Source organism: Rhipicephalus microplus, chromosome 2, assembly GCF_043290135.1.
Source record: "Rhipicephalus microplus isolate Deutch F79 chromosome 2, USDA_Rmic, whole genome shotgun sequence".
Lineage (NCBI taxonomy): Eukaryota > Metazoa > Arthropoda > Arachnida > Ixodida > Ixodidae > Rhipicephalus > Rhipicephalus microplus.
Window position 1 is genome coordinate 122,844,003 of NC_134701.1, and position 72,089 is coordinate 122,916,091.

General features: G+C 47.2%; 1 long non-coding RNA gene across 1 annotated transcript; it reads left to right on the forward strand.

The window, feature by feature from the left end:
* Positions 1 to 10,972: 10,972 nt before the first annotated feature.
* On the forward strand, positions 10,973 to 49,952 carry LOC142785940 (uncharacterized). Its single transcript, XR_012888987.1, has 2 exons — positions 10,973 to 11,316; positions 49,671 to 49,952. It is a non-coding gene; the product is annotated as an uncharacterized LOC142785940 (long non-coding RNA).
* The last annotated feature ends 22,137 nt before the right edge of the window (positions 49,953 to 72,089 follow it).

Genomic DNA, 72,089 nt, shown 5'->3' on the forward strand with positions numbered 1-72,089 from the left:
TTATGTCCTCCACTCACAGAGACTGCAGCGAAGTTATTGTATTCATGCGCCATGACCTCGCTTACCTTCACCACAGAGTCTCGCCTGATGAAGGGAATCAGTATGTGTGCCTTCCTCTGAAGAAGGATAAGGTTGCTTTCACGATTATCGGAGATTACTTATCTCCATCAAGCCGCCTTGATTGCGAGCGCTTCCGCGTTATTCTGACATCGACTCCAAGGCCATGGGTGTTCACTGGCGACTTCAATGCCCACCATTTCCTATGGGGAAGCTCCAGGGTCAACTCTAGAGGAAGAAAATTGGTGTCTTTAGTCTCGAAGTACGAACTCTGCGTCTGTAACGATGGAAGCCCTACATATTTACGCGGATCAGCCTATAGCAGCTGCCTGGACCTTACATTGGTTTCTCGCTCACTTAGCAGGAAAGTGCACTGGTTTTTGGATCTGGAAACGCGGGTCAGCGACCACATACCAACTTACCTGTGTATAGAAGGTTTCACCAGCTCCAAGTCCTCAAGAGGCCTCAAATACACCGATTGGCCGAAATTCAAAATGGTAATGGAAGACTGCTGTACCGACGGCTCATCATATAACCTAGAGGACTCGATAAAGAATGTCCTGCAGAATACCACGCATTCACTGTTGACTAGTCACAAGCGCACCGATTTCAACATCGAGCTTGAGAAACTTCGCGCACTAGGCCGTCATGCACAACGAAGGTATCGACGGACAAATTGCATGGATGATTTGAGGCTGGCTAGACGCATTCAAAAGAAAATGCAGCAGCACATGAATAAACTGGCTAGGCGACGTTGGACATCCTTTTGCGAATCGTTGGATCCACGAAAGCCCCTATCACTGATATGGCGAAGTGTCCGGGGTCTTGGCACAACCTTGGGTCAGCGACACCCGTTTACATCTTTGGCACTTCACCTACAATGCAAAAAGATTAACGTCGCAGAATTTTTCTGTAGAAGAATTGCCGGTGATTCCGATTCAACAGTATCAAGAATGGGAACATTTGACAGCCCACCACCCTCACGTGATCCCCGTATGGAATGCCAGTTTTTTATGGATGAGCTAGAGGCGGCACTGGCACTGTGCAGACGTTCGTCAGCACCCGGATCTGATGGCATTACCTATCGTGCCCTTTGTAATCTTGGAGACGAAGCTCGGAAGGCACTCTTACGCCTATGCAACGACTCCTGGCAGACTGGTACGGTTCCTCAAGCACGGAAGTCAAGTCGTCTCATTCCACTTCTAAAGGCTGGTAAATCTCCTTTGGATATTGCCTCATACCGTCCTATCGCACTTGCCAGTTGTGTGGGAAAACGATGAAACGAATGACTCTAACACGAATGGAGTGGTGTCTAGAGCACTAAGAAATCTATTCAGTATCCATGACCAGATTCAGGGGCGGCCATTCGTCAATCGACAACGTTGTTGATCTGGTGACATACGTTCAAAACCAGAAAGCCTGTAAGAGATTGTGCGCCGCCCTGTTTCTAGACGATAAGGGGGCTTACGACAATGTCACCCATGAAGCCATCCTTAGTGCTTCGGAAACAGTAGGTCTTGGTGGCAAGATATATATGTGGGTGTACAGCTACTTACAGCTGAGATCATTTTACGTGATGACAGCTAATGGCCCAACACCCGATGATTACAGCAGTCGAAGAGTTCCTCAGGGAGGAGTGCTAAGCCCTACACTATTCAACCTAACTCCCATTGGTCTAGTCGAGCAGCTACCTAGCATTGTAGAACTTTCTGTCTACGTTGATGACATCTGCATTTGGACATCAGATGTGACAAGGCCTGAGCTTCGCGCCCGCCTTCAGAAGGCTGCTCCAACGACATCATGCTACCTTCGTAAAGAAGTCCTCGAGGTGTCCTGCGGAAAATGTGCAGTGGTAGCGTTCACGCGGAAACCAATATCTGCTTACAGCATATCGATTAATGAAGAATACATATCGTTCAGCAGTAGCCACAGGTTCTTGGGGGTCATAATAGAGAGAAACCTGCCGTAAACTCTACACGTGAACTATGTGAAGAAGCGGCTGATCGCAACATGCCACATGTTCAAATTCCTTGAAGGAAAGAATTTGGGAGTGCCCATACCATTCATGCTACAACATTACAGAGTGCTGTTTATCGGATTCTTACGATACAGCTTACCTGCAATATCTAACACCGGCAAGACCAACCTACGCGCAAGTCAGAGCATTCAAGCCCAAGCACTTAAGATATGCCTTGGATTGCCCCGCAGTGCTTCAACGGCTGAAACCATTGCTATCGCTCAAGACCACTCGATAAAGATGCATATTATTACCGAGACAATGCGCATGCACCTCAGGCATTATGCCAGGACGTTTCTCACCCTGGCGAGCCTAGCTGCTGAAGGCCCCGCACGACATATGGCACTATTGTCTACAAGCATTGTTCATCGTTTACTGAGACGTACGCACCTGCATCAAAGCCACTGCTTCCTCCTTGGAGCTTGAGCCGGCCACGACTTCACCTAATGATTCCAGGAATGGTGAGAAAATTGGACTTACCGACACATGCCCTGAAACAACTGAGCCTATTCCTACTGGAACAAAACTACTGTAACCACGTGCACATTTACACGAATGGCTCTACTACGCCGTCCAGTTCAGGAGGAGCAATGGTTATACCATCACAAGGGGTAACTCGGTATTTTAAGACTTCACATGTGACAACGTCAACGACGCCAGAACTCGAGGCTCTGCGCAATGCACTGGAAGTCATCAATTCAGAAGAAAGACCAGGTAAATGGGCTGCCTTTTCTGACTCAAAACCATCGTTACAGTGCCTGATATCAGTTCGCCGACGCGGATGCCATGACCAGTTGACCTACCAAACCGTGAAACTTCACCACCTTTTAATACAAAAAGGCCACGACATCTTCTTTCAGTGGTTACCTGGGCATTGTGGTATAGGCGGCAATGATTCTGCAGATCATGCTGCTCGCACGTCACATAAAGAAGCGAACAGCGTTCCGATTCCACTTTCAAGAGCGGATGCGGCGAGGCAGATTCGTCAACTGGCCCACAGTCTCACACTGACTGAGTGGAACACACCAAGCATACGACTTACAAGACTGCATGAGCTCGACCCTTCACTACAACTCCAGCCTCCATCCGGCCTACATCGACGTGCAGCTTCGCTTCTCTATCGCCTTTGGCTGGGAGTTGCTTTCACGAAAGCTTATACCACGCTATCCGGAACTACTGACAGTGCGGCGTGCGATGTTTGCGGCACTGACGAAAATATCGAACACCTGCTGTGCCATTGTCCTCGATTTGCCTCAGATAGACAAGTACTTGCCAACGCAATGCGGCGACTGAATGATTGGCCTCTTTCTGTGCAGGTGCTATTACAGCAATGTCCACATGCCTCGACAGCCCACAAGGCAGTGAAAGTTCTGCTGTGTTTCCTGAGAAAGACAGGCTTGTGTGAACGCCTCTGACATGTGGTAGAGTTCTACACGCTGCAGTGAAATTACTGTCAGTCTCTCCGCACCCTTCTTTTTCTTTTCCCTCTCTTTCTCGTCTTTCTTGTCCCCTTCCCCTATCCCCCAGTGTAGGGTAGCCAACCGGATGGCTTTCTGGTTAACCTCCCTGCCTACTCCGTTTTGTTGCTTCCTCCTCCTCCCCTCCCGTTCAGTGGGCCCGGGCTGTCACAGACGTTGTCATATGTGCCCTGGAATATAGACCTGGTATAGATTTAAGTAACTATTCTCATCATCAGCGCTCCTGGAGATCTTTATACTTCCTTCTAAGAGCCGTGAGAGGCATAAGTATCTGACAGAAAGTTTACGCCTACCAGCCAACCTCGAAATTCGCGATATTGGCAAAGCAAGGGCGAGCAATGGAGAAGGTGGGGGGTGGGTGACAGAAAAAGTAAGCTGCTGCAGGTCCTTGACTATCGTTTCTCGCGGCAACTCTAGGGTCATACGCAACTCTAAATGATCTCTAGCGAAGATTTGAGACGTCAGTGACGAGTTAAAAGATGGTAGTCAAGCCGGGCAAACGTAAAGCTCTTTCTCTGGCCTCCTGTTTTTCGCTTTATCTTTCCATACTCTACGCCGAAAATAAAAAAAACACAATTTCACCAAAAGGGCGAAGCAAAGAATGCAATAGCAACATATGCGAATATTTTACGACGGAAAGCTAGCAATTTTAGGGGCAATAATAATTGTGGTAAACATGCGCTTGCTAAGTAACCAAGTTTCCTGCGGCGTGGCCACAGTAGATGACCACAACAAGGCTAGTGCATAGTGACGGCGTTGACTAGTAACGCCTCCCGTGGGCAGCGCATGGTGGTACTAAGGGCTATACGTGGTGTGTCGCCACGGTTGGCAGTTTATTATGTGTAGAGCGCATCTATATGTGTGGAGGCCCTCCCTCGGGTGTGCTCAGAATGAGAGTAGTGCAGTGCCCACATGGCGAAGTAAATTGCGCAGTTATTGACGCGAATGAGTTAAAGGCAGCTAGTATAGTATTCTATAGAATCACTGTTGAATATAAATGAAACATAGTCCACTGAATGACAGCGGCTACCACCTTTTGGTCACGGAAGTATGTTGGCAAGGGCACGCAGTGCACTCGTATAGAGATACGTGTGAACACAATATAGAGACACGTATAGAGACACGTGAAAACACAATATAGAGACACGTGTTGTTGCGTGCGGTTGGCTTTGTGACGTCAGACAGAAGGTGAAGCCCAAGTTCGGCAGCGAGAAACGCTACAAACCGCTCACTTCCGCATCGAAGTACATTCTAGTTTATTCACATAAAAGTCTCCTGTCACGACTACTGGCACATCCTCTGTGCACACCGCACGGAGGCTGTGGAGCGAGAACTTATTATTGTCGTTCCGTGAGGTTTCTTCGAGATGTAGACTGATGTGACTATAAAGCCGTGTGATGTTTTGACGGCAAATGCATCGCCACAAGTCACCTGGTGCAGCGAGTGGAGTTGGTATGGAACGCAGCGCGGTAAAAGCGTTATCCCGCCGAAGCGTTCGTAAATGGCAACTCCAGCAACTCGATGGTTCCGCTGTTTTCCGAGGGTGATGCACTTGCATTCTGGCAGTTGACGACAGTGTCCATCCACGTTTCCGTGAAGCACAGTAGAAGCACTTCGCAGATAACGTGATCGTGCGGAACATCGATGCGTGCGTGGGCATCAAGCATACGTTCACGCTGCAAATTTCCAAAGCGTTTGGTGACTGGAGGATGGCGAAACAATTGGTGGTGATCGTATCAAGTCAATGATAGTTTCTAATCGGCGAAGTCATCCGACAACGTTCAACCCAGATTTTCTCTGCCATGGGCAAAGGTGAAGTCCTGTTCTGCGTTTGTTAAAAACAGTCGTTCCAGTGTGATGGCTCGACTTAAAGCTACGTAGACGACCTTCTCAGGATGGAGCTTGTGATATTTGTACACCACCTGGCTGTATGTCATCACCCCTCTCAGATTTTTTTATGGTGACAGTGCTCGCTTGTATTACGGGAACTTCTTGCGACGAAAACAACTCTCGTTTTTTTGTCAAAAGTGATAGTTGGTGTGTGCAGTTCGATGGGTACGGAGTCGACAGGCACGGCAGGGCCCCAAACTTCACGAATAGTCTTCGACTTGATTTGAGCAATGTCGCCTGTCGCTTTGGGGTGAAAGTGGAGCCTAACACGTTTCTGCAGGCCCACTTCATCCAACTGCACGTACTTGTGTCCACCCTCCACTTCGTTGTCCAAGCCATCGGACCCATCGGTGTTGAAGGTAAGCATGTATGGCTTTTCTAAACATAGCACAAGCTTTAGCGGTAGGTTGCGAACCTCAGCAATGGTAAGCGAGTGTAACCGACGCTTCGAAATCTTACAGTTGGTATCCCTGTGGCAGCCCACAATCGTGTCAGCTGCATGGGTCTCGCAAATCACGTCCATGTCCTCGATGACATCCTGCGTGTTGTATGCCTCCGCTTCCATGTTGCAATATGATAGCCTGACGCCGTGAGGACAGTGGAGCTTCACGTCCTCCTTGGAGACGAAGCAGGCTTGAGTCATCTGGACTTCTTCCTGTTCGAGTGCGTGACCATCGCCAATCTTACACAAGGCGCTGGAAAACTTGGCGTCGCTCTGGCGGACGACTTGCGCAAGCGTAAAGTACAAGAGCTGATGCCATGTGACACGAGCGCTAAAGACGATTTCACGTGTCCTACTGCGTTTGTACACCTCGCTCGCGCGAATGGAGGGCAACTGGCGCAAACCACCACGCATGATGAAGTCCAAGCTGCCAAAAGGATCATTACAGTTTGCAGTTATCTGTCGCAGACGGTCGTCCACGTGAGCGAGAGTGTCGCTGCTCATCAGGCTGCATTCGTCTACAATTACGCGCTTTACGTTGGCGAACGCTGCACGCAAGGAGCTCAGGTCTCCGTCGCGCAAGCCCCCGTCGTTGCGCATGCTGAGCTTGAAGGCAGCGAGCACGGTGAGTCCACCGATCGCAACCGCTGCCTTGCCTGTTGTGGCGCAGAGACGTATGCATTGTGCGTCCATGTGGAGGCGGTGTTGGTGTAATGGTTGTACTCGTCTAGAACGAAGGTCTTGCCTCAATCCGCTACGCCAGTCAGGAAAATTCTGAGCGGGCCGGAAGTGGGTGTCATTAGTCAGTGCATGACTTCGCGAACAACTTCGAACTGCTTTTTGTTGCTGAGCCGCATCATTTCTCTGCAGGCATCCCCAGTCATGACATCCTGACGTGGGCATAGAGCGGCACAACGACCTTTTCCCGCTACTAAGTTAGCATCAGGGGCTCCTATCAATGGTATTCGTCGTCATTCTGGTCGACCAACCGAGCACACCGTGCGTCTATTTATGTATGCATTTTGGTATCATGAGAGCCATCTGCGCACATCTGGAGGCATATGTAACGCACATCGTACATGCCCAGCTTGCTGTCATATTCGGATCTGTTCAGAAGCGAAGCGTCCACATTTTTGGTGTACATACACTCAATAGCATACAAATACTCTTTTAAGGAAGGAACAGTGCAACCGCTTCGCGCTTGTAGTTTAGTGAGTTGTCAATGGAGTAACAGCGGTAACGCATGACGGATGAATCATGAATCATGGCTTTTGGTAGGAATAAAGCGATACAGTCTGCCAAGCACACGTCTTCCAAGCTATTGGAGGGGTCTTCGTACTTCCGCAACACTTCAAATGTCTATAGGGGCAGAAATGTCTGCACAGAACCTGAAGAAATTAGAGTTGTTGCAAAAATGCGTTCTTACAATATTTGAATTTTTATGGGCTTTCTTGCGAACTAGGTACTCACCAGCTCTTTATAAACCATAATATCACTCTAGCACGTGACATTTACACATATAACAAACTTCATCGGCATTCGGCTGACAGCTCATGCCGTATACTCTCCGAAATCAATCCAGACCAGTTCCCTTTTCTTGCACACGTTACGGAGAACGCCTTCTAAACTATCAGATGCCTACTATATTGAACAAGTTTCTAATTAGTAGTAATTTTGAGCTACCTGAACGTAAGTTCAAGAAAAGTGAGCGAAGTCTGCTTTTCAGCATATGGCATATGGTCAAACGGAATTGTATGAATTTTATCATGTTTTCTTAATTTATTCCTTTTCTGAAAAGTGTTATTTTTGTGCATGTGAACACAATATTTATGTAACCCAAGTACAATCTCTGTATTTATTTTGTTCACTAAAAGAAACAAGCTCTTATTTTTTTATGCATGTATAGTTAACTTCGTGATATATTGAAATGCCTTCTGTTATTGCACGGGTCTTTAAACTCTCTCAAAACGTCTGTGACATCCTTTTGCCTAGGGACCTTTGACATGATGTGTTGGAATTAAACTTTACTTGACGTGATCTCAAATAAGCAAAATTGTCTACATCATTCCAATTCAGGCTCTCGTGGAATGTGGCTTGAAAATGTTCCCCAAATGCAGGCCAGTTGCGAGGCGTTCCGTTGAAGTTCAGTAGTACTAATCACGTGTCTTATGCTGTGACTAAGGTCAGGCCATCCACCGTGCTTTAGTTGGGTTTGGTGCTGCACATTCTACCGATGAATGCAACTGCAGAATTCAGTACTGCAGTTTGGACGAGTAAGAAACGGCCTTGTTAATGTACTCGGCAACCCGAAGGAATTCTTGCTCGCATCAGGGCACAATAAGTGCAGCACTATCTTTAAATAAATAGATTTTAACTCACCTGTGACACATTTCCAATCGGTTTGCGAGTACATTTTTATCGTGCGAACTTGCTTCGTCGTTTGAAAAAGCCGCCTTGATTTCATTTACCATCTTTGTTAAAAGGTGTGGTCAGTTTTACGCTTGTTTTCGTCGAGATCATAATGGCGGTCGCTTGATATGTAGCAGCCTGGGTGATTGAGTGGTCTAGTTGGTAACCAGACGCTTGTCTGCCCTCGGTCGCTGTAGATGCCGTCGTTCCATGGATCCCGGGTTGTGGCACCACTTTGAAGAGACAAATGCCTTCTGTAGAAAACCTAAAGGCTTTAATGTGGTAGAAAACAGACCCTTGACCTGCTGGTCAAACAAGCGAAGCAGAACAAATCTTGAGGCATCGAGCAGTGCGTGAATGCCACGACTTCATTTTCGTCGAAAGTTGCAACAAATACTTCTGAAAATGGCCAGAAGTACAATTTTTGAAAGAAATTTCTACAAGAACCCTGACCAAGTTTCTGCTCAAAGTATTTCCACAGGAAGAATACTTTGACGAGATGGTAAGCGATAATCGGCCCTAGTTCACCTCTAAAGAATCTGTCAACTTCCTATAAGAACGAGTGAAGGACCTGTATCATCATTCTATCTATTAGACATATGGAAATGGAGAGATCGAAAGGTTCAACCACACGTTCAAGACTTACCTCCAGCTGGCTCGTCTGGAACAGCGCTTGCTGTGAACTGCTGCAGGAGATTACCTCCCCGCATACTGGTGTACATCACAAACCACAAAGCTGTGGCTACTGCAGTGTTTCTACAAGGAAGGCTACTAAGAAAAAAACCTGAGATCTTCGGCTTATCGCCAGAGTCGTTCACTAAGACACCCCACCAAGAACTGGCAAGGCTGCGGTGATGTGTCAAGCGTAGCAAAAAGTGCAGCAAATCCTACACTAACTGGATTCGAGCGCCGAACCAATAACAGGGGCACTAGAAGACAATGTGTGGGTGAAGAAACCATTAGTTTTATTCACGGGTGACCTTTCTTTCCCGAGGCCCAGGAAAACTATCCAGCAATGTGGTCCAACATCCCTCGTTCTCGATGACAGCAAAGCATGTAACACAGCAAAGCTCTGTCAGGCTCCTGCTCGCCACCCTGGTCTCATTTAGCGTGTCATGAAATTTCATTTCATCAGTAGCCCTGTGACGTGATGCTTGCAACATGCCTACCAGCGTCTGTCGAAGCAAATGTTCCCGCAGTGCCAGCTACGTCTAGTGCAGACCATGATACCAGCTCACCGATGAGGCTAGCTGCCAAACAGCTTTCTGCTTCACTACCCGTCTGACGCCTGTTCGTCAACACCACAGAAAAACCTGACATCGCGTTCCCCTAGACATCACACTCAGCAGTACCAAGAGACATAGTAACCGGACAGGCATGTTTTGCATCGCACTCAGCAGTATGAAGAGGCACAGCAACCAGACAGATATCTTTAGCAAGTGTGAATGCATATATATTTTTATGGCGTGCCCGTTATTTTATACTCTCCCTGATATTTTCGTAAAAATATAGATACTTTGGTGAGTGTATATATGAATGCGTATTTCTTGCTGTATTTTTCCGCGTGTAAATGGTGCGTTATTAATCTATACTAATGAACTAACAGCTCAACAAAGCAAAACGAAATCAGGAAGAGAAAGTGTTGCATACAGCAGTAGTTTCAGTGTTAGGTTGGTGACAGTGTGCCCATGGGCTTGTATATACTATAGTAGAACACGTCGTTCAAAGAAACGGTGTGTAGTTTCAACCCGTGCAAGTGAGTCACGTCCCTGGATCACTACATACAGCTGTGAACATTTTCTGTGTTAAGAGCGTTTACGCACCATTTCACAGAAGTACATCTGGACATGTAGAGGAGAACATGCTTTGTGCGATCAACAGGGAGAGAAACAAAAGAAAGTGGATGGAAATCAGGTTAACCAGAGGCCAGGATCCGGTATACTACATGCACTGGGTTTGGGAAATAGTGGGTTTAAAGTGAGAGAGCGATAAAAACAGAAATGAGAACAAAAAGCACACGCACTCACACAGACACGAAAACGTTTCATACTGAGTTCAGGCAGGCGAGCAGTTCACAATAGTTACAAAAATGTAGTTCACCCTACGAATTGCCATTTTCAAAGCTGATGCGTGCTAAGTACAATCCATTGGGCGGTGTTCCCGAAGTTCAGGATTTCTAAAACGTGATAAATGAACATCAGCCGGGTGCCAACCATACTTACATTTCAGGAGACTTGTCATGAAAGCCTGAGCGCACTTATATTATTTAATATTATCTGACTTGCTATCTGCATATTATTCATCTTATCTGACCTTATCTCCAGCCGCATGGACATGCGTCCAAGAGACAATTCTTATAAATGTGGTTATTACTTCAAACTTATCTTCTGACTTAGATATTCTGTAGCTCATGCCATCTCCTCGAGCTTGCGGTTGTTTTCCTATTGCGTCAAAATAATATACAAACGCAGTGAAATATTTCAACGATGTGAAATTCTGAAGGCGTGGTTTTGCAAAATGTGCAAAAAGCCATAGTGTGTTAAGAACCAGAATGGCTCAAGTGGAATACATTAGTTGATAATATTGCCTCTGTCAGCTTATGTCCTACGCGTAACTGTGAAAATAACGTACAAATAAACTACGTCGTTGAATAGAGTAGAAATATATATGTGGAACAAAACCACCGGTTCATCACATGCCGCATGACATTTTTTTTCTTGGGAAGATACCGAAAATATATCTCTTGAAAGGTGTTAAGAACAAAGAAGATTCTCACTGGCGTAGGATGACAGAGTGCTTTCGTCGCATATTAATCAACCTCAGTTCGAAAAGGTTCATAAGGCCAGACAGAAGCACTTGCACATATTGATGAAGCTTCCTTGTCAATTGAATACACGACTGCTGCATAATATTGTGTTTCTCAAAACACACCATCGGTGACATTACAATATTTCGTCTGTTCATACTTCTACGTTAAGCAAATATGAAGATTTACTTGCTGCTATGTGGATGCATCATCTTCGGTACGTACATGCTAATTTATATGAAATTTGCTTCCAAATATTTTCACAGATAAAAGAGGTGTATAGCTTTGCCTTCGAAAGCATTTCTGATAACAGGATGCAATTCGATACGTTCTCGCTCACTGTGTTGCATTCATTCGTTGGGTTTGCGGCATACAAGGCATTCTAGTTAACCTGAACCAAGGAGTTAAAATACATTAGGACTATGCGTATAGCACTGATGCAGTTATTTCAAACGGTAACAATCGTAGTATCTATTAGCATGGCTTAGAACAATTAATCAACACGTATTCATTGACATCAACTATTGTACTTTTTGAACAAGCATTGTGAATCTTGTGTTAGAATATCATCGTGTAGGTTACCTCATTTAACAATAGTTCTAAGAAGAAAAATAACTGATACAGCTTTTTCGTGTAAATGAATTATTTATTGTGAAAAAAAGGCTTTTTTGGTATAACAACTAAATAGGACATTTTTATGAGTTTCAATTATGACTTTATCGAGAACTCTTTGATAAATCGAATTCACAGACAATTGCGCTACTCTCTGAAGCAAAATCCAATAGCTACTGAGCAACAATTAATATATTCAAAGCTAAATCTCGGTAATCTTAGAGGTAAGGCACGTCCACACTGCTAAGAATGCTGTTTGCGTCTGCCTATTCTTCAATTGCCTCGGGATCGCCTTGTTCCACGGCCTACCAACCACTATGATCACGCACAACTGTTTCACGACATGCCGAAATACAGTACAGTTGATATTCCCGCTTCATGTTATCACATGCTGACGTGCACGCGACAAACTATTTGAAACTGCGTGGCGATAACGCATGGTTTGAGGCAAACACTGTATAAAGATCAAATAAAAAGGGTGTCTTTTTGTGTACAACGATAATCATCCGCCTGCTTGCTTGCGCTTCCCTTCTTGAAAACTCAGCGCTGGCCGAGTGTTCCAGAATTCAATGTCATGCCCATAATGCGCATGTAGTTTGTGGCCTGAAAGTGCTGACCACGCGGTGATAGTGCGAGGAAATGAATTCAATATCGATGACGAATATTGTTGTGGGACAAAAATGCCATTGTTCTTCTTCCTTCGAGTGAAACGACCCAGACAATCTAAGTGACGCCGTTGCCAAGCGCTACCACCTTTCGACACAAGGATTAGAAAACCGAGACTGTCGGCGCTATCGTTACTAGAGCACTGTGACTAACTCCATGGCGTGCAGCCTGCGCTTACTGCTGAACGCGTCATGGCACTGTCGAACTTGCAGGACGCTGAATGCTCCTGTTGAACCTTCTGACGCATGTTCACTATCGCAATCAAATAACTTGCACGTATAAAAATCCCCAAGGTATGTCGATTCCCACGTACACTTTGCGAATCGACGTCATACGAAGAATTCGGAGGCAAGGTGACCGCGTGTTGTAATTTTTTTTATTGAGCGACGCGTTGAGAAACAACGCTAAATATAGGTAAAAATGTTTCATGCCCAGACACTTGGCACTTTGGGGGCAGATACCATCATATTTAATTATAACGTACAATTCGAGTCTTAAGTCTCATTTACTTTTCTTATGTTCACATTTAGCCCCACCACGGTGGTCTAGTGGCTAAGGTACTCGGCTGCTGACCCGCAGGTCGCGAGATCAAATCCAAGCTGTGGCGGCTGCATTTCCGATGGAGGCGGAAATGTTATAGGCCCGTGTACGCAGTTTTGGGTGCACGTTAAAGAACCCCAGGTGGTCAAAATTTCCGGAGCCCTCCACTACACCGTCTTTCATAATCATATGGTGGCTTTAGGACGTTAAACCCCACAAATCAATGAAATCAACTAATTGTTCACGTTTACACTTGGTAGTTCCTTTTGTACAAACATTATTTGGGGTGTGTGAAACCATGGTCAATGAGCAAGAAAGAATGCGTCTGGGTTTGCGATAAAAGCACATGTAGATCTTTTTGCCGGCAAGCTATAACATTTTTAAAATGCTTGTATTGTCAAAATGCGAAATCGACAAAGTAGTGTAGGCAGGCACGCTTCCTGGTACAGTACATTCTTCGCATTCGTCGAGTCAACGCTGTCGGTGTGAGCTTTTTCTTTTCTTTACCCATGTTTTTTGCCTCCGTTAATGGGTATACATACTAAGTGTAAATCGTCCGTGGCACATATCTGCCCTCGTGTATGTGCCACTGTCCGGCGAAATGTGTTTGACGACGTGCGTGATAAGATAATGACATTATTCATGTCTTGGTTAGTGCTTCATACTCGCCAAATCATCTTACCCTTCCATACAAATTTTGACTCGCGCCAAGTTCAGGGGGTGATCACGAGAGCACCTAGACGTATGCGGATAGATAGATACACAGACAGACTCCTAAAGTGCTTGCAGTACGCAAAAAATTTAAAACATTATGCATAGCATCGCTTACCAAGCTAGAAAGTAAAGACTGCATTTGATCTCAGAAATGTTATGTCGCCCCTCATTTAGGCAGCACGAAATCGACTATTCAACAACTTCAATGGTATGTGTTTTTTTTTCCTAAAGCTCCTGAGAATCGCATTATTTCCAAAAGAGAAAAAACAACAGCTGGCGCCACAAATAAAAGAATTATGCCGTGTTATTCTCTCTTTTCATACCTTATAGGATTCAAATGATGGCGGCAAGATAAACAAAAAGAAACGGTTACATATGACGCGCCCTTCCTGCAACACTAACCGATGTGTGCGAACCGATACTGTTCAAGTCAACCACAGTGTTAGATCTTAACATAAGTCCCTGTGATCGACACGAGAAATGCTTACCATTTTCAGCCCCTTGAAAAGACGCTGCACCCTAATTTCCCCCACGTTCACGTCGCAACGCGTCCCTTGTACAGCCATAAAATCAACGCAAATGTAATTCTGGGGACGGCCGCTCAAAAACAGAAATAATGATATAAAAATTTCAAACTAGCAAAACGGAAAATTGCCAGATCCAACGTACAGCGGTAATCGTTGATATATAATGCACGAATGAGACATGTTGATATATCACTTTAAAATCAGCACTACGTACGTTGCGAGGTGGAAGTAAATATTGCCGTACATGATTTCCGCGTCATGATTGGATGTGTCGTTTACCTTCGTCATCTATTTACGTCTCGTGATACCAAATTTTTAGTATATGTGGAGCTAGCAAAATGGCTGCGAGCACGCTATAAGCGTGCTATGTTGTCATGTTCCTACATGGCACGCATGTCAGGATTTTCATGTTTGCACCAGTCATATGATTTCGTCATCGATTGACGTTACATAGCACCAAGTTTTGTGTCTTTGAAGCTATCAAAACGGCCGCGAGCGCATCATGAGGAACCCAATATACTCCAATGTAGTGTTGACGCACGCGAACGCTGGGCAGTGTGTCGCTACGTTAGGAAAACGTGAGCACTTATATTTTGAAGACTCGCCGCTAGGGGACCAATGCGAGTGGGTGCCTGTAACGTAGGCTCCGGCAAACGGTACGTGCTACTTCTACCCAACCTTTCCTAGAGTCACTAACCTGCTCGAACAGTGACATAAGGGTCCGAGGAAAACATAGACGACGCCCATTCAGGGCCAGCTCCGACGTTCTGTGTGCAACGGACACTTAGTGAACCGAGACGCTGAGAATCTGAGCTAAGCCTCTCTGGGACTCCGCTCTTTCATCGACCCTGCCAGTGACGCCTTTCGTTATCATGGAAGTAACGGTTGAGGGCTACACCATCTCTGCTGAAGGGTTCCAGGCAGGAAATTGGACACCAGTTCTCTACAAAGCCTATGCGTTTCGACCAGCCTGTTCACAGAAACCACTTTTGCAGCCCGATGCTACCTTCGAGGCAGCCAACCCGAATGCCGGGAACATCGCGTGGATCAAAGCAGCCGCAACTGGCAGAGGCAAGACGCTGGCCCACCTACTACATGTTACCAAGGAAACACGCATCATTGTAAAATGCAGCAAGCAACTTCCACCACTCCCAACGAAAGCTGTTCGCGTCGTCATTCGTCCACGAGATCAACTGCGAATACGATATGTCCCAACGCCTGGACTCATGAAGACAGTGCAGGCCGCACTCCAAATCGCTCTACCTGATTGTTTCTGCCTGTGCATACACCCTCACCAATAATACATTTATTGCAACTACAAAATATTCTGCAGCAGCTGAGCTCCTAAAAACACTGGCTTCACTCACCATTGACGGCCATGCTTACCCCTGCGTGGCTTATGTGGCACCCCCACCAGGAGCTACGAGCTATAAGAGGAGTCATCTCAAATGCCTTTGACGACGAGACCCCAACCCAGCTGTACGAAGACCTGGTCAGACGGAACCCCGAATACTCAATACTCGCAGCTCGATGAATGGGGACGATGCACTTCATTCTCATCACCTTCGACGCCAATGAAGTACCACATTCTATTAAATACATGGGAGCCATTCAACGCTGCACTCCACATCGTGGAAGTGCGGATGCCTGTACGAATCGCAGACTACCGGGCCATCGTCATGAGGTATGCCCAAGCCCCATATTCGCCCTTATTGCGACATCAAAAATTCACCCCAAGAGCCTCCTTGCACGCTTAAGTGCATTCTGTGGGAGGGCTCTCATCTTACCGGCACAGGATTATGCAAAGGACGCAACCTTCACCATCTACGCTAACAAACAAGGCAACCTCAAACACAGTGACAAGAACAGGTTCCACACAGGGACAACTTCCCCAGTTGTCGCCGGGGCCCACTCAGCCCAGCCAACACAATCAAGCCTGAACCAAGCCGTTTAAACAAGACTGGGACTCTCTCTGTTCTTCCTCCAAGCACGCCCCATCATCAGCAGTGACTTCCAGTCCACAAGACGCTCTGGACAAATCTCGGGAGGAGACAGCGTCAGCCACAGCTGAAGCTTAAGCAGCCCGAGCTGAAGCCGCCGCCATTCGAGAACACATCGCGAAGCTGGAGGCCCAGATAAGTACTCTTACCACAAGCCATGCCATTCCAACTACCCCAACTCCTACTAATTCCCAACCTCCTGCGCACAACTCACCCACCGCCTCCACCATATCTTTCACACCCAGCCATGTCAACACGGCTTCCTATTCTGATTCGCTCGAGTTAGATGTCGACACGCAACTTCCTCGGCACACAAAGCAGGACACAACGCTGCACCCCTCTACACACACTAGCCGATATACCGACCCTGCTTGAGTCTTTCACTGCTTGTTCGCAAGCAAAATTGCAGGACAGTATCGCTAGCATCAATCAGAAATGCACAACGCTCAAAGACGCGGTAATTCGTGTAAGAACAGACAATGCTACGCTTAATCATCGTTTGATGCCTTAGCTCAATCATTGACTGACCGCTACAACAATCTTGAATCGCAGCTCAATTTGTTCGCAACACACCTTCCAAAGCGAGTTCTCACCCCTATTAAATGCAAGAACCCCTCAGCAGCTGAAGGGCAAGACAACCCGCTCCCTGACGTCGCTGACGACTCCAAATCCCATGCGGCGGCTACGGCCCTTGTCGATTCTCATGATGGCAGATCTAAACCATAATCTGACACTCTGGCACTGGAACTGCCGAGGTGTTGGCCAGAAGCGTCATGTTGACCCCCAGCCACTATCTTGCGCAGCGGGACCCGATATCCTTGCCCTGTGAGAACCCTCCAATCCACTAACCTTACACGGCTATACTTCTATTACACCCACATCTCCTAAATCCTCTCGTGTGGCATTTCAAATAATCGCTCATTTACCACCGTCTCCCACTGTTTGGAAGTCCAAGACATTGATCGCCTCCTAATTGAGCTTGCGCCGCAACATGCTAGGGCTAACAGCATCTTCATTCTGAATGTACACAGCAGCCCTAAGTGCTTACAAGGCAACTTTCAGCGCCTCCTAACGATCGCGAAACGCGTAGCCAATAAGTGCCCCCTACTCGTCGTGAGACATTTTAACGCCCCGCATACAGCCTGGCATTACTCGCGCGACACACGAAAAAGACTTCGGGTGTGGTTAGCAGCGCAGCAAGTCGGTGTCTCCCTGCTCACCGATTCTGCCTTTCTGACACGCATGGGGAATAGTGTCTGCAAAGACACTACACCAAACCTCACGTTCGCACATCGCTTCCCTCATGCCGCGTGGTGCAACACACAAGAAAATTTGGGACTGCCCAAGCGACACAGTTGACTCCCGTCTTATACATTTATGGGACGCTAAAGCAAGCCTAGAGTGACGCTGGCAAAGTCAGCGTTAGAACCTAACTCTTAGACGTCACCTCGCCCGCCTGAGAGAAGAGACCCATGCAGCCACTCGTTCATGACAGAACTAGGAATCGCTTTGCAACAAATTAGATGGCAATATGAGTTTACCTCAGACTTGGAATTTGTTCAGACACCTAATTGATCTAATGCAGTCAACGACTAACCAAAGACACAACCTCACCAAACTACTACATACTTGCAATAAACCTCCACCAGAACTTCTCCAGTAACTTCAAAACAGTACTTCCCAACATATCCCGCCGTATTACAATTCGACTACACAGGTCATCCTATTGAGCTCCTCGAACAACCTATTAAAATAGCCGAAGTTGAAGCCGAACTACAGAAACTAAGCACTTTCTCAGCCCCCGGTCGGGGCGGTATTCACAACAAAGCACCCCGTAAGCTCGACGACCAATCAATTGCTATCTTTACTGAATACTTTATTGAGTGCTGGCTAAGGGCCACCCTTCCACCACAATGGAAAGAGGCCAACGTTGTCTTTATACCCAAACCTGGGAAACCTCTCCTTACGTCTAACCTCAGGCCCATATCTTTCACTTCTCTAGTCGGCAAACTAATGAAACATGTACTCTAAACCAGGCTTTGCCAGTACCTAGAAGGCAATAATATCTTACCTACTTGCATGTTTGGATTTCGTCCTGGGCTTTCCACGCAGGACGTTTTCCTTCAACTGAAACACCACATTCTCGACTCTCAAGCCTGTGATACCAGAACTATCTTAGAAGTCGATCTAACAAAGGCATTCGAAACCGTTGCGCCCTCAGCTATCCTACAGAACCTTATAACCCTAGGAGTCGGCGCAAAGACGTACAACTACGTCCGAGACTTCCTCAGCCACCGGACCGCAACCCTTATCTTTGGCGATCAAAGCCTGCCAGGCATCACGCTTGGCGCACGTGGTACGCCCCAGGGAGACGTTCTCTCGCCCATTCTATGTAACAAAGCACTCCTTCATCTGCTCTAAAAGCTGGGTCAGATCCCTGGCATCCACTTCTGCTTTCATGCCGATGACATCACCGTTTGGGCAAACCGTGGTAGTGACACCGAAGTAGACGAACACTTACAATTGGTGCTAACCACCATCGACACATATGTTCGAGAACGTGGCCTTAGCTGCTTGCCTTCCAAATCGGAGCTCTTTCTTCACCCACCGAAGCAGCATACTTCAGCCATTCCCGCTATCTCTCTCGTGCTAGGTGCCCACCCCATCCCACTTGTCTCGAAAATTCAGGTGCTAGGGCTAGTTCACTACTCACATGGCGCACATGGAGAAGTCATTAGGATTCTCCAAACATATGCTCAGCAGACCACTCGAAAGATTTGCCGCATAGCGAACCGTCGGGCGGGCCTACGCGAGCGAAACACGCTTCGCCTCACCCAAGCTTACATCGTAAGCCGCACCACGTATGCCCTCCCTTACCTACCTCTCCGACAGAAGGAGACCGGGTTAACGGGCATTTACGGAGTTGCACAAAAAGGGCTCTGCGCCTTCCCCCAAGCACATTCAATAACAGACTCTTAGAATTTGGTGTACATAAAATACACTTGAGGAACAAGCTGAAGCCACCTTTACGGCACAAAGATGTCGTCTGTCTAATTCAGTAGATCGCCGTGCTCTTCTGCCCTCATTAAATTTAGCCGCAATCACACACTCACCTGGGGGGTCTCTCTTTCTTCTAACCTCCACTATCACCTAAACGTGCCCTCCATCCCGAAGAACATGCATCCTGTGCGAGACGAGAAACTCAGAAAGGCAAGGTATTGGGTCCTCCAGAGACAATATGGCGAGGACCAGGCTGTGGTCTACGTGGACGCCGCGGAATATGCGTCAGGATCCCGCATGGCCCTTGCAGTGGCTGACAATCAGGCAAATCTAACTTAGTGATCAATTGTCACAAACTCCTCCACAGAGGCAGAAGAGGCAGCTATCGCGCTTGTCTCATCTCAGCACCCGCCACCACAATCATTAGCGACTCAAAAACAGCTATTCTTAACTACGCCAATGGCTTGATATCCCGTACCGCTGCTCGCTTGCTACGCTTCTGGCAGCCTCAGCGCTCCACATCCCTCACCTGGACTCCAGCATATTCCGGCCTCCTTGGCTACGACGAGGTTCATTCGCCAGCCTGAGGTTTCACATTCCGGGCAGGAGAAATGGAGCCCCCTCCACAGGTCGAGGAGCGCTTGCTCTGTTTTCACGATATTCTATCGTATTACCAGGATCAACAAAGAAAATACACAACGCTATCCTCCTCCCTAAACATAGCGCAGGCCACACATTGGCGACGCCTACAAACTCGGAGTGCCCCATACAATAAATGTTTCTATCCCCACCACTTTTATTTTGACACCAGGCATGACCGGCGTCCGTTGGCGCGGCCCTACGGCAACCGGTGCAAAATGCGACATGCTGCATTTCGTACCGATGCGTTACCCAGACAACACTGCGTCTCCCACATTTCGTGACACAGGGACACTGGATGCGCTGAAACGCGCATTCGCCAAAGCAACGCAGCGCCGCGCATGCCTGCGAGTATATGGCAGGACCGGCGCCTGGCGTGGCAACGCCAGCGCGACGCGACGTAATAAACGCCAGCGAGCACGCGCACTGCGTGGCGTCGAAATGTATTGGCGTCTTGACTGTGGCATGTATTCATGTTCTCATATGACACGCATCGCATGATTATCATGTTTGCACCAGGCACATACCTTCGCCTTCCATTGGCGTCGCGCAATACCGAGTTTGGTACAATAGAAGCTAGCGAAACGGCTGCGGGCACATCATGAGCGTAGCATACATGTTGTTACACGACACGCATCTCATGTTTGTTATGTTTGCATCAGCGTCCTACCTTGGTTATTCATTCACGTCCCGTAATACCCAATTTGGTATAGGTGAAACTAGCGAAACGGCCACGAGCGCATCATGAGCGTGGTCTGTAGTCATGTTGTTACACGACACGCATCTCGTGATTATCATGTAAGGGTCTGTCACTTGCGTTCGCCATGCAACCATGTCATACCCTACCAGTTTTGCAACATGTGAACGAATCCACCGCAAACGCTGCAGGACTATGAAACGTAAATCATGACATTCATGACATACATGTTACGATTTTCTTGTTATGACTAGCCAAATATGTTCTTCATGCAGTCATGTTATGCCATACCAAGTTTGGTATCGATACCATTATCTAAACGGCCAGGAGAATTAAAAGTCGTAGGCGCCTAGATAGATAGATAGATAGATACATAGAGTGCCCCGCCGTGGTGGTCTAGTGGCTAAGGTACTCGGCTGCTGACCCGCAGGTCGCGGGTTCGAATCCCGGCTGCGGCGGCTGCATTTCCGATGGAGGCGGAAATGTTGTAGGCCCGTGTGCTCAGATTTGGGTGCACGTTAAAGAACCCCAGGTGGTCGAAATTTCCGGAGCCCTCCACTACGGCGTCTCTCATAATCATATGGTGGTTTTGGGACGTTAAACCCCACATATCAATCAATCAATCAATCAGATAGATAGATAGATAGATAGATAGATAGATAGATAGATAGATAGATAGATAGATAGATAGATAGATAGATAGATAGATAGATAGATAGATAGATAGATAGATACGCTGAAAGTTGCTGAAGTTCGCTAAGCACTGCTTCGTATTTAAAACCATAATTGGCATACCCTTTCACAATTTAGTCGTTCAGTGACGTGTCAGTCTCGCTTTCGTTGTTTGCAATCAAAACGCTGCTCACTTAACATTTTGCCATATCAGTTCCCTCCAGCACATGGTCATCTCTCTACCACAAAGGATCAACGCATTTTCTGGTGGATTGGGTTGCTTACAAACGAGAATACAACTCTGTTTACTCAACGAAGGTCACTACCAAGGAGGTTAAAAAATTATGGTTGACCCCTCCGTGATAGGAAATGGCATAGCACAAAAGTGGAACTTGCCTTTACAGAAGTAGCTGAACGCTTACTGTATGTTGATAAAAGAAAGCTTGTACAATGTCTCTTGATGTGCAACTGCTCTAGCACCATTTAACGTTAGCGCACCCCCGTTGACGCTTTGTGATGCACCTCCATTTCGACGACTAACGGCCATGATCTGCCATTAGGCAAGCCCTCGTAGTTATAGGTACGTGTTGTAGCTGTAACAATTAATGCTGAGAGTGCAATTAAAGCAGCGTGACAGCCAGAAGAGCTGTCACTGAATGGACGCCCAACTTGAGCTAGGTCGCCTAGTCGCGGAATGGCGAAGTATTGAACGCCACTGGCATACCAGACAGAAACGCGATGCTGGTAGTGTCTACGGTTTTGACTGGATGCGATTTTTAGATGCGGAGCATCTAATACTCGAGGCTTGTAGTGCGGCGCCGTCCGCAAGCTTCCTCCTCCTCCTTCCACCATCTGTGCATCCCTTCCTTCTCTACACACCGCGCGCGCTTCACTCCTCCACCATCTGTGTACCCTTCCTCCTCTACACACCGCGTGCGCTTCTCCTCTTCACGAACATTCGCTAGGTGTATAATGTAGCGCGCATGCGCCGTCACGCTTCGAGAACATCGGCAGCTGACGCGCGCGCATGCGCCATCGCGCTTCGAGAACATCGGCAGCTGACGCGCGCGCATGCGCCGTTGCGCTTCTCCCCCTTCTCGAACATTCGACAGCTGACGCGCGCATGCACCATCACCCACCATCTGTGCCGTGCGCGCTTCTCCCCTTCGAGAACATTCTACAATTCTCCTGATTCTCCATTGGACGCGCATGCGCCGTCGCGCTTCGAGAACATTCAACAGCTGACAGTGCATGCGCCGTCGCGCTGTATATATACTCAAGGTCGGCGCTCGCTCGCTCAGTTGCCGCTCGTCGGTTGGTTTGTACGGCGCGTCGACGTCCAAGGTCGCGGAGAAATGAATGCCAACGAATCCACAAACACAATGATCGACGTCCCTTCGACCAGCGCCGCCCTTTCATATAGGTGTGTACGTGTTCACTCATTTAACACCCCCTCCTACAACCACGTTAACCAGTTTAGCTATCGACCCAAGCAAGTCGCAATTTAACACCCCATTTCACAACCACGTTAACCAATTTAGCCATCGACCCAAGTAAGTCGCACTTTAACACCCCGTTAACCAATTATACGCTCCGCATCCTCCTCAGTGTTCCCCCGAGGGAAGCTGCGGGCAATTTTTTTTTTGTGTCATTAACCGGAGGGAAGAGTGTAGAGTTACAGCCAGGCGACGCAGAGCTTTTTAGGGGCGAAGCTCATTATAGCGGCACCCGTTCGTCCCTCGTACTCGTAGTAGTAGTGTGTAACCAGTCTTACATTTTGACCTACCCCGGCTGCGGCGGCTGCATTTTTGATAGAGGCGGAAATGTTGTAGGCCCGTGAGCTCAAACCCCAGGTGGTCGAAATTTCCGGAGCCCTCCACTACGGCGTCTCTTATAATCATATGGTGGTTTTGGGACGTTAAACCCTACATATCAATCAATCATTACATTTTGACCTCCAAGGTCGTGCCGGTGGGAGATTTATTCTGTGCGTTGTTCAACAATAAAAAATTCGCAGCGTGCGCGTTAACTAAGAGCCGAATTCATCTGTCTCTCATTCCCCTTTAGCAGCCATTGGCATGTACATTGAGCACTTTTTGACAAGAAAGGGTTGCTACGTTATACTCGCTGGGCGCAACCTCCTTGGTTTTAGAAAGGTTTAGCGAGTGTTGGGCCGCAGTGCCATAAATACAGTGAACTAGTATATACCATGAACTCGAGGTGGTTAAAGGTGGGAAGTATACACGAAGCGCAAGCCGTAAGAAAGTGTGCGTGTGCCTCCTCTCTTTCAGTTCTTGGAATGTCCGCTGGATGGCGGTGCTTCTATATGAGGAATATATGATGAAAAGATGCGAGATGGTGGTCTTTGGAGTGTCGAATAGGTGCACAAATGGACACAATGACAGATGCATGGACGGACGCATGGACGGTCGCAGAAGCGGATGCATGGACGAACGCAGGGACGGACGCGCAGATGGACATGCGGACGCTCGAACAGACGCACGAACGGACGGGCGGATTGACGTATGGGTGGCCACACAGACGCACGCACAGACGGACGGAAGCAAGAACGAATGGACGGACAGATGCTTCGCCCCACTCTCCATCATTCACTCCGTGGATATGCTGCCATTTTTTTGTATAAATGAATGCTTTGAGTGAGCAGGACGCTAGAGGTAATTTCGCCACCTGGCGTTGTGTTCATGCATCCAAAAAATTCGGGGACCCTTAACTTCACCCTTTAGGATTTTACCGTGATAGCGATATCCAGTTCCTAGTGTGTTTTTCAGCTACTTAGTACATGCTATATTGTATATTCTTTCGTGATAAGTTTATATTTTGGATTGCTACCATGTAATCAAGGAAGTTGAAAGTCGCTGGTGTCACGCGACCGAACGCGACCCGTGTGGTGATCTCATAACAGCTTTCGCTGTTGAATAGGTGCTAAAGAAAAAAATTGCCCTGTACCTGTGTGTTACAATGCAATTGTCGTCGAAAGACTATAGTCTTGCGTCTAGAGAGAGTGAACAAAACGTTTATTTGATGTTCTGCACAAGAAAATTAGTTAATGGTATTCTGGAGGCGTTGCGTTAGAGTGTCTCGACCATGCAGTGGAGGCGAACGAGCGCGTCAAGTCACGTCACACGTGAGACATGAGTGATATCTAGCAATCATCTTGGAAAACGATTCCCGCGCGCCCTGTGCGCCTGGCTCGGTGGTGATAAGGTGTAGAACGCAAGGCTATGGGTAGGTGCCACCACCGCGTCATCTTAGTAAAGCGTTCGAAACACTTGCCTTTTCGTGCAAGCGTTGCTTGCTCAGCGCAAAGTGATAAACGCTAGGGCCCTTATATTTACTTATGTATGCTTTTTCTAGTCAGAGACACACATAGAGAATATTGGCGTGTTGTCATGGTGCCTCGAATATGCGCAATAATTGCTTTTTATTTGACAATCACACAAGTATGAAAGCTGACTCTTGAACAATATTGATGGCCGCTGCGGTTGGGGTCGGCCGTTTCGAGTATCGTTTGGCCACTTTGGTGCCGTTTAGGGTACCGTTAAGGGCGGGCGGACAGACAGACAGACAGACAGACCAAAATTTTCGCGTTGAAGGTCCCCGAGAAAGACTATCGTCTTTAAACTACAATATCTCTTGCTAATGAAAACCATGTGTAGACTTGACGCAGCAGGCGGTAACGCTTATACTGGTGGTGGTGTTCACGCTAGCGCTCATCGCGGCATTGTGCAGGAGAGAAACCTGCGGAGGCGCAAAGCACTCAGTACTAGATCAATGTTTCCTATGGAAGCCAAAGCAACGCATGGTGACGCTGCGACTCCGGACAGGCAGCGCCATCTTTGGTAGAAAAGTAGAAATCGGGGATGTAGATGGCGTGTTTTCACTTCGCTTCAGAGTTCGGTTCGGGCTGTCACAGTGGATGAACGTGTTTTTTGAGCGCTCCGGATTGACTGCGCCGATAAGTGTTTTTGCATGTTTTGAGCTTGTCTTTATAATTATAAGGCAGCAGTTGAAATCTCCGTAGCACTTATTTTATGGTACGGCTTTTTCGGGGGCCAGTCACCAAGTATTTATTAGTTAGTGCGGGTGTGTGTGTTTGAAATTTTTTGTTGTTTTTTTTTTCCTTTTGCCACCCCGTGGGGGAGGTGCGCGTACATTGAACACGCAAATGTTTGTAGTAGAGCTTAGACTTTCTTTTTTTTCGTAGTGCAGGGCTCGAGTTTAGTAATTATCGAGTATAGGGACAATTCGTGTCAGAAAGACATGGTTAAAAAGACTGTAAAGTGTTCAGGATGTGTAGTGGTTTCGAAAGTGGACCCAAGTGTAGAAGCGGATGGAGAAGAGGCTGACGCGAAGTGTAGGCAATGTGAGGTCGAGGATAAAATGGAGAAAATGATGGTTGCCCAGAGTGAACTGCTGATGAGAATCGCTGAGCTCTAGACTGCGTTGGCGACAAGCACGAGAAAACGAGGGCAATGGGAGAAAGACTGAAGTCCATTGAGGAAGCACTAGCGAAGCTGAACAAAGAAGCGGCCTACGGAGAGAACAGCAGGAAACGGGCAACCAGAACGGTGGAGAAGCAAGAGCAAGCAAGCTTGGAAAAAACAGGTTCAGCTGGTTCAATTGTCGCAAGGCCCAGCTTCAGCGAGGTAGTGGTGGGGCTGGGAGGTGACAAAGCATCCAGTGTCACAGGTGCAAGTAGCCCCCAGGTGCAGAACGCTCCAGCTGAAAAGTCACAGCATGTGATAATCGCCGGGGACTCAAATTTAAATCGATGCAAAGAAGCCATCAAAGAAAGGGTAAGAGGTGACAAGAGGGTTGCAGTAGGGGTGTTCCCAGGACGCAAGCTTGAAGCAGTCATGAGGCAAGCGAGCGCAAAACTCAAAACTACAGCTCATAGACAAAACCTCGTGATAATTACAGGCGGTTTAAACGATGTCTTAAATGAAGATACAGCAGTACTAGCAACCACACTGCCGAAAGGCGTCGATGACATGCGCGCCACTTCTCCTAAGGTACAGGTAGTGATATGCACGATACCGGAGGTACCGGTGCGTGATAGCCACCTGCAAAGAGCGGTTGTCAACGCAAACCAAGAGATATGGCGGATGAGTCGAGAAAAAGGCTTTGAGGGGTTGGAAATAAACACAGAGGTGCATAGGTGGGGTGGTTTTCAACGCGACAGAATTCACTTCGATAGACGGCTAGGTCAGGAGGTGAGCTGGCGGCTTGAAGGACACGCAGTAGCTTTTTTGGGGGGCAAGCGAGCCCTTCGGGGTGCAGGATAGCTAGTAACGAGGAAAACAGCCAGGGAGACTCTTGGACAGGTGGTATGGACAGATACGATTCCAAAGTGGCACCAGTATCTAAAATAGGTAGAGTCCGGGGCATAAATAGACGTAGCCACGAGCGCCGAGCCAATTCAGACATAGGGTATATTAACATGCAGGCTGGCAGGAACAGGCTGAAGTGGGAAGAGATAGAATAACAGCTAAGGGAAGAGAGGCCGATGGTATACGGTTTTGTAGAAACACATCTCAGGGACATGGAACAACATCCGAGCAATCTGGACTACGCGTGGGAATATTGTAATAGAACAGAAGGCAGCAGAAAGGGGGGTGGTATTGGGGCATTCATTCATAAAAGTAAAGACTGGCAAAGGGTCAAGCAGGAGTGCAAGGAACATTTATGGCTAAAAGGGAAAGTGGCAGGTCAAATGACACTCCTTGGTTTCGTTTACTTGTGGACGGGAGCAAAGGCCAAGAGGAAAACCAGGCAATGGTAGAGTGTATATCAAAGGACATTCAGGAGTTAGGAAGAGAGTGCGAGATAATTATACTAGGAGACATGAATGCGCACACAGAAGATATTGATGGGTATACCGACCCGACAGGCAAAATTATCATGGATATGTGTGAAAAGCTTGATTTGATCATTTGATATAGTACCGAGAAGTGTGAAGGGCAAATAGCATGGGAGGTAGGAAGGCTGCAGTCAACGATAGATTATGCACTGATGTCACATAGGATGTATGATAAGCTCAGGGGAATGCATATAGATGAAGGTGGCTCCAGAAGTCTGGGTTGTGATCCCAAACGTATCGAGCTAAGTTTTGGAAGAGCAGTGAAAGTGGGAAAGAGACAAGATGAGTACTACAGCAAAATTTTTATTCAGAAAGTCAAAGTGAAATAGCCACTAAACAAATTGAGAAAGTAATCACGGAGGATAATAAGACAGTGTGGACATACACGAATCTAATTAGACTGTTTGAGCTAGAGCTTGCTAAGACGCGTGACAAGTCACCCCTGAAAAGAATATTGATGATTTGATATGTGGGGTTTAACGTCCCAAAACCACTATATGATTATGAGAGACGCCGTAGTGGAGGGCTCCAGAAAGTTAGACCACCTGGGGTTCTTTAACGTGCACCCATATCTGAGCACACGGGCTGAAAAGAAGACACAAACCCAAAAGTTGGTGGGATGAGAAAGTTAGGAGAGCCATAGTAAAACGTCAGGAAGCCTCTAGAGAACACAGACAAGCTAAGCAGCAGGGTGAACCGACAGATGATGTTGAAAAAAAATGGGAAACCTTTCTAAGCCATAGAATGGATGCATCCCTTCTGATCAATGAAAAGATTAGAAAAAAAGGAGCTCAATGGCTGGCAGAGGTACATAAAAAAGATAGAAATGCAGCTGCGAAATTTTGGAACCATCTAAACTCCCTAAGAAATGAGACGAGCCTAGAGCAGAGGTTTATAACTACAGCCCAAGGTGCTAGGCTAGAAGGGGACAAAGCTATTGAATATATAAGAACAAGGGTGACAGAAAAATTTCAACAAAGAAGTGCTTTATGCACCACAATAGACAAGGACGAACCAAGTGGTGCTATGGCTCCATTTTCACAACGTGAGTGGGAAAGGGCTGAGAAAAGGGTTCCGAGTAGTACATCAACAGGTCCAGATGGCATTCCAATTATGCTGATAAAGACATTAGGTCCGAAGTCTAAGCAGGCTTTGAGAGAGGCAGTGAGCAAACTAATAATCGATGGTGAAGTTCTCGATGGAAGGAAACTTAGCAGGATGAGCATGATCTATAAAGGAAAGGGGGACAAAGCTGACATAAACAACTACCGTCCCATAACAGTTACATCAGTGGTCTTCAGGCTGGCGATGCAGATTATAAAGGAAAGACTGCAGGCATGAATAGAGGATGAGGGGGTGCTGGGGGAACTGCAGAATGGGTTTCGGAAACACAGGAGGCTGGAAGACAATCTGTTCTCACTGACTCAGTGCATAGAAATAGCAGAAAAGAAACACAGGCCCCTGTGGCTAGCATTTTTGGATATCAAGGGAGCGTACGATAGCGTGGTTCAAGAGGAATTGTGGGGAATACTGGACGCACTAGGCGTGGAACATGTAGTCACTAATCTTTTAAAGGATATCTATAAATGTAACAAGGTAGTTATAAAGTGGGAAAAACAGGTATCCAAGCCTGCAGAGGTAAAACGGGGGCTTAGGCAGGGGTGTCCCCTGTCACCCTTATTATTCATGATGTACCTACAAGGATTATAGGCCAAATTAGAGGGAAGTGGACTGGGCTTCAACCTCTCTTTAGTCAAACAAGGAAACCTCATTGATCAGGCACTACCAGCAATAATGTACGCAGATGATATAGTGCTAATGGCCAGCAACAAGGAAGACTTGCAGAGATTGATGGACATCTGCGGTAATGAGGGAGATAGGTTAGATTTCAGATTCAGTGAGGAAAAATCAGCAGTCATAATTTTCAATAATAACGAAGGTAGTGAGCTTAGAATACAGGAGGTCACGCTAGAGATAACAGATAAATACAAATATCTGGGCGTATGGATAAGCGATGGGACCGAGTACCTGAGGGAACACGACATATACGTGACGACTAAAGGTAACAGGAATGCAGCAGTGATGAAAAATAGGGCACTGTGGAATTACAATAGGTATGATGTTGTGAGAGGAATTTGGAAAGGGGTCATGGTTCCTGGACTGACGTTCGGCAATGCGGTCTTGTGCATGAGATCAGTAGTTCAAGCAAGATTAGAAATTAAGCAACGTGGAATAGGTAGGCTTGCTTTAGGAGCTCACGGGAATACACCAAATCAGGGAGTACAAGGTGATATGGGATGGACATCATTTGAGGGCAGAGAAGCTAGCAGCAAGATAAAATTTGAGAAGCGATTGAGAGAAATGGGGGAAGAGCGTTGGGCTAGGAAGGTTTTCAGCTACTTGTACATGAAGAATGTCGATACAAAATGGAGGAAGCGAACCAGGAAATCGGCTGGTAGATACCTAGAAAACAGCAGGTGACCAAATCAAAAAGAACTATCGGTTAAGAAGAAAGTGAAGGAAACGAATACTGACATGTGGAGAATGGGCATGATTAAAAGGTCCGCACTAGAGATCTATCAAACCTTTATGCAGGAAATTACCAAGGAAAGGATCTATGATAATACTCGGGGTAGTTCTCTACTGTTTGAGGCCAGGACGGGAGTACTGTGAACCAAGACATATCGGGCCAAATACGAAGGGGTAGACACAGTATGCAGTGCGTGTGGAGAGGAAGAAGAAACTGGCGAACACTTGATAATGTTCTGTAAAGGGCTTCACCCTATAGTTCAGGATGATGGCGCTGAGTTTTTCAAAGCACTGGGGTTTAGGGACCGGAAGGGCAAAATAGACTTTAAGCGGGTAGTCTTAACTAGAAGGAGGTTATCTGATTGGCGGCTAAAGTCAAGGCACGAGTGAAAATTAAACCCTTCACTGCAAAGTACGAATCCTCAAACTCACTTTTAAAGAAAAAAAATAAATCTAGTTTTTGGTTCATCAAGTATTACGGCTTGGTGGCGCTAGCCACCGCCCGATCTAAAGGGTACAGCCATATCTATCCATCCATCCATCCATCCAATGCGCTGCCACTCGATTACGTGCTCGTGCAGAGAGCGCGCGCTGCGTTTGATTGACCTGGCAATGTACCGCCTGCTGTGCGGCTTCGAAAAGATCTCTAAGCTACACAAGCACTTCCGAGAAGCGAATCGAAGCAAAAGAGTAAAGCTCGTTAGTCAATTTAATGATGTGGAGCAGACGACGGAAGACGACGACGCCCGAGTCACTGCGAAATGCATTTCTTGGGTCCTCTGTAATAATACCGTGTACGACGTATGCCTCTAGGTAAGTCTCATTCTGCCGACATGAAGCCGCATACTCAATCGATGTGTTGTGTTGACGTTGATGGAAAGCACATAGTTGTTGTTTCGATGTGGTATCTAGCAGTAGTAGCCATGTACTGTCATGTGAAAACGTTTGCGGCGTGATGAAAAATAAATAAAAACTAAGGTTATAGGGTCATGGTATTAAAATGTCCGAGAAATTTTAGTCATGTCCTCCGTACCGCGCATGACCCGCTGACGTCGTCGCGAAGCAGCAAGCTAAGTTTAACCACAGCGAGTCAAGTTGAAGTGCTCAGCTTTTTTTTTCGTCGCTTGTCATGCTTGCTCTATCTTTCGCGAACGAGGCTGTGTTCACCGGCTGTGACTAGATGGAAAGCTGATACAGCTTTACACGTGGAGAGCGTCCCTTGGTGTTTTCTGCATTGTAGTGGCAGTCCACAACACAATACTTTGGACATTGGCGATGCTTCCGTGGAGCCGTTTCTTCAATCGCTGAAAGGCAACTTCGCACAGCGAGCGTCTCGTTTTAGTGCGCCAAGCTGACGGCACGGCGACCAATTTCGTTGCACCGAATGCAGGACGCGTTGCGCGTGGGTCGCACGCGCTCCCGTTTCGACGGGTCGCACTCACTCACCTGCGACCTCTCCCGCGTCTCTCCTCAAATGTTTCGGTGCTCGACGCTAGGGCCATGCACGGCGTTGTCATCGCTCCGCAAACTTGAGCTTTGGTCCCCTATTGGTCCCTTGCTATGCTCGGTAAAAGCAACGTGACACGTGGCGCTTCTGCGTTTATTACAACCATCTGATTAGAATCGCGAAAAGAACATTTATCCTTTGCCCCGCGTTTATGACGCTCTCGATTGTCTACAGGGTGCCCGATTCTTTTCTTCAATAGAGCTACGTTCCGGCTATTTGCAGATTGGTGTCGACAAAAAAAAACCAAAAGAAGACTGCGTTTGAAACTAACGATGACGTATATCAGTTCAAAAGTTATGTCGTTTAGACTACGCAACGCCTCAACCACGTTCGAGCGCATGATGGTCTATCTGCTACGAGGAATCAAACTGTCAACATTTATTTGTTACCTGTACGATGTCCTTCTCATTCGCCAACGTTTGAGAAGCACATTCAGCGTTTGCAAGCTATCTTCGACATCTTCCGCACTGCTGGCCTTCAAATAAACTTGTCGAAGTGTCACTTTGGACGCCGGAAGATTACAGTGTTGGGCCACCTTGTCAACGCATCAGGTGTTCAGCCAGACCTGGGGAAAACTTTTCCAGTCATGAGTTTTCCTGTACTCCAGAGAGTTAAAGACGTCCAGAGTTTTGCAGGACTTTGTTCTTATTCGAGAAGGTTCGTGGAAACTTTTCCAACAATCGCTCTACCCCTCACTAACCTTTTGAAAGACGTGACATGTACGTGTGGTACCACACAAGACGCCACTTCATCTCACCCCATCACATTCTTGACTACTCCACCTACATTGTCTCACTTTGACCCATCCACTGCAACCAAATTACGAATCGATGCTAGCGCTCACGAGATCACAGCCGTCCTAACCTAACGCCAACAGGGACCCGACCAAGTTATCGCCTACGCTAGCCGTCTCCTCGCAGCTGCTGAGCGCAACTATTTCATTACAGAGCGTGAATGTCTTACTCTTCTTTGGGCACTCTCCAATTTCCGCCTATGATTATACGCACAAATTTCTCTGTAGTGACTCACAATCATGCGCTATGTTGGCTTTTGTCACTGAAGTTTCCTACTCGCGCTAGGCTCTGCAGCTGCAAGAGTATACCTACATGGTGGCGTACAAGTTGGGACGCCTACATCAGGACACAGACTGCCTCTTTCGCTACCCTTTCAATCAATTGAGCACCATCCTTGACACCTACACCGACCCTTGCGTCTTTTCCGATTCGCAAATGACAGGCATCGGTGAGGAGCAACGGCGTGATGTGTCCTTACTTGCTATCGTCGAGCGTCTCAAATCACCACCTTCCGATCAGTTCAGTAGCTTATTCGTCCTCTCACTAAGGAGTATTAGACCGCTGAAATTCAGAGCCCGGCGGACCAGCCCTGCTGCTTGTCATTTCGAAGCTTACTTTCACTCGGCAGTTCTACACGAACTGCACGATCTTCCAACTGCCAGTCACCTTGGTGTGTTATACACTTACGACCTGATACGGTGAAGCTTCTTTTTTGGCCAGTGCTTGCACGCTCAGTTACAAAATACGTAGCGGCTTCTTAGAAATGTCTGCGCCGCAAAACGTCATTGACGCTTTCCACCGGGCGCCTTAAATCGTTTGACACTCCGTCATAGCCTTTATTCCATGTTGGCTTAGACCTACTTTGCTGTTTTTTCTTGTCTTCCTCCTGCAACAGGTGTATAGCTGTCGACACCGACTACGCCACGCGTTACGCCATCACACGAGCTCTTCCAACAAGCAGCGTCATCGATGTCACCGACTTCCTTCAACAAGACGTGATTTCGCAACACTGAGCGCCACGCTAGCTGCTTAGAGACCGTGGCCGCACCTTTTATCGCAGGTCATAGCCGACATCTTGCAGGCCTGTGAAACGAGGCACAAGCTCATTACGTCGTACCATCCGACGAACAACGCACTCGAAGAGCGTATGAATTAAACTCTTACAGACATCCACGCTAAGTATGTTTCTTCCTACCACTCCAACTGAAATCTCATTTTGCCTTAAAAATCTGAAGTGGAAAAAGGTGACAACGAACACAGGGAACAACCAGGACGAGCGCTAACTCCAACTCAAATTTTAGGAGCGAATCTCCTTTAGGCGTGGGTCTTCAAGCGTGGGTCAGGCCGCTCTAGAGCGGGTACGTACCACAGGGGATGCGAGATGGAAGATGGCGGTACTCGGAGTGTTCACTAGATGGAAGCATGGACGAGCGGACAGACAGACTACCAGACGGACGGATGGATGGATAGACACGCGGCCGTACGGTCGGATGGACGCATGAACAGACACACACACAGACAGACAGACAGAGAGATGGTTGAACTCACAAACGGACACACGGACAGACGGATAGACGCATGAATGGATGCAAGGACGCACGGATGGTCGTGCAGACGGACGGGAGCAAGAACGAATGGAGAGACGGAAGCACGGACGGGCTGATGGACGCTTCGTCCCAATCGTCATCATTCGCTCCTTGGATATGGTGTGTTTTATTTATTGAAAAGCACCAAGAATTTTATTGCAAAGCACCTGTCACATGACATTTCAATCGAATCAAACAATCAGCAAAGAAAAGACAAAAACTAAGCAGCAGTGAATTTACTTAGAAAAACCACGTGCTGTTGAATTCAAGTGATGTAGTTATTTTTTTTTGTTAGTGCGACGATTGGCTTGCTGACGCAGCTTCGATTTGCTATTACCGTCGCCTCAATATTGAGCGTTACACTATTGTTAGAGTATGTAGCCAGCACAGTTGTTTTATCAAACAGTGCCTTGCACAAGCATTCTGCGCAATGAGTCGCCAGAAAGCCATCAGAATTTTTTTACTTTTTGGTCATGTTCAAGTAATCACACATTGAGGCATCTGCTTAGCTGTCCGACGTAACTTAGACGACAGGTCAAGGATACGTCATATATTGTAGTCTTGACACATTGAACATATTCTTTCTGGTGCTCAATGTTATGCCCTTTAAAAGGCCTTTATCAGGATTAGTCTTGCACATAATTTGTTCTGTCTGGATTAGTTCTGTTCCGAGCATCGTAAGCCGAACGGCATGCGGAGGAACTCGAACAGGCCGAACGGCGTCATTGCTGTCTTCAGGACGTCTTCTGAGACCGTGGAAATTTGACGGTAGGCACGCACAAGCTCGATCTCGGAGAAAAGTGTCGCACCATGCAGGTTGGCTATGGCATCGTGAATATGCGGTAATGGATAACGGTCAGGCCCGTTTTCTCGGTGTAGGGCCTGATAATAACCGCAGGGCCACCAGTATCCTGGTGTACACTTTGGCAGCTTGTGCAGTAGGGATCCCAAAGGCCAGCGCATGGATGGATTATGCCGATCTCGAGCTTGTGGTCAAACTCCTGTCGTGTTACCTTCAGCTTTGGAGTGATTGGCTGCGTGTGCGTGCGTAAACCGGGGGTTCTGTGGTGGAAAGGTGACGAAAGACATTATGCTTGACGACACCGCCCGCCTGTGGCGGCCGCATCAGCTTGGGAAACTCGCGTAGGATAGCCGTAAAACGGGCGGTGCCAGGTGGTATCACGGGCGTAGGGCTTAGAGGCAGATGCTTACCCCGAGTTCACCTTTCCGCGCCTTCGTTGGCGGATCAGAGGGATGGAAAGGAATGTCGGCCTGCGGCACGCTGGCAGTGCCACCTGCTGCGCCGCGGCGCAATTAGAGCTGATCACAGTCCTTACTTCACCAGCGTCCCCCAAATAAACAAAAAACACTACCCACAATTCTTTCCTGAAAATAAACTCAGTGCACAAAAAAAGAGAAAGATAGGAATGCGCACAGCAATACTATGATGACTGACTTCGTGAAAAGTCATGAACATATAGAAGATACCCACCTAAGCTACAGAACTTCACTATATACCAGTATAGCTTTGTTATTCAAGCAGTGAAACGCGATACATTTTTCTGCTATCAGTAGTGTTTTGCTATAAACATTATTTGAATGACAGTGACTCTCGTACTGCTATACTCGCACTACCGTAAACTACTCCTTCTGGAATATCCATGACCGAAACGTTATCTGTGTTGTTCAGTAAACAAACAGCTCAAGTGAAGTGACGGCATCATGAACAGAAAGACAGTATGTAAGCCAAGTGAGCTTTACAAACTGGCATTTCTGCGTTTGCTATTTACTAAAATTACTAAAATTCAGCTTTTGTATCGAATTAGTGGTGGTCAAGACTTCATGACGCACTGTTTGATAATCACACAAGTGACAATAAATACGTTCCTATTGTCTTTAGTATTAGAGTCTCTAGGGCACACATGTCTGTATTTACCATATCTAAGTTGTCGAGATTTACTACTCAGTTTTGTTTGTGTATTCCTTGCCTATGTTAGGGGCAGCCAGGCACGGTTTGGGTTGCCTGGTTCTTGAGCTCCGGGATTGTTGCGAATCATTACATTGTATACTTGGCCATCCATACACGTTGCCTTGGTTTCTTCAATAAAGAAGCAAATGGGGCTAACTGCAACATACCCACCACAGTCAGTGCACAAAAAATAGAAAGAAACACAAAAATACAAGACACAAGCGCTGTCGAACAACCCAAATTTTCATGGAAGAAACGTATATTATATATGAAAACATGAAGGCATAAAAAACCCTTAGCCCCCCCCCCCCCTGAAATACGTAATCAAGTATGCTGTAGATATGCAATCTCAGCCTCTATGAGAGTGACTGAGGGTTGGCTGACGCACCTGTCTGCTGCTTTCATGATTTCATACGCTTCAGCTATTTCACGCCTACGCTGGTCACTATGCCTCATCAACACTGGTTTTGTCAAACTCAGCTGCACAGCCGCACTGCTGGAAACGAAGAGCAAGATTCGTGGAAGGTGTACCTTCCGCGCAGTACAAACTCCTCTAAAGCGGTGCCGGTAAAAAAATGTCAACCAATTCCTTCTACAACATTTTGCGCTTTACACCCTATAGATACTCGCTCGAAAAAAAACGTGTTGTTGAAATATTGCATGCGCGAAAGACTTCTTTTCTATAATAACGATTGATTGATATGTGGGGTTTAACGTCCCGAAACCACCATAAGATTAGATAAGACGCCGTAGTGCAGGGCTCTGCAAATTTCTGCCACCTGGAGTTCTTCAAAGGGCCAGTGAATTATCCCAAGGTCAAGAAAAATGCTCTTAAGAGAGATATGTGCATTTTTGCTTCGTGAACATGCTGTCACAAGAATTTCCTGAATACGTGCTATACTACAGAAGTTACAGGGGATAAAACATCGCTTTCCGCTGGCTTCAAATTTTCCCGCGGTCTCGCCACTCTTCTCCTTCAGAGGGAGGGGAAGGCGTAGCCAATGCCACCTAAAAAATATTTTCAGGCCTGCTCACTGCCGCCGCCACGTCACTCGTTTTGCCCGATCGAGCGCACGCACAGAAGGTGGTGAATTCATTGTCACAATCGTCTCCCGTTAAAAGATGAAAGGTTTGCGGCGAGTTCTACATGCTTAGCATCGTTTTTCAGTCATTTACTTAAAAAGACGCTGCACAAAAAAAGGCGCTCGCTTAATTAGGTGTGGCATTTAAAAGCGTTTAAAATATTTATCTGTCAGCCATTTCTTCCACCCCGCCGCGGTGGTCTAGTGGCTAAGGTACTCGGCTGCTGACCCGCACGTCGCGGGTTCGAATCCCGGCTGCGGCGGCTGCATTCCCGATGGAGGCGGAAATGTTGTAGGCCCGTGTGCTCAGATTTGGGTGCACGTTAAAGAATCCCAGGTGGTCGAAACTTCCGGAGCCCTCCACAACGGCGTCGCTCATAATTATATGATAATTTTGGGAAGTTAAACCCCACATAGTGGAGTTATTTTTAGGCCAACTAGAAACAAACGAAAATGAACAATAACGTACATATTTGAAATTTAGGCCCTTATTCAGGTGCGCTCTAAGTAATCACAGTAAAGTTACTAGGTCTTCATAATTGTGATTCATAGCTCTTGCGCTAGGGGCGCGACATGCCAGTTTTGGCTACTTCTGAATGCGATTTAAAATTCTAAATCCTACTCAGATCGCGAAAAGTATGCTGTCACCTGTCACCATAATTCACGCTCTTTTCCTTTCCACCAAAATCTAATTGCTGTTATTTTCCCCTTTGAGGTCATTTTAGCAACGCTTGGCTGTAAATGTCTACACACCTCTAAATTTCAAAGAAACATATTAGGCTAAGGTGCTCGCAAAACTGGCACAAAATTGTAATTCCGCAATAAAGCATTTGTAAGACCGGCAAAAAAATACTATGCACAAAACTGGTGCACTAAGCAGTGCAACAGCATTCCTTCCATTTTTCTCAACTAAATAAAAAACGTAATACAAGAAGCCTGCTGTGCTAATCACCAAAAGCAAAATGTTTACCGATTACTCAGCTGCTGACCCGCAGGTCGCGTGATCAAATCCCGGCGGCGGTAGCTGCATTTCCGATGGAGGCGGAAATGTTGTAGGCCCATGCGCTCAGACTTGGGTGCTCGTTAAAGAACCCCAAGTGGTCAAAATTTCCAGAGCCCTCCAGTACGGCGTCTCCATATTCATATGGTGGTTTTGGGACGTTAAACCCCAAATATCAATCAATCAATCAATCAAAAATGTTTACCGACCCTGACAGAAAACTGTTCTGAAAAGTTATTGCCACGCACGGTCAATATTTTAATGTTAGGGCTTTTTCTAACAAGTCAGAAGCACACATGGTGCCTTTGGTATGGAGCAAGAACAGAACATGGTGAAGAGGGTGCCATCGGATTGATTTAAAAATGTAGTACGGACACACGTAACTTCGCGTCACGAAGAAAACGAATGTCGATGTCAGCTTCGTGGAGAGAGAGAGAGAGAAATGAAAACGTTTATTGTTGAAAAAATAGAGAGAATTCGGGGGCCAAAGCACGACCTCGCTACATGGTCGGCATACCTACACTGGGACACCGCAAGACGAGGCCCCGACTGGCGCCCGTTTTGCCAGAGTCCGTGGAGACTCCAGCGAGAAGCAGTTGAGGAGGGCAGTCTCCCATGCCTCTCGGGAAAGGGTAGTAGAAGAGGGCAGGTGGAGATTTTCGCACGTGCCCACACCATGTGGAAGATATCACAGGTCACCCCACAGTGTGGGCACCGCCCATCCGTGTTCGTGTCCAAGTGTTTCATAGATGCAGGACACAGTAGAGTACCTGTCTGCAGGCGCCTTAAAGTTCGCTCATCGCCTTAATTCCCCCTTTTGCAGGAGCCGGAAAAAAGCGGTGAGTGTCGCGATAATAGGAAATAATTTCTCTGAACCGCCGCAGCGGTGTATTAACCTTCGATTCATAACAACTGGGGTGAGGAGCCCGGTGGTTTAGGGCTCGGGCGACCGCGTCAGTGGCAACGTTACCTCGTAAACCCTGATGGCCAAGAGCCCTAATAATGCTTTTCAAGGTTAGATCAGAGACAGACCATTTTGGAATATGGCTAGCTAAGGGGGATATGTCCCCTTCTAGGTAGTGAGCACACGCTTGTTTCGAATTCGTTATTATCATCTTAGAATTGCAATCCGCGGCAGCAAGAACTATCACCACTTCATCTGTCCTCTTTGAATTCTGTGCTCTGAAGGAAAGCCCGTTGATGTAAATTCTCTGTTGAACTACAGCAGCTGTGTAAAATCCCTTGGGCGTCGGCCCTGCTATGTCTACGTAGTATACACCAGGTCAGGAATCATGTTGTCTCTCAAGCATCCGTGTCCGTGCTTGTCGCCCGCTTTCATGCGTGTGCGTGTCCACGCTTGTGGGGAGTGGAGAGACCCAGAGAATTTGACGCCAACGTTCTGGAATACGCTCCGCCTTCTCTCTAGTGCAAGCGTGTTGAACGTCTAAGTGGTTGAGAACGCAGTTCCCGGGCGACGTCTGCATAAGCCGCGTATAGTGATATATGAGGTGTGCCTCCCGCCACTCCTTGTAGGAGTTGAACACATCCACGCCCTCAGTTTTGTATTGGGGATAGCCACTGGGAGATCCATAGCTCTTTTTGTACTCTTGTGGATAATGGCGTCAAATCTTTCGTGTTCTTGCTTGTTAGATCGAATGTATGGCACGGAGGAGAGGATCCGGTTAGCCACAAAGGCATGAACGAGCCGAATCGCGTCCCTGCCTTGCAGACCGTCCCGCTTGTTGGCAATATGGTGGATCATGCCCCCTACCTGTTCGCCTGCTATCTTGAGTCCTGTGATGGTAGAGTCAGGCCTGAATCTGTGGTGAATAAAAAGGCCAAGAATCCAGATCTGATAGGAACACCAGACAGATAGATGGGTATACCTGTGTTATCTTTTGAATTCGCTATGACATGTAGGAGCTCTGATTTAGTTGGAGCACACTGGAGTCCACAGCCGCTGGCATACGGCCCTATTATGGAAGCAGCCCGCTAAAGTCGTTCCTGCATTTTCTCAAGGCTCCCCTCAGTGGTCCAAATTGTAATGTCATCAGCATGTACGGTGTGTTGAGTGCCTTCCACATGGGCCAGTTGGCTTGGGAGGCGCATCATAGCTATATTGAACAGGGGTGGTGATAACACCGCTCTCTGAGGGTTAGCCCATGTTCCCAGCTTCACGAATGACACGCTCCCATTTTGTTCTTTGGTTGTCCTTAGAAAACGAGAACACTCGCAACTTCGGTCCCATTGCTGCGAAGATTCGCCACGCAGCATCGTCCAACCGTTCGGATTTGCAGCTATACATATGGCGATTATGCAGTGCACAAAGCGCATCACATATCCACGCTGCAGTTCAGGGACACGCAAAAAGATGGTCGTCTCGATTCGCCAACCAGCACACCACAAAAACGTTCGTTAGGCTTGGCACTGCATGTCTCTCGAGCAACCAGAGCTAGCGTAGGCACGTCTGTGCAATGAAACACGCCAGTCTAAACGAAGTGACGTCAGAGCCTATGGCAGAAGCAGTGTGCAGGCCTGAAATTTCTAGGTAGCATTCGCCTAGTCCATCGTCGTGACTCCGCCCACTTGGGCATTGTGACAAGACGTCAGCCATCGACGTATCAGCGAACTCGATCAGACACAACGCACTTCTGCTTGCTGCGATGCCTGGTTGTTTACTGCTTACTCGGTGTCGATGCTTCTCCGCAGCCTGCAGTCACTCGATTCGCAGCCGACAACGATTTGCAGCAAAACTGCGTTCCATAACTACGACGAATATTTCCAGAGTTCAATTTTTTCGCAGCAGACTGTCGGACCGTTCGGGAGAAGCAACACAAAAGACAAGTAACGCGTTTAAAAGTGGGTGTGCTGAACAAAATGCGGTGGGACAATCTGACCACTCCCAAAAATTGGGCGACTGACGTGTCTCGAGTGTATTACACGGAGTCTATGGGGAGTTTCGCTACTCGTATGATTGAATAGCTAAGCCGTAGCTGTGGGTGGGAACAGGAACTGTCGTTTACTTCATTAGTGTTTGTTGAGACCTGGTTAAGACGAATCGATGAGCTGCGTGCTGCGTCACGTCACCAATTACCGAGTTGTCACTGTGCGTGGAAGGATCAGTGGTCAGGCATAGGAAAGGAGCGTGGAAATATGGAGGCTCTGCGCGGCGCCCAGCATTGTAATATTCAGAAAACGTGATTGTCGCGGTCTATTATAGAAATTACCGAGCTTGTTTGGGGGGTGCAAAAAAAGCCGGAGCCTGTTGACTGGCCTTTTAACTTGCACCCAAATCTGAGCACATGGGCCTACAGCACTTCCACCTCCGTCGAAAATGCAGCTGCCGAATTTGGGTCAATATCAATGAAGTTCCCCATGTACTTGATTTAAAGTGACAATGACTCTTTCAACGGTCAGCTGAACATTTGCACGTAGAAACAAAAGCGACAGGCTGATGCCGCAGAACCAAGTACGGCAAAAAAGATTAGTGTGACCAGACTAATCCCGCAATGATCCCCATAGAAATACTGGAAACACGTGGCGCAGCTTTTGTGCGTTTATACATGAGCAACACAAAACCTGTAATGTGTACCAGAGTGTGGAGACAAAAAAAAGCCATGAAAACATCGGAAAATCCCTTCCTCTATCGTTTTCCACTTTTCTTTAATGTTCAGCAGCTTTCCTCCGCCAGTACGGCTCGCTATCCCGACAAAATTTTGATTCTACAATATTTCGTGAACCTATTCACCCACGGAATGTTAGAATAAACGTTTGGAATTGAGGGAAAATGTCGATGTCAACAATGCGAGAGTTTTTCTCAGTTTACCGAACTCCCACAGGCCTTGCAAAATTGTTTCGCTATACAAACTACTTCTTTAGCGATCTGAATAAAAATTTTGGCAGATGCCACGTAACTTGAGTATCAACGTTACGCGAAGCAAGCGGTGGAAGAGTAACCGTGTTGTAGTCTTTTATTGAGCAACCCGTCGTTAAAGGACGCTAAATATATTCCAAGACAGTAGCGGAGTCGGGGTTGCAACGGTGTTTATTGGGCGGAATCGCCCGGTGAACGCATTGAACGAAGAAGACGTTCTTCGTGATGATGATTACAGATGAAAAGATGAAGGTTAAATTCTGTGAATATTGCACTTACACTAGTTCGCTCCGTGCGTGGAAGTGGCCAACCTGGGCACTGTTTATGACGGTGGTGCACAAGGGGGTAGAGCCTGCCGCTAATAGCTCCTTCGCCCCCATGTGTGCTGAAACGTCGCATGCAGCACGCCGCGTCGCACAAAAAATTGCACGTCTGGCTTGGCACGTTACGGTGCTACCTAACAAAGGGAGAGCTTTTCAAGGTAAGATTTGGACAACACATCAAATGATATTTTCAGCAGTGAGCGCCTTCTACCACTTCTAGACGTGTGTCTGCGTAGCGCCGCAGTTATTCTTCCTTTAAAAGTGCGTTTGCGCGTAGTGTACGTGTGGCGTGACTTGGGGCCAATCTTACAGCCTTCCTGGGATTGTGACCACGTCCCCTCCTCCAAAGTGGGCGAAAAAAATAAAAATCACCATTACCTGTATTTTAAGGTGTGTTTTCTTTTTCTACACATTCTGTAGTGTTGCATGCAAGTGCTTGCAAATGGCACCTGTTGCCACCGACACAGACTTGCATGTTAAATTCACTTTGCACAAGAATTGATGACATGGATGTGATCATTCGAGTCAACCACAAGTCTGGAGCACATTTCTTGTAATTGCAGATTCACAGCTGGTGGTCTAGTCCTAATTTTCACATTTTCAATCACTGTTGCATTATTCTCAGGAGATGAAAGGGGGTGCTCTATTACTGGCTGATAGCTACGCCTTTCCTCTGTTCTTTCGGTCAGCTGCCTGTTCGGAAAAATCTATTCGTCACTTTTTCGCTGTCATGTAAAGGCCTAGACAGAAAGACTGTAACGCCCGAACAGTCTTTTTGTCTCTTTTATCATACCACCTCCGCAATATTGAAAGCGTACCACGTTACCAAATCTTCAGCACTTTGTCCTGTAATATTCCTGGTTATTTCACATGAAGACACTGCTCAGTGAAGGCACGCAGTGAGCGTAATCTTGACACGTGTTTGTGTGCACTGCAAGAAAAAACTGTCTGTGTTTCACAGTGCAGCCATCACTCAGGAATCTCATGATAGGCGCGTTCTTAACTTTAATGATTGCAGAGTTCAAATTTTCTCAGTATTGACAGTATAATAATATCACGTTACAAAACTGCTATCCCCTTCATATTGCCACGTGAGGTCTTTTGGTTTGCGGCTGTAAACTGGCACGCTCATTATTTGTGTCAATCGTCTTTACAAGCGCCAAAGCAGGCACCTGGTATGATCACGTGAGAAAGATGGTATTGCGTTTCATCCTGTTGTATTGATAATAGGTGCAAGTCGACTCACTGCGGGGAGCAGAATCAGTGGGTAGGTGTGCGTGCAGTGGTGAGCCGCAAGTGTGTTTTTCGTGTGACACGCCGGCGCGGCGGCTGCGTCCTTTGGGTGTTACCAATGACCATCTAGGCCTGAGTTCTGCCAAATAAAGTAGTTGCCTCACATCGCCTTTGATTTCCGGTGACAAGTGACAACACTACGTGACATCTTCTGGAGATGCTGGGGTCCCATGCCTATGACACCTTCGGCAAGCAGAACAGCATTCCGCATCCCATGCTTGAAGTTGACGGTGCCACTACGCAGTGAGCAAGCCGGCGCTTGCAGAACTTACCTCCGAAGTTGGGCACTCTTCCAATCAAGGTGACGACGAGGACTGCAGGAACGAACACTACCAACACCACCACGACACCAATTGTGTTCCAGTAGCCTCGAGAGTCACCAAACTTTCATGGCTCACCACCAGAAATGGCTGGTAAAGTTAGAAAGGGTAGCCACTCTCAACGGTTGGGATGATGATGACAAGCTGAGGCACGTCTTTTTTTTCCTTGGAAAAGTCTGCCAAGGTAAGGTTCGAAAACCATGAAGCATCGCTGTCTACCTGGCCTTTCTTTAGGCAGTCTTCACTACAGTCATTCCCCAGGGAGAATGGCAAGGAGCGCGCAGAGATGCTGCTCCTGACGCGCATGCAGCAGCCTGGAGAATCTGTGCTGAAGCACGTTGAAGAAACGCACCGCCTGTTTTGGAAAGTTGACTCGGCCATGTCTGAGGACAAGAAGGTGTGCTTTTTGATGAGAGGCGTCAAAGAGAATCTTTTTGCTAGGCTTCTACGAAACACCCCTTCTACACTAAAAGAATTCTTAAATGAGACCAGCGACATCTAGAAGTCTTTCCAATGGCGTGTGAGGCACTACGACCACTTTTCAACGAGCTCAATGAGCATCTAAGCCGCTTCACCCAACTTTGCGCACGACGACAACCTCAGAGAACTGATTAGGTCTGTCATCCGCGAATAAGTGCACATGATGTCTCCGACGTCACGACCGGAAATCTCGTCCCTCGCTACTGTAATCAAAGAGGAAGTTCAGCACGTAGTAGGCATGCACGGACCATGTGAAACAAAAAAGGAACCAGAAATGATGCCATGCGCTGCAGCCGCACACCATGGACTACGCACGCCAGCCGGGCGATAGGATATGATGCCGCAACATCGTCCTTCATCGACACGCGTGGACAGCCGACTACCGCTCCCTGCACACGGCACGCCAAGGAAGATGGATATATAGCCAGCACCTGACCGTCGCCCGCTCTGTTACCACTGCGGCGAAGCGGCACATGTCTACAACCGCTGTCATTTCAGAGAAAGGAGGTCCCCCTCAGCCAAGTGCTCTGAGACCTCCTTCTGTATGTTTATGTAAGCATGTATGTTTCGTACGAAAGTAAAAATATACACTGAGACTGAAACTGAAATGGGTCTGCGTGGGTTCCCCGCTCGCTGCGCCCCGCCCATAACGAGGCGAACGCCTTCGGGACATTGCAGAGAACCTCGCCAACATTGAGTGGCGACCCAGGTATTCCTCCCGATCACCATCACCTGCCCGTTACCAGTCACCAGAGCATCGGTCACAGTTTCCGGGTGCGCGTGGCCAGTCCCCAAGTCCGGGAAACTGAAGACAGCGGCCGCTGGAGGCGCGGTTGCTGTGCACCAAACTTTTGAAGAACCTCCACCGATGACGACGAGACACGTGAGCCAAGCACGACAAATAAGCGACGATGTGGCCCCCACTGAAATTCGGGTCATGAAGAAAACAGCGAGAGATCAGTGCATGGCAACAGGATGAATAGAAAGCTGTAAGACGCGACCGAGTCGTGACCTAACACTTTACCCTAACTGCGACGCAAAACCGAAAAAGTACTGACCTCGACGTACTCATTGACGGCCGCCACATCAGTGCTCTCATGGACACAAGCTCCATCATCAGTGGGCGCTTGGCCAATGAGCTCAAGAAAGTAAAGACCGAGTGGGACGGTGCACGGATGCGCGTGGCGGGTGGACATCTTGTCATGCTGAAGGAAAAGTGCATCGCAAGAATTACAATCTACGACGACACATACCCAACTACATTTGTCATACTCAAGCATTGTTCCCGAGATGCCATACTCGGCATTGCTTTCCTGAATGAACACGACGTTGTCACCGACCTTAAGTCGCAGTCCCTTACGTTATCTACAGATCAAGCGATAAACCAGAGCAGGGAGGCTAAGTGTTGTTCACCATTAAGCGTAGTTGATGAACATGTTAACCTGCCCTACTCGAGCACTCTCGTCTCCGTCAGTGGCGATCCCTAATAAGAAATGGAAGGCAGAGTTGAAGGACACGCTGATTTGTTTTTCGACCACATTTGTGTCAGCAGAGGTATCGCTAACTTTCGAAACGAATGCTCAGAAATGCTGATCACAGACTTCACGGCAGAGAAAAAGCACCCCTAGAAAGGCCCGGCCATCGCGTTCCGGGAAAATTTCACTGAAATTGGTGAATCGTGCATCTTGACAAGCTCGTCAGCTGAAGACGCGAATGAATCCCTGTTTGCGGAGCCAATTTTCAACATTGCCCTGTGACAGACAAGAACAGCTGAAGGACCTTCTTCGACGATACGAGAACTGCTTTTCGACGGCATTTAAAATAGGAAGAGCCACCATCGCTAAGCACCGCACAATAATATAAGAGAATGTGCCACCTGTTGACCGAAGCCCTTATCGAGTCTCGTCACGAGAGCGTGAGGCTATCAAAAAATAGGCAGCATATCCATGGAGTGAATGATGGAGAGTGGGGCGAAGCATTCGTCCGTCCATTCGTTCTTGCTTCCGTCCGTCTATGCGTCCATCTGTGTGACCGTCCATGCGTTCATCCACCCGTCCGTTCGTGCATCTGTTCGTGCGTCCGTACCTGCGTTCGTCCATGCATCCGTTCCTGCGTCCGTTCAGGCGTCTATCCATGCATCTGTCTGTGTGTCCACTCGTCCATCTATTCAACACTCCAAGTACCATTATCTCACATCTTTTCATCATATATTCCCCATATAGAAGCGCCGCCATCCAGCGGACATTCCAAGGACTAAACGAGAGGTGGGACACGCACACTTTCTGACGGCTTGCGCTTCGGGTCTACTTCCCACCTTTAACCACCTCGAGTTTATGTTATATACTAGTTCATTTTATTCATTGCACTGTGGCTCAACGCTCGCTAAACCTTTCTAAAACTAAGGAGGTTACACCCAGCGAGTATAACATAGCAACCCTTTCTTGTCAGATAGTGCTCGATGTACATGCCAATTACCGCTAATGGGGATCACAGCGTGCGTGTTAACTATAAACCGAATGCTCCTGTCTCTCATTCTCCATTAGCAGCCATTGGCATGTACATTGAGCACTATTTTTTATTGTTCAACAACGCACAAAATAAATCTCTCACAGCCACTACCTTGGAGGTCAAAATGTTATACTTGTTACACACTACAACGGCCGCGAGAGATGAATAGGTGCCACTATATTGAGCGTCACCCCTAAAAACAAACACGCGGCTTGCGCCAGGTAGAAAGGCCCGGCGACAAAACCACGGTGGCCATGCTCCCGGCACTCGAGCTGCACCCGGCCAGCGCTCTCACAAGCTGGGGCAACGAGACGCCAAAAGGGAGGGCGCGCTAGCTCCCCACAGCTCCCGTCTGCACAGTCAGGTCAAAGTGAGACAAGGCTATTCGCAATTCCGACATCACTCTTCAACTACAAACGCTCCAGAGGGCTCGGGCAATAGCCGAGAGTCACCGCCTCCCAGTTCCGTCCTGGTTGGAGCCACCGACTTGATGAGGAGCCCTCGGGCTATCTCCATTATTTGCGTCAGGAACATTAAAGAAGTTCTTAAAGTTCTTATCATGTCATGATCCTTGTTCCTAGCTTCGTCTTCGTTTTGACCTGCTAAGTTATAACAATATTACTAGTATATGGCGTGCTACGTCCAAAAACACAAAATTAATATAAGAGAGGCCGTGGTAAAGGGGCTCCAGAAATTTTGGACATCTGTTGTTGTTTTTTTGGGTGCACTGACATCACACTGCATACGGGCCTTTACCATTTCACCACCATCAAAATAAAACTACTTTTGCCGGTATAGAACTCCGACCTTCACGTCAGCTGTCTAGCACTCTAGTTACTTATTCATAGATGCCGTAAAATTCTCACATTGTTTTTTGTTTGATACCACTCCCGATATGCGCACCGTTAGCCTAACGAAATAAAGAAGGCTGTCGTTATATCGGAATAAAAAATGGCGGGCACACATTCAAAGAAACCTAGTACAATGTAGAGCACGCGAAATGATGTAAATTTAGCCTACCAGTCATGGTAGCTTAGCACGTCAGGTACAGCGCTACTTAGCTAAAGGTGACTGGTTAGATCTCTAGCCAACGTAACCACATTTTAATCGGAAATAATTGCAAAGAACAACAGTCCACGCAGGCGTGGTGCACATAAACATCACAGGAAATTTATCCGGAGTCCCCCACTACGGCGTGCCTTAACTCAAATCAGGAATTTGAGATATAACACTAAAGCAGACTTACATGTAAAACCTTAACTGATATCGAAATTTCGGCATGTAACACCAATATTACTAACTTGATTTGTATGCTCGCGGGCGACTTTTCTTGGCAATGAAGGAAAACATATGGGGAGGAGCTACTGCATATGTACTCCTTCGTGAAGCAGTCCGGCCCACCACGTGCTTCGATTGACATCAATGTTCGAATGGTGACAGTGCATAAAATATGGTACATCGGCTTAGACTACCAGTTGCGAGTGACATTTCTGGCAAGCTCCTTTGGTAAGTTGTTGAAGTTGTTGTAGGAGGAAGGCCACTCACCTGAAGACCAAGACGTCATTTTTATAGTGAGGTGCATGTAAAACGTGCAATATTTTTACATGCGACAGAACACGAAATGACACGGCGTAAAGTATATCATATTACAAATATCTCTTTGTTTTTTTCTATGTTCCTTCCTGTACAGCGCCACCTAAAAAACCACAGCATATCCATGGACTGAATCATGATGAGTGAGGCAAAGCATCCGTCAGTCTGTCCGCGCTTCCGTCCGTGCGCCCGTTCATGCTTCCAACCGCCCATGCGTTCGTCCGTGCATCCGTCCGTACGTCTGTGCATCCTTCCTTCCGTGCGTCAGACAGACGACGGACAGATGCTGCTAGCGGATTATTCACGGTTTGCCGTAAAAAACCTCCGAGGCTTTACCTTACTCATTATCACTCCCTCCATGGATATGCTGCGAGGTGGTCACAGCATACATGCAAAAATGCAGGTGACAACCGACCCACGCCTTAAGGATCTTCACCCCTGAAATGAATTTATGCCGTGTTTTTATGATTAACGCGCGAGAGCAAGGACGCACTTCAGGGACTACATTTTTCAGTGCTGCCACACGCCCACTTTTGCTCCGTAGTCTTTGCTTCATTGCCAAGGAAAGTTGTGCGCGAGTGACGTCCGTGTCGTCAATAATATTTCGACTTCTTGCAGAGAAAACAAACCACTTGCTAGGAAACCGAAGCAGAGCCAACTTTTCAAAAGGACAGCCTCGCTTAGTGCATACACATCGTCCTGTTTGAAATTGCTGTTTTCGTAGTTTTTGCTCCAATCACTTTTTTTTATTATTGTGCTTTTGTTCTTCCACTGAGCAAGGTCAAACTTTTTTGCCTAAACCGTATTAAAAGTGACTGATTTATCACCTTTCATCATTTTTAATTGATCAGGTTGTTCTGCGTGTGGTACCACCTTTTTCAGTTTTATTTATGTCACATGTCCCGGTAGGAAAGTAATAATGCGCAAACTTTGTATATGCATAGATAGGAATCAATAAAGTTGTTGTATGTTGAAATATGTCGATATATGCATGTTTAGGGGGACTATGAACATGTATTTCAGCTATGTAAACATTCCTTCTCAGAGAGATAGCCGGGGTGGCTTAACACCGAACCCGTGTCCTCCCCTTCCCCACAATTTTTCTCTTCAAGGCGTACAGAGCACACAAATGATGTTCTACATCACCTGTCGCCTCCCCCCCTTCAGCCTTCCGAAGAAGGTGGTGCCCCCTCGCCGAGAAAAAAAAACATCTCCCAAGATCCCCTCCCGTCTATTTAAATGCTCTATATTATTTTTTTCGCAAACGAAAGAGATAGGAACCCTGGCCCGCTGCTCTTGGCTGTTCTGCAGCTTTCTGTGCGTTGTCCTTGGACCTCCTGTGGTTTGTTTTTGCTGTTAAAAACGGGGAATGAAGTTCCAAGTTGAGAATTTTTTTTCTTTCAATGTTGGCTTCTGCAAGATCCAGAGTTAAAAAAATTAACGTGTCCACAGGGCCACATTTGTGCGCGCGCGCGCGCGTGTGTGTGTGTGTGTGTGTGTGTGTGTGTGTGTGTGTGTGTGTGTGTGTGTTTGTGTGTGTGTGTGTGTGTGTGTGTGTGTGTGTGTGTGTGTGAGAGAGAGAGAGAGAGAGAGAGAGAGAGAGAGAACAGCCTGTCCGGAGACAGAAAAGTTTATCTTCAATGCATCTCCAGCCGCGTTCTCTGTTCAAATGTTTCTCACTATATCAAGAGTCCGTATATTTCGTTGTACTCTTGCTTGTTGGTGCTGTTTAGACTTGAGTAAACCAATTTTTCTTCAATTCCAGCTACGCTGCATCCGTTACCAGGAAGAGGATCATGTGATATGTCATGCCAAAAGCCGCTAAACCCAAGGTGCAATGATAAAAAGTGGGCACATAAATATTATTTCCCTGGAAATAATGGACAGTGCTTCGGCGTTTCATCAAAAGACTGCAAAGGGCGATTTTATATGAGTCCTACAAAATGTCAAGAATGTTGTAAAGCAACATTACACAACTTACGCAGAAATGGCTAAGGAGACAAGAAAAATTTGTTTTCAAAGAAAAAAATAAAAGCTTCCGGCTTTATGAATACTCCTTAAAAAACATGTTGGAGCAACAAAAGACATAAATGCGTCATTTAAAAGATCCAAGCCTACGCTACATGGTTAAGTTGATGATGATGTGTAGGGCTTAACGGCGCAAGGGACAATTCATGGCCAAAGAGCGCCATTTCATTGACTATAATGTGGACAATGATATGGTGCGTGGCTGTATAGGGCCCTTAAAATTCCTTGTGCTAACACTGGTAAAAACATAACTATTAAAATCATGACAGTGGCATGATACGTATAGTAAAAATGGGTGACAAGAGGTTTTGATAATAAAATCATGTGTAAAAATATTTGGCACTTGCACAAATGCCTCATCAGCACCTTCGTCTCCAAGGGCCGCGAGGAAAGTGCTTTTCAATGTAGCCACCGCAGCAGCAACCTCTCTTGAGAGGTGACGCTACGCAATGCCTGGGTATATTACATTGTAGAAACGGACATCTCTTTAAAAATTAGCAACTATTTATGAGTAAAACGTGGTTCCCTACCGACGAACATATTAGGGTGTAATGGTATATGTTATATGCCTAACAGCACATTAACTCTTGCATTTATAGTTGTTTTACTGTACTCCCAGAATTTGTTTATCGCCTATCCTATTTTTTTTTATTTTTGTTATGCTTGTTATTTCCGCTTGTGTTCTTTCTTTGCTTATTCATTGTAATCAGTGTGCACCCTCATATTGTTACATTGCTTAGAAATTTACAACCTGGATGTAGAACTCCCCCTCATGTAATGCCTTCGGGCCCTTAAGGTTGAATAAATGAAATAAAATGAAATATGTTGTCGGTAGGGTAATGGAAAGTGTTGTCTTCTCAGAGTTATTGTTCACACTGGATGTTCACATTGGATTAAAATGTGAATAACTGTTAGTGCTTCACCCCATCTTTCACACAATGATGGATCGCCACCGGACAAAATATATCAGTGTGTCGTGTATGTGTGTCCTATACTGAGCCTTGTTAGGGTTACCTCTTTACGACGTGATTCTGATACTGGCAGCCAATGACCAAGTTGTGGCTTAATAACGTGTAGTTTGTATTGTATGTGCCTATCTCACTCGCTCTGCCAATAGTCTCGGAGCTTTCGTTTGAGAAACGGTTTAAGATCAAGGGCTGGGATTAATATGGGTGTAGTGGCAGTGCATTCGTGGACGGATGCAGCAAGCTGATCCACCATCACGTTGTCTTGGATCTCACGGTGCCCTGGCAGCCAGCGTACTAAAACATGTTGTTTGAGTGTGTAGAGTGTGCAAAAAATAGAGTAAAGTGAGATGAGGACAGCGTTTTTTTTTTGTTTTTAAGAGCTTGCAGAGCTGTTACCACACTGTGGGAGTTCGTACAAATGACTGCTTTTTGTAGTTGTAATTGTTTGGTGCGTTTAGCGGCCACAAGCATCGCGTAAGCTTCCGCTGTGAAGATACTTGTGTCTGGATGTAGAGGGCCAGCATCCGAGAAGGATTGGCCGACAGCAGCGTAGGACACAGAGGAGTTTCACTTTGAACCATCTGTAAAGAACTCAGGACGTGTGTATTTGTGTTGAAGTTCCAGGACGTATGTTCGTATATGGGCAATGGGCGCGTGTTTTGTAACTTCTAGGAAAGACACATTACTATCTATTGTCTGCCAATACCACGGTTGCGGGTATTCTGAAGGATCACTTAAACTGTGTTCAAATGACACACCAGTTTTATTAGCTTGACATTTTAGGCAAACTGGGTAGGGCTGCCTCATCGAAGGCCTGTTTTGAAACAGAATGGAACTCGACAATTCATTATTAGTGGAACATGGGGGGGGAGGTGCTTCTCGTCAGCTCTCACCTTAAAAAAATATAGAAAGGAAATGTTGCGAAAAGCACCCGTAGAAAGGCGGATGCCCAAATGTTGAACGGGGTCCAGCAACTTCAAAGCACTTTAAGTCGCAGACTGATAAACAACGGCCCCATAATCGAAGCGGGTGCGAATGAGGCTTCTATACAAATTCATGAGACATTGCCTTCTCTGTCCAACGTAGTACATGACAACACTTTTAGAACATTCATGGCTTTTACACATTTTGTTATATATACTTGATGTGCCGTATGAAGGTTAGCTTGTAGTCCAAGATTAGGCCGAAGAATTTATGCTCGGCATTAACATACAGACGTTGACCATTCAGTTGAATGCCAGGTTCTGAGTGCATGCCTATCTATCGGGAGAACAAGACACACGTGCTTATTGGTGGGTTCAGTCAGAGTTCATTTTCTTCTGCCCATTTGAAGACCTTGTTTAAACCTAGCTGAACCTGCCCCTCACACATTGCCAGGTTGCATGCCTTAAATCCGAGCTGGACGTCATCGACATAAGTACAATAGAACGAATTGCGGGGGATGGACAGGTGCAAGGAATTCATTTTGATAATAAAAAGTGTACAGCTAAGTACACCGCATTGTGTGACTCCAGTTTCTTGAACAAATCTTTGAGAGAGAACACTTCCCACACGGACTCGGAATGTCCGATTGAACAAGTAACTATCGATTATGTAAAGCATTCTACCCCGCACACACTGGTGAGATAAGTCTGTTATTATGCCAAAACGCCATGTTGTGTCGTAAGCCTTCTCGATGTCGAGGAACACAGAGAGAAAGTATTGTTTGTGCACGAAAGCGTCTCGGATATCTGCCTACGCACCAGATTGTCGGTGGTGGATCTACCCTCTCGAAACCCACACTGGAGTCGGCCGAGCAGATTGTGTGTTTCAAGAAAATGTAAAAGTCGGCGGTTTATCACCTTTTCAAAAAGTTTACAACGGCAGCTTGTAAGTTCAATGGGCCTATAACTCGAAACTGAGTAAGGGTTCTTTCCCTCTTTTAAAATGAGAATAATTACAGCCTCTTTCCAGGAAATAGGGATAGCGCTAGAGAACCAGATAGCACTGTACCGGCAAAGTAGCGTTTCTTGCATTTTCATTCGTAGGTTTGTCAACATTTAATACACAACATGGTCAGAGCCTGGGGCGGTATGACTGCAGGAGTTTAATGATGTTTTGAGCTCACCTAAGCCGAAAGCTTGGTTGTATGCTTCGTTTTTTGTACATTTGTGTTCTGGTTTCTGCTTTTATTTCTTGTTTTGTAACTCTGGAAGGCTTCAGTATAGTGTGATGAGCTGGCGCCGAAGACACCGTTGGACTTGCTCTTGTGTCTATCACCTCAGACAAAGTGCTGGATGCCCGCTCGCGGTTCACGCGTGCAGGCACGGAAGTCTTAGGGCTATCTGTCGAGACAAAAGGCCCTGGGGCTTCAGGTTCGGAGACCTGCAAGCCTTTTGATGGTGGAAGAGCCTGTGCTACTTCTGCTGAGGGGGTGAATTGCGCTGCCACTCGTCCACTTTGTTTGGTATGTGCGGGTGCCGTGGATTTTGGTGGCACTGCCCCCTTTCGTGCCACCTCCGCGACCAAAGAACCCTGCATTGGTAGACGTTTTCGCGCCACTCTAAACGAGATGTTTTCATTTACTTTCAGTGTGAGGACTTCTTTTTCATGTTTCCATGTAGGACATGTGCGGGAGCAAGTGGGGTGTCCGCCATCGCAGTTCGCGCAGTGGGTAGTGGCTTTTTCGCATTTGTCTGTAGCGTGTTCCTGCTAACTACACTTTGCACAGGTTTGACGGCCGCGGCAGCTCTGAGAAACGTGGTCGAATCACTGGTACTTAAAACAACGTCGGGAGTTGGGGATGCAGGGTCGAACATTTAACTTAAAATTGCCTGTTTTGATATATTCTGGAAGTGTGCTTGTGTGCACATGTAAGAATGAGGTGCTTTGTCAGGGTTTCTTCGTTGTCACGCCTAATCCTAATTTTCTGTACATGCGTTACATGCTGTTCATTCCAGCCCTCAAGGAGCTCACTCTCTGTCTCGTTAATTAGGTCTTGATCAGCCGCTACGCCTCGGGAAATGTTCAGGGAACGATGTGATGTGATAGATACAGGTGTGGTTACAAAAGAGGTGAGTGTTGTCAAATTTTCATACTGGGTCTTGGTTTGGAATTTGAGAAGAACGTCCCCACTAACCATACGTGTAGCCTGATACCCTGGACCAAGGGTACTGGTGAGGCATTTGGAAACGACATACGGAGAGATTGTTCTTGCGTTCTTTTCTTGTGTTTCACAGTGTATCACATGGAAGCACGGGAAACTTTCTTTTCGCTTTATGAATACATTCAATGCGCCCCCTCTTGGGAGGAGGGCGCATTGAATGTATTCATAAAGCATGCGAAGCATGCGCCCCCTCCTAAGAGGGGGCACATGCTTCGATGCGCCCCCTCTTAGGAGGAGGGCGATCAGACAGTTTGGGAAATGAAAAAGCGGCCTAAAGTATATTGTTACAGTGAGATGCTTATATTTACAGGAAAATGATGAATGCGAGAGTCCAGGGATCTGGCCGATCACCGCTCATGCCAACCTCGTTCTCCTCTTCTTCCAAGCGTCCCCTCAGTACCGTAGCGATTCCCCCTTCGCAGACGATGCCCACCGGGCGAGTTAGGCTTCGTTGCAATGATGATAGCGTTTTAAACGGGCAACATGAACGACGTTGGTCTTGCTTGAGCGGCGGCCAGTTGACAACAGCCGAGATATCACGTACGTGACATCGCTGAGACGTTCCAGGACAACAAACGGACCGGTGTAGTTGGCCAGAAACTTTTGGCAGAGGCCGCGCTTGCGAAGCGGCGTCCAAAGCCACACCAAATCCCCTTTCTAAAAAATACGTATTGATGACTTCTGTCGTAACGGCTCTTGGAGCGTTTCTGGGAGATGAAAGTTTTAAAACAAGCTATGCGCCGGCCCTCTTCTGCGCGGCAAACGGTTTCGGTGAGAGTAGGTTGGTCAGTCTCGGAAAAAGGAAGGATAGTGTCAAGAGTTGTGCGGGGTTGGCGTGCGTAGAGCAGATAAAGTGGACTGTATCTCGATCTTTCGTGCTGTGCAGTGTTGTAGGCGAAAGTTATAAATGGCAAAATCACGTCCCATGTTTTGTGTCCAGAATCACATACATAGAAATCATGTTGACGAGAGTCCTATTAGTTCGTTCCGTCAAACCGGGTGATACGAGGAAATGGGACGAAAATGGCACGAAGCAAGACGAAGGAGGTCTTCAACTACATCGGCCACAAATTGCCGCCCGTGATCACTGATGATGACACGGGGGGATCCATGGCGTAATATAACGTGTGACAGCATGAACTGTGAAACTTGAGTGGCCGTTGCCGCAGGAATCGCCGCAGTTTCTGCGTAACGTGTGAGGTGGTCAACGCCCACAATAATCCATCGGTTGCCATTCGTTAATCGCGGAAAAGGGCCGAGCAGGTCAACACCTACGACGTCAAATGGTGAACTCGGGGGTGCTATGGAATAAAGTAGTCCGGCTGGCGGAGTCGTAGGACGCTTGTGGCTTTGACATTGCTCACAGCTCACAACGTATGCAGTCACACTTTTACGCATCTTCGGCCAGAATAAGCGTTCTTCCGTGCGATAAAATGTCCTAGAAAAACCCATATGGCCAGATGTTGGGTCGTCGTGCATTGCTCGAAGAACGTGTTGTCGTAGACTTGTAGGCACAACTAGAAGTAGGCGAGGGCCTACACCGGAATAGTTCTTTTTGTAAAGAACGCCATCATTTACGACGAAACCACGTTGACCGTTCGTTCCAAAAATTAAAGAAAGAAACGAGACTGTTGTCATTGCGTTGTTCTGCTCGAAGAGTTGTTAGGTCAGGAAACGGAGTATTCACTACAGCCAAATATTTATCAAAGTTGTCAGCGTCACACTCGGTTGTCGGAAGGGGAAGTCGTGAAAGGCAACCGGCGTCGGCATGACGACGACCGCTCTTGTAACAGAGTTCAAAGTCGTGTTCTTGCAATCGTAACGCCCAACGAGCAAGACGACCAGATGGGTCCCGTAGTCCAGTGAGCCAACATAAATAATGGTGGTCGGTGACAATCGAGAATCGGCGTCCATAGACATAAGGGCGAAACTTGTGCACGGCGAATATGACCGCGAGACATTCCTGCTCTGTGACAGTACAGTTTCGCTCCGGTTTACTTAAACAGCGACTGGCATAGGCAACGACGTGTTCAGCAGCTCCATGGCGTTGGACCAAGACGGCGCCGATACCTACACCACTGGCGTCGGTATGAACTTCTGTGGCAGCAGATGGGTCATAGTGGCGAAGTACGGGCCCTGACGTAAGAACAAACTTCAGTTGCGAAAAAGACGACTCGCATTCCGCTGACCACCGAAAAGGTGCGTTCTTGTTGAGTAGGGACGTCAAAGGGCAAGCGAGGTCGGCGAACCTGGGCACGAAGCGACGGAAGTACGAGCATAGGCCAAAAAGCTTCGCAACTCTCGTACCGACTGAGGTTGTTTGAAGCTGCTGACTGCAGCGACTTTCTGGGGGTCGGGTCGAACGCCATGCTTGTCCGTTAGGTGACCGAGAACGAGAGTCTCACGGCTGCCAAAGTGACACTTCTTAGAGTTCACGGTGAGCTTAGCTCTCTCAAGGCAGGTGAGAACAATGTCTAGGCGATGGTTTTGTTCATCGAATGTACGGCCAAAATTTATAATTTCATCCAGGTAGCAAAGACAAGCTTCCCATTTTAGTCCACGTAACACAGAGTCCATGAAGCGCTCAAACATGGCTGGAGCGATGCTTAGGCCAAATGGCATTACATTGAATTCAAATAGACCATCTGGGGATATGAAGGCCGTTTTCTCTTTGTCATTCAAGTGCATGGGGATTTGCCAATAACCAGATCTCAAATCTACGGAGGAGAAGTACGATGCCGAATGCAAACAATCGATGACATCATCAATCCCGGGAAACGGGTAGACATCCTTTTTAGTAACAGAGTTGAGCCGTCTGTAATACACGCAGAATCGCCATGTACCACCCTTCTTTCGGACAACAATCACAGGGGCAGCCCAAAGGCTACACGGTTCTTGGATGACCCTTTTCTTTAACATCTCTTCTATTTGTTGAGCAATGACCTTGCGTTCCGCAGATGAGACACGGTATGGTTTCTGCCATATAGGGTGAGCGGATCCTGTGTCAATCTCATGGCGAGTACGCGACTCGGGTACACTTATTTGCTCTTCATTCTGCTCAAAGTCAAATATAGTAGAGTGCTTCGCAAGGACTTCGACCAAAGCTTGACGTTTTTCTGATGATAGCGACTTCTTTACCATACTCAGAAAGTTAGCTTCTGGATGGTACGTTGCACGAATAGGATCTACGCTCTCGTCGCTTAAAGATGCAATGAAACTGGTCGTCTTTTGTTCGAAGAGGGCGAGTCGCATTACGCAGGGTAGCATGACAGGTTCATTTGAATATTTCGACACCCATAAGGCCGATCGCCTATCACTGATCGACGGAACACAGTATGGAACGAGCACATTTTTCTTGGCGCAAATGAGATGAATGGGCTCCGCAAGAACATCAAATTTTCCGGCGTCCGAGGCAGAGGCGTTAACACGTACGGTCTTCATCGAGTTGGGCGGCAAGACAAGATCCTCAATGACGGTTATAGATCCTCGACGCTGCCTAGGATCATGAGTAAATGCCGATAGCATAATCTCGCCAGCACCGCAATCTACAATAGCCCCGCACTCGCGTAGAAAAACGATCCCCAAGATGATGTCATGGGTGGAACTGGTCAGGACAGCGTATTCAGCCTCGAAGACCTTGTCACCCAAAATGACACTAACAACACACACACACCAATCGGGCACAGTGTCTCCCCGCTCACTGCACGAAATGATGCACAACTGTCCCAGCGAAACATCACTTTGTGTCCTAGCCGCAATTTGATGTTAAGACTAATCACTGAAACAGCTGCTCTAGTATCTATCAAAGCCATCGTAGTAAGTCCATCAATAAGCACGGGGACCCTATTTTGTGTCATAAAAACGGGTGGAGGCATAGGCGGATGTAGTAAAAAGTGTTCGGCGACCTCACCTCCATTGGCCGCACCACATAGTTTCCCGGAGGCGGGGAGGTGACGCGTCAACCAGGAGATGGGGAACGGAACCGACGTGTTGTGGGGGGCCTCAAGCTTCGCACGGAGGAAGGCGAGTCGCGTAAATTCCGGTGGAAATTGCGTCCTACATGCGTATCACTGTGGGTCGTTTGCTGGAAGCCGTCGCCAACGTACGCGTCCCGCATTGAGCACATACCACCGCGCCAGCGGTTTTGTCAAAAGAAGCTGATGATCCCTCGTAGTAGCGCTGCTGGGGGCGACGCCTTTGACCACAGAATCGAGCCACATGTCCACGGAAACCACAGTTATAGCACACAGGGGCCTCAAGCACGTCGCCAAACCTTCCACGAGGTGCCATGTGACCATGATCGTCCCACGAAGACACCATTGTAGGTGGTTGGCGGGAGGCGTTCTGGAAACCACGGCGATGATGTAAGTTGCCGGTTGGGGGCTCTGGTGCTCTTGATTGGGGCACATCATATAGCGTGGCATCAACGGCAGCACACATTGCGTCGTATGGCGGGGCGGTGTTGATAGCAGGTGCCCTCGGCGGGTTGACAGCATGACGTCGTCCAAGTTCTTCACGTACGATTTGCCTGATTATTGAGGCAAGATCACAGGAGGATGTTAGAGGGACGTCGACACTTGCAACGGTGGTGACGTTGGCAAGTCTACCAAATTTGGGAGTGATGTGCCTAGCCTTCAGGGTCTCAAACGTAAACGTACGGCATTGTTGTATTACGTCCGCTACAGACGCCAAGGTATCCCTGCCGATGAGGAAATTGTAGACATCCTCAGCAAAACCTTTGAGCAGATGCCCTACCTTGTCATCTTCTTTCATGCGTGGGTCAACAGATTTGCACAATTTCAGAATCTCTTCAATGTACGTTGTGCATGTTTCACCGGGGACTTGAGCACGCTGCATCAAAGTTTGCTCAGTGCGCTTCTTCTTCATCAATGGGTCCCCGAAGCAGCTCGCTATTTCTTTCTCAAACACTCCCCAGGTCGTTATTGTTTCTTCGTGGTTTTCAAACCACACCAACGCCTTCCCTTGAAGAAATAATCCAACGTTGGACAACCAGGAGGCCGCCTCCCAACAATTGTATTTACTCACACGGTTGAAGTGTTTCAGCCATTCGTCGACGTCTTCTCCGAGCCTCCCAGAGAAGCTTCGTGGTACTATGTGTCGGGGCCACGTAGCACCAGACGAAGAGTGCGTGGCGTCGCCATCAGCAATCAGATCCATAGAGAGTGGTGGTAGACCAGCCAGTCGGCGGCTTCAGCGTAGTTCTTCAGGTAGCGCTTCCGTGATCGTTCGCTTGGGATCGCTCTGCTGTACCCAGCACCTTCCACCAATCTTGTTACGGTGAGATGCCTTTATTTACAGGAAAGTGATGAATGCGAGAGTCCAGGGATTTGGCCGATCACCACTCGTGCCAACCTCGTTCTCCTCTTCTTCCACGCGTCCCCTCAGTATCCTAGCAATATATAAATTCCGCAGCCATGCGAGCCACCCACCATCGAGCCCAACATAGGGATGCGATAGCCCAATTAAAAAGGCATGCCAGTGCCAGCTGTACAAAGCCACTATAACCCAAAATTATGTGAACAAGAGAGGGCACATACACAAGGTTAACCCTTGCCGCCTGGAAGATGGAAGTAAACAGAAGTGAGGAGATGACAGGAAAGATTGGTAGAGAGAAAAGACGAAGATCAGGGAGACAGGAAAAGGCGACTGCCGATTTCCTCTGGGTGGGTCAGCCCAGGGGTGCCGTCTACGTGAAGCCGGGGTCAAAGGGGTGTGTTGCCTCTGCCAGGCGCCTTAAAGGTCCAATCACCCGGCGTAGGCTCAACCGCCAGGATCCCCTTTTCCCCGGACACGGCTCGCACAGCTAGACGTGGGAGGAGGTCGAGACCCTCTCCCCTGTTAGCTCGGGTCCGTGGTTTCGCTACACACCAAACGCAAGCTTACGCAGATGCCCTTGCGGGGACATGGTTAACTTCGCACACAATTCACATACGCTTGTTCAAATCACGTGATAGGCACTGGCAACTACGACACATTCATGGGGAGGTCAAAGTATTTCAATTTGTATATGTGAGCAACACAATACATCTGCATTTTGTTATGTCACAGTACCACGACCGATTTTTCAAGACAAGCGCATTTTCTGTTAAACAAATATTTCTACTGCATCAATGCACTTTTTTTTTCACTATCAAGGCTACACAATCGCTGTGGTAGCAAGAGCATCATCCTGACTGAAATATCCTTTACAGTGTTTTCGCTTGTCTTCATTGATGTCTGACCTTCAGTACTTTCCGACTGTAATTGCATTGTCGTAGTTCTCATGCATATTTCAAGAAAGATGCTCTTAAACTTCGAGGTAGCACGTCGGGTTTCCGCGAAGAACCATACGCATCCATCACTTTTCGCGAAACCAGTGGCAGTCCACGTAGCCGCCGCGCCGAGTTTGCCCTCCGACCGAACAGAGTACAAGAAACGAAAGCCCCCACCCCCTTTTACCGGGGACGGGGGGGGGGGGGGGTTAGATCGCTGCGTCCGACCTAATTTTTGGCCCAGCCCGAGCCTGACTATCGTTCAAGTTTACTCGTCCGTGCCCGGCCCGTCACTCAGAAGTTGAACCCAGGCCTGGCCAGAACCCTACGAAAGAAAATTGGCCCAGTATTTGCATGTTAATCTGAAAATGTTGTCGTAATATGGTATTCTTGCGTGTGGAGAGAGTGAACAAAACATTTATTTGATGTTCTGCGTAAGAAAATTGGTGAATGGTATTCCGGAGGTGCTGCATTTGAGTGCCTTGAGCGTGCAGCGGAGGCGAACGAGCGCATAAAGTGACGTCACACGTGAGACATGAGCGCTACTTAAGAGTTTTCTTGAAAAACGAAGCCCGTGGCTTTGAGATGGGCGCGCGCGCCTGTCTCAGAGGTGATAAGGTGCAGAACGCAATCCGCCAGGTAGGTGCCACCACCGTGTCGTCTTAGCAAAGCGTTGGAAACATTCGCCTTTTCGTGCAAGCATTGCGTGGTCAGCACAGCGTGATAAAAGCTACGGTCCTTAGAATTATTTATGTAAGCCTTTTCTAGTAAAAGACGCACATACAGAGAGAGAGATAGGTTTATTTACAGAAAGACAGAGATGTCGGCCTGAGCCATACCTTGCTCTAGCCTGCTACTCTACACTGGTGGAGGGGAAAGGGGAAAAGAAAGAATAATGAATGGCGATGGTGAGATAGAGAGGTGAGTACGTAGTGTTCTTTCTAGCTGAGACAAACTTTATAGCCGCGCATATAGTCCAGTTACTTCCAAAAAGGTTACAACCGCTATTATGACCCCAATTGCACTGTTGGTGTCTGGCCAAGGGCCCAGCACGGTTTCATCAGTTAATGACCTACTGCGATATCGTTCAGTAGAAAAAATCAGTGTTTGTCGTTCACGTGAGTATGCTTGGCAGACACAATATACGTGCTCAAGTGTTTCTGGCACATCACAGTGTTCACAATTAGGACCGGTGTCACTGCGACCGGTGATATGTGCATAACGTCTTGTGTACGCCACACCAAGACGAATGCGGTGGATCATACATGTGAGTTGCCGTTTCAATTTAGGGGGCACGCGGAACCTCATTGCCGGGTCCCATTAGTGAAGTCATTGGTGTCGCCGTTCCGGTTTGGTCCAGTGCTGAAGTGTGTAGCGGCGCATCACGCAGCGAAGCAGGGTGTTCGTGTCAGCTCGTGAAAATGGAATGCGTACTTTAGTGGCATTGCTTAAGGCATTTTTAGCTTCAGCATCTGCCTCTTCATTTTCCATCACGCCGCAATGCACGGGAATCCACTGGAAGGCGATAAGATGGCCATTTGTTGAAGCAACCTGAATAAGTTCTGCGATTTATATTGCCAAGGTGTAATACGGACCTTGCTTCATGATGCAATAATGGTTTGCAAAGCGGGTTTGGCATCACAGAAAATCATCCAGGCACAAGGTCGCTCTCCAGAAATAAATCTTACTGCTTCCCGGATAGCGACAAGCTCTGCGGCAGTGAATGTGGTTTTATGGTCCACTTTGAATCATCGAGCGATATCCATGTCTGGGATGACAAAGGCTGTGGCGGAGGTGTTTAGTGGGGTAGATCCATCGGTGTACACATGCATAGAATCACCGTACGTTGTATAAATGTGATGTAGGGTCAGTTGTCTGAGGCCAACGAAAAAAACGAGCGAATTCTTCGTAATTCCAGGTATTGTAAAACAAACAGGTGGTTTAGGCAGGATCCATGGAGGCACTGTAGAGACATTTGACGGGGAAAACCTTGATGGTATAATATTCACATGCCGTGATATTACTCTTGAGAAACTGCACTCTGGGTGAGTGGCGGGTAGTACTGACAGTGGGTGCTGTCTGTGTCGACTCAGCAATCGAAGGTGAACTCTAAGTGGCTCGCAGAGCATATATACACTAATGGGACAAGCCCAAGCCTCTGCGATTGTCCCATTTGTTGAAGTACAACGCGGTACACCCAAGCATCTTCGTAAGCATTGAGCTTGAACACTCTCTAGCGTCTTCATACAACTAGGTCTCATATTGGAGAGCACCGGCATGCTGTATCGAATGTATACCACAAATAGAGCATTATACAATATAAGTAGCGATGACTCTGATGGGCCCCATCTTGCTCCTACCACGTGGCGAAGAACGAGGGCAAAGCTCTTCAATTAAATTTAAGTACTGCGACATGTCTCGTCCACGATAGATCTCTGTGTACGACAACCCCAAGAAACTTGTGGTGCGTTACAGCAGGTACCATTGTCCCATTAATTAATATCGGGTATTGCGACATATGCTTGCGCGTGAACGCAAGCACTGCGCATTTGTCTATTGAAATAGTGAGCCCCTGACGTTGTAGATATTTGTATGTGATCGTCACTGCACGCTGTAGTCGAGCTCGCAATTGCGGACGAGTAGTTCCGGATGCCCATAAGCATATGTCATCAGCGTATGCACTGATCTTCACCGTGCTGGGAAGTTCTGCTGCTAGGCCCATCATTGTGACATTGAATAGAATCGGGCTGAGAACTCCTCCTTGGGGAACACCACAATGAACCTTATATCGATCAGTGTCTACGTTATTTGTCGTCATGTAAATGGTTCGGTCCCTAAGGTAGCTAAAAAACCAAGCATACAGTCGTCCACCGATGTCGAAGTCTTCCAGTGCGTCAAGAATAGCATAATGCAGCACATTATCGTAGGCACATTTAATGTCTAGGAAGACCGCCGCCACTAGTCTGCGTCGGCTGCTTTCCTCTTCAACGCTGGTGATCAAGTTGACCACACCGTCAATGGCAGATCGGCCTCTTCTGAAGCCGTTCATAAATGCAAGAACGGAGTTGTTGCTCTATAAAAGCCACTCTAATATTGACAGTACCATTTTTTCCATTACTTTCCCGACGCAGCTGGCTAAGGCAATTAGTCTGTAGGAGGAAAGTGCATAAGGACACTTCCCCGGCTTAAACAATGCAATAATGCGACTGCATTTCCAATTAGCTGGGACTTCTCCTGACTCCCATGAGGTGTTATAATGAGATAACAGGATATGTCGTGCTTCTGTACCCAAATGGTTGAGTGCAGCATACGTGATTCCGTCGGGTCCTGGTGCCGATGAGCATCGGGAGGCAGAAATCGCAGGGTCAAGCTCATGCATTGTAAAACGCACATCAATGCGTTCGTCAGACGATGGAGGCGGTGGTAGTAAGAGGCTCATTAGTGGCAAGACCATAAGTGTTGGCCACGATGAGGCTACAGTAGTCGCTGGCTATCTCAACTTCTGCCCGCCCTTGATGTAAAGCAACTGTTTGAAATGGTTGACGTTGTTGGGGAGTTGTCTGCAGACCTTGTACCACTCGCCATATTTTAGATAGAGGTTGCCTAGGGTCCAAAGATCTACACAATTTTCTCCAACGCTGCCTGTTAATCTTGTCAAGATGCTGAATAACATGTTGTTGAGCTCTACGACAGGCGGAAAGGTCTGAAAGCAACTTCGTTTGTCTGTATCGGCGTTCTGCACGGCGAAGGATTTCACGAAGGGCCTCGTATTGGGAGTCAACTGCTGATCTCTGCATCGGCAGGTTAACCTGTTTGGTTGTTCCACGCAGTGAAGAAGCAATGATGCTCTCTACCTAGGATGTATCAGTCGTGTGCTCACTGCCGGACTTGAGAGATGCCTTGAACAGTGTCCAGTCGGTTTGATGGGTGTAGCGTGTGTGCGTGCGGCGAACATAGGTTCGAAGGTGATCACTGCTGCGAGTGTCCAAATCTGTGCACCAACATGCGGAAGACAGAAGGCTTCTGGAAACGAAACAGAGGTCGAGGCAGCTGCTGTAGGACGTGCCACGAATAAATGTAGGCGATCCGTCGTTGAGCACGCTTACTCTATAGTTGCATATAAAATTGGCCAAACCCCTTCTGCGATAATTCATTTTAGTGCTACCCCAGAGAGTATGATGTGCATTAAAATCACCAATCACAATGTGTGGACTTTGTGCTGCTTGAAGAATGGTCCCCAGGGGGAAGCAGTCTATCTTTGCGCTTGGGTGTATTATCCTCCTATTACTGAGAATGTCCGCTTTTTATGTGTTATAGTCAGGCTCACGTAATCATTGCTGGTATGCGACGTGACTGCGTGTCTCAAGAACGTCAAATCACGGCGTATACAAACGAGAACTTTCCTTGTACGTTGATCACTGCGGGGCCAAATCTGGATATATCCAGATATACGAAAAGTCGAAGGCATATTAGGTTCACGTATAACGATAACAGGAAATTTCTATTTAAAAACCCATTGTCTGAAGTGAAACAGATGACCACGTAGACCACGAGCATTCTATTGCATAACAAGCGACTGGCGCAGGCTCACATACAGAATATATACGTGTTGTTATGGTGCCTCAGATAAGCGCAATACTTGCTTTTTATTTGACAATCACACAAGTATGAACGCTGGACCTTGAGCTACAATGATGAGCGCTGCGGATGGGGTCGGCCGTTTGGGGTATCAGCTGGTGCCGTTCATAATATTAGGTACCATTAAGGGTGGACAAAAAGAAAATTGTACAGACAGACAGACAAACCAAAAAGTTACGTCGAAGGAAGACTATCGTCCTCAAAAATTACGCATCATCTCTCATACGCGCAACTATGGTGAGATGCGAAAGCTTTGTCGGGGTGCCCATCGAGTTTCCGTTTCTATTATATGACTTACGAAACGGTGGTTGTCAAGGCATTTGAACTACCGCTGGCCGATGCTGACACTTACGTTGGGATTCCCCACCCATCCAGTGTTCCGCGACGGTGGCGCTGCCGCTTCAACGAGCACTGACATTTACTGTATTCATGGCGTTTCGAACACAGTTGCACAGAGGAGGCACAACGAACGCGCGCTTTTACAGCCTCGCAGCTTCGATACTCGCTTGCCGGCGTTGCCACTTACGTTCATTTCCAAGAGCGTCTATAGCGCTGTTGCGAAGGAGAGTGCATCACTGGCCGGCGTTGCTGTTTGCGCTTCACTGAGCATATTGCCGTCGTGAGGCAGAGCACAAGTGGAGCACGCGCAGCATTACATACGAGCGCACAGCTGTGGCAGAGAGAGCGAGAGAGAAACTGGAGAGTATTAAAGGGCCACTCACCAAGTTTGACAATTTTGAGCTGACAAGCGCAATGCGTAGACGAGGCGTTCATGATCACGTCTGCTGAAATTCGCAACACTACGTGCCGCGGAAATGCGTCAAATTTCAAGATGACCACTGCTCCCCCTCCCTTCAGCTGGCGCGCGCCCAGAGAATTAGGACATCAATGACACCACAACTTCATGTAATTAAAGAAGCAGTCCTCTACATCCTGCGTCAAACACCGAACCGATGAGTGATCTTCACCGACTTCAAGGGAGCACTACAAATACTATTCAGCCTCCTAAAGAAAACAAATTATCACCCGATTTCATTTGATATAGCGCACTTACTCTACTTGGCTATTATCGCGGGTCACGCTATCACATTTCAATGGATACCCGCTCATAGCGGTATACTGGCCAATGAAAAAGCAGATGAAGCAACCCGCACAGCACTTCATAAGCAAAATTACAGGCGAACCTATTTTACTAAATCAGATGCTTCCCAGCTGGCTAAAAGGCTTGCTTCCGAAGAAAAAAAGAAGCTATGGAACCTTCCGACGCATCATTATGCTTTCCTCAACTCTATCAACCCACCACATTTAAGCATTAGACTCCCATCCCGAATCCCTCGACACCTGGAAACTCTCTACCACCGTCTCCAGTTGGGCAGTACTTATAGAAACAATTTACGGTATCGCTTCGGTCAAGTAGACAATTGACACTGCAATAACTGTGGCTCCATAGAAACTGTAAAACATATCTTGTTTGAGTGCCGAGCGTATTCCGACGAGCGTCCGCTCTATGAACACTGCATGCATCTGTTAACCCAAAAAACTTTATCAGTTGATTGTAACCTGAGTCATTTCCCCAGCTTCACGCAGCAGAGGCATGCGATGAAACTTTTATTCACGTATTTAGACAATATCAGTCAGCTAGACTAACTGTAGGAGCACCTTGAAAACTTGTACTAAAGCATGCTGTCAGCACATGTACTCATCAGCACATGTACCAAGAGACAAAAAAAAATGTCTGTATATTTACTTTTCTGGTTTTTCCATTTTGATTCTAAATATTTTTTTCTGTCCTCTTCTTGCCTTTCAGTCCACAATCCCCTTCCCCACGCAGAGTTGCAAGTCAGCGACACACACACGCTGGCTGAATTCTCTGCTATTCAATAAAGAGCTCTCTCTCTCTCTACTCCAACAATGCCGAGACCTTTAGAAAGGCCTCAAGGGAGATACGACTTCTTGGGTTGATGAAATCGCAAGAAGTAATCGTATTTCCCCAGCCACAAAATCATTTGGAAATCCATCACCGAAGGACTTTGGCAAAGATTAATTAGATCTGTGAAGTCTGCATTGAATGAAACACTGGGAAATCATTTCTTTAATTATGAAGAACTCTCTACCATCCTCATTCAAGTTGAGGCAATGATAAACTCTCGAACGATCACTTTTATGTATGCAGAATCATCTTAACCAATCCTACTTACGCCAAGCCATTTCCTCATAGGACAACAACTGATTGTGCTTCCTGTGGATTGTGTGAGCACACCATCGGAAGAAACGTTCTCGTCACGCGACATTCTTCTACAAAAATGAAGGCACAAAGAACAAGTTTTAAATTATCTTTGGAACAGGTGGAGACGAGAGTATGCCTACAAGAGCTTCGTTCAGCTCATATTACCTGCAAATTATGCAAGGCTAGATCTGCCGGCTACCTACAACATCCTCAACCTCAATTTCTCAGCTCATGTGACTGAAAATACAAGCACAGATCTCGAATCAGTAGAAAAAGGAGACATCGTACTCGTAAAAGGATTAAACACGCCGAGACAATTGTGGAAGGTGTGACAAGTTAAAGAATTATTTCGCGGCAAGGACGGCAAAGTTAGGCCGTACAAGGTGCGCACTTCTGGTGGCATCCCGTTGAAGAGACCGATACAACTGATGTATCCTCTCGAATATGCAGAGCAAACTTCAATATAACGTAAATAATTGTCTTAAAAGAAGAAAGCCCGTGCAAGTTGTTAGACCACGAGCCATTAAATATTGTTTCAATAGAGCGAAAAAGACGAAGAAGAGGACCAGATCGTTCCCGGAGAGCGCTTCCACACTTCATTTTGTTTTAGTTTTTTTTTAACCAGCGTCTAATAAAGAAGACGTTCGCTACAATGGCTCCGCTTCTTGGTTTTCAACATTCATAAAAGTAAGGCCTAAATTCCATCATGGCCCATACAACATGGAGGCACTCTTTCTCTGACGTGGAGTAGTTGACCTCGGCGCGGGAAAGACTGCGGCTAGCGTACGCTATCAGTCGCTCTGTGTCCTCTTGTAGTTGGACGAGGACAGCACCAAGACCGACGTTGTTGGTGTCAGTACGAATCTCAGCATCAGCATCTTGTTCAAAGCGAGTGAGGACTGGCGGTGTCTGCAAACACTCCCGGAGTTCAGAGAAAGCTGCGTCCTGTTTTTCCTCCCAGACGAATAACGCGTCTTCACGAGTGAGTCGAGTGAGCGGTTCAGCAATCCTAGAAAAATTGGCTATAAAGCGGGGACAGTACGCGCAGAGCCCTAGCAAGCGACGTACTGCCTTCTTATCACGTAGAACAGAAAACGAGGCCACGGCGCTGCTTTTTTCAGAGTCTAGTCGAACGCCATCCGCACTGACAACATGGCCGAGAAACTTTAGTTCTTTATAACCGAAGTGGAATTTTTCTGGCTTCCACGTCTGGTTATCAAAGCACAACGCTCCCAGCACAGTTGCAGACGCATCAGATGCTCCTCAAAGGTCACAGAAAATACGACAACATAACCCAGGTAAACTAGGCACGTGTGCCACTTTAGACCGGTAAGAACAGCGTCCATCATTCTCTGGAATGCCGCAGGTGGGGAATAGAGGCCGAAGGCAAGCCCCTTGAATCTATATAAGCCATCCGTTGTAACTAAGGCGGTTTTTTCACGATCTTGTTCACCAACTTCGATCTGCCAGTAGCCACTTTTCAAGTCTATCGATGAAAAATACTTCGCCCGCCACATTCTGTCGAGGGAATCATCGATGCGGACGCGGATCGACGTTTTAGGGGCGAAGCTCCTTATAGCGGCACCCGTTCGTCCCTCCAGGGTTGCCAGATCCACGAAGAAAAAAGGAGCCAGAAAAGGAGCTAACTGGCCGAGGTCGATTTATTTCGGAGCCAGAAAAGTAGCCAAGTGTAATTTAAGCTTGTTTGCGCATCGCCACAGAACAAAAACAATCAAACACGTCAGCTTGTCACATAAAAACTATAAAAAACATAATCTCCACTTTTCTCACATCCCATAAGACTAGAGAGTCGACTAGACCAGAAACCTCAGGTGTACATTCTGGAGTTGACTTTCTCCAGCATTTCCCGCGGCACCAACAATGTGGAGCTTGTGACTTCTTTCAGCCGCAGTCCAAACTTGATTCTGAGGATCGCGAGGAGTAGGCCATGAGACATTCTATTCCGCAAGTCACTTTTTGTGAGAGCGACGGCTGACTAAAGAGTTCACTAGACCAGAAAAATCAGGAGTACATACTCGAGTTGACTTTCTCCAGCATTTCCCGTGGCACCGAAAATGTGGAGTTTGTGACTCCTTTCAGCCGCAGTCCAAACTTGATTCTGAGGCTCGCGAGGAGTAGGTCGTGGGGCATTCTATTCCGCAAGTGACTTTTTGTGAGAGCGACGGCTGAAAACACGCTTTCTGCTTCGGCGTTCGATATAGGTAGAAGAAGGAGCTTCATTGAGCTGTCTGCAATGTCTTGCATTGTATTAGCACCTGACACATCCCGGTAGGCATATATTTCGGTGCAGAATTCAATAGTTGGCATGTCTGCATTGACATCGTCAAGTTGTCGAAGGTGCCGTACTTGTTCCTCAATGCGGTGCTCAGGACAACTAAACACGTCTTTTGGCAAGATTTTCAAAGCCTTCATCGCATTTGGTCCTAAAACAGATGATGGGCTAATGGCTCTAAGCTTCCTGACCAATGATGTAGTGTTCAGAAGACGTTTCTGAAGATCAGAGGCACAAGCCTTGAGGAAGGCAAAACAACGCTGTTTCAACAACATTCGTTCTTCACTGGCGAGATGCAGTTCATTGATACGGTCATTGAAGCTGCTACCAAAATCTGCATCACCAACGCTTAAATATGTTGACTCGAGGTTCCCCAGTTTCAGGTCGCACAGGCTCGCTTCGTCATGCTGTCGAAGCACGGATGGCTTCAAGATTCTTGCAAGAAGGCGGTTGTGCAGCTTCTGCAGCTCTTCGAAAATTCCAAGTGCGCCCACGCCCTCACCTTGAAACATTTTGTTCACTCTTTTAAGGTCAGTGAGAAGCGGATCCAGAAACAGAAGATACGCGCGGTTCTTCTCGTCATTGAACATCTCCCTTAGCAGCTGCACGCTGTAGGCCTTGTCGTGAACATTCGTGAAACACATCTTTAGAACATCATACTTGCTTAGAATCCGCTCTATGCAGTCAGCAATCGCTAGCCACCGTGCGGCAGAAGGTGAAAGAATCTTCAAAGGTTCAGTTTGTTCCTGAGCTGCGTTGCTGTACAGGTTTCTGTACGCGGTCTGCCGTGAGCTGCTGTGGGCGAAGTAATTATGCGTTTCTTGCACCATAAACTGCAGGCACCCTGCCATTGCCTCCATTGATTGCGAAGCAACAAGGTCCAATGAGTGGCATGCACACTTCACAAGCGTTTTCAAAGGTTTCTCACCCTTCATTTTCTTCCAGAGAGAATTATTACGGCCACACAAGGCGTTTGCGCCATCCGTTGCAAGTCCAACGCAGTCTTTGGGGCTTAGCTCGCCCTCCCGCGGTGTCAGATGCACAGCATTGTAAATGGTATCAGCTTTTCCATCCTCCGTCTCCTCCAAGTGCAGAAAAGTGGTGGTTATTTACTTTGCAGTTGGACTGTTGTAGCGTACTGACACACACACAAGCTTTCTGACTGAAATATCAGTCGACTCATCGACCAGTAGCGAATATACCTTCGTTGAAATGTCTTTGCGCAAATATTCGGCAAAACATGGTCCTAGTACTCCTGTAATAAGTGCTGCACACTTGGTTCAGTGCATCACGAGGTTGTACTTGAGCTCTCTTTTCGGTAAATCCGAAATCTCATCCACACACCTTATTGACATACGGCAAGCGGTGAAAAAAGCAATTTTCAGAGCGCATCTTTTTTTGCTCTTCCTCAACCGTGAGAACAGGCGCGACGACATCTCGCAACCGGTGCTGGTCCTTAGGTGCAACTCTTGTGCGGAGCTTCCTTGTTTCAGCATGCTTAGTCAGGTCAGCGCACTGTGCCCGTATGTCGCAGGAACAAATCTTGCACCGCATGAATGCTTCACCCTTTTCTAAAGGGGCAACCCCGTCTGCACAAAATGTAAAGTACGCACTTTCAGCACAATGCTAGCGTTTCAGTAAATCACTCAATCAGTTTATTTTCCTTTTCTATACAAGAACTTTGCGGGAAAGTCACGTCAATTCAAGCTATGTTTGAATAAAAATAAGCGTTAGAAGTATGTTTACATGTGTCTGGTCTCTTTTGTATGCCTGAATTTACAGGTATATAAACTTGGTGTACCCATGCAGCTAATAAAACGAAGTGCCAAACATCGCAATGCTCTTTTCTATCGCCATATATATTCGGAACCACAGAAACCATCACGACGAAAAGTTCTCGTTAATTTTTAATCACCCACCTCCAACTAACCGCCAGCTCCCCACAAAGCTCCTGCCACCAGCCTTTCTGTGCACCATAAAACGTTTTGAACATTGGCACCCAACTGATTTTTGAGTATAGACGTACGGAAATTTCCACTGAGCCTCCTCAGAGAGAAGCCCGACAACAACGGCAGACAGGAACAGCATAAGAAGCAGGAGAAAACGCTTCGCGATAAAATACCGACCTGTTGCACAAATGAAAAGCAACATTAACCTTTCCAAAACATTCTTACCTTTTAGGCTGGGGTCCTGCAGCCACTGCTGCCGAAACATCCTCCGTGCAGTGGCATTCTTGCCCTTGGAGTAGTCGTCACCAGTGTATGGTGTACGCCAGTGTATAACTTCCAGCTGCACGTGCACGCCGCAACCGGCATTGGTCCGGCAAAACAAAATGAGGTCAGAAAGAAACACAAAGAAACTGCACAAACTGTGTTACAATGTTGCCGAACTTAGTTGCCATGCTGCCAAACGCTTTAGGAATAAAAAGAGCACAGTCATCAGTACTCCGATGAAGCCGTTGCTTGCAGAATAAATAGACGCTGCTTGTTTTGTGAATGATCTCGCGTATTTTAGCGTATACGGTAGGTGTTGACACAAGCGCCAGAACAATAGCCAAAAACTAGCCAAGTAGCCAGCGCTTTTTTTTCGTCGCTGCGGCCTGCTAAAAGTAGC